Source organism: Heptranchias perlo, chromosome 5 (assembly GCF_035084215.1).
Source record: "Heptranchias perlo isolate sHepPer1 chromosome 5, sHepPer1.hap1, whole genome shotgun sequence".
In the NCBI taxonomy this organism is placed as follows: Eukaryota; Metazoa; Chordata; class Chondrichthyes; order Hexanchiformes; family Hexanchidae; genus Heptranchias; species Heptranchias perlo.
This window is the reverse complement of record NC_090329.1, coordinates 119,994,090-120,055,037: the sequence shown is the minus strand read 5'-3', so window position 1 is coordinate 120,055,037 and position 60,948 is coordinate 119,994,090. Positions and strand designations below refer to the sequence as shown.

Genomic DNA, 60,948 nt, shown 5'->3' with positions numbered 1-60,948 from the left:
AAAGGTGAGAGACTAAGAAATGTTGGTATTCAGAGGGATTTGGGTGTCCTTGTACATAAATCACATAAAGTTAACATGCAGGTACAGCAAGCAATTAGAAAGGCAAATGGTATGGCCTACTCCTGCTCCTATTTCTTATGTTCTTAGTACTTGCACTCTGCTTCTAGAATCACAGAAGGAGACCATTCAGTCCATCGTACCTGAGAGATGATGTATAGATGGATTTTAAAAAGGTGTTTGATAAGGTGCTACATTAGGAAACATGTACACAAATTAAGGCACACGGTATTAAAGAGAATGTAGTGGTATTGATAAAGGGATAGCGAGCTCGTAAACTAAAGCTATTTACTCTAATCCCATTTCCCTGCCCTTTTATGTTCTTCCTTTTCAAATATTGACCCAATTTCATTTTAAAATGATAAACAAAGGAAGAAAGAAACGACTTGCATTTATGTAGTGTCTTTCACGACTTCAGGATATCCCATAGTAGTTTACAGCCAATGAAGTACTTTAGAAGTGTATTCACTGTTGTAAAGTAGGATGTTATAGTCTCTGCCTCAATAGCCATATGTGGTAAAGCATTCATTGTTCCAATAACACGCTGTATAAATGTATCTTCTAACTTCCTCCTTTGTTCGTCTAGTGACAGCACTATGTCTGCACCCTTTTATTACCAATTCAACAACTAGTGGAATCAATCTTTCACTCTTTACCATCTCAAAACTATTTATAATTTTGAAAACCGCTATTAGATTCCCCACTTAACCGTCTCTGTTAAAGTGACAAAAGCCCCAAGTTTTTTTAGTCTTTCTTTATATGTATAATCCCTCCTTCCTGGTACCATTCTAGTGCATTTTTGCTGTACTTTTTCCCTGGCTCCAATATCCTTCCTATAACAGGGTGACTAGAACTGCATGCAATATACCAACTGTAGTCTAAGCAATACCTTATACAAATTTATGTTCACTGCCCCTCAGAATTCCATTTGCCTTTTTATGTCCTTTTCTACCTACATTCCTACCGGTAAAGATTTATGTATCTGCAGTCCTAGCTCTCTGTTCCTCCGTCCGGTCAATAATTTTTTTACCTAAAATGTATTGCATGTTTCTCTGCATTGAACCGCACCTGTCACCTACCTGCCTTCTCCGCTCACCTGTCCGTGGCTGGGAGATTCCTCAGAGCCGCTTGCGCTCCGCCGATCCAACTTTACCAGTGGAGTTTCAGTTGCACTTCCGGTGAAGTTACAATGGTGGAGCAGGACAGGCCCCCAGGAATTTCCTGGCCTTTGTTTTCTCCTGCATTCTTCTTTGTAGTGTGCGCTGCCTGCTACTTTGATTATCATCTGTAAACAATTTTACAACACCAAGTTATAGTCCAGCAATTTTATTTTAAATTCACAAGCTTTCGGAGATTTTCTCCTTCCTCAGGCAAATGTTTCGAGATCTTGAAACATTTGCCTGAGGAAGGAGAAAATCTCCGAAAGCTTGTGAATTTAAAATAAAATTGCTGGACTATAACTTGGTGTTGTAAAATTGTTTACAATTGTCAACCCCAGTCCATCACCGGCATCTCCACATCTTGATTATCATCAGGGAATGTGGCGATCATTCTTCTTGTGCTTATGTCCAAATCATTTATGTAAGTGGAAAACTTATCAGCAACAAATCCCTGGGCACACCTCTATCCAAAAATATTTTCACCCCTGCCCTTTGATTTTTGTTCCCTAGCCATCCCTTTATCAATACCGCTACATTCTCTTTAATACCGCGTGCCTTAATTTTTATATACGTGTCCTATGTGACACCTAATCAAACACCTTCTGAAAATCTATATGTACATCTCTCACATTCCCTTTATTTGTACACTCTGATTTCCACAAAACTTCTGTTAAACAGGCAAAACCTACCCTTTGTAAATATACACACTATTCCTGATTAGTTATTAACTATATTAATCCATAGAATTATATAGAATAGAATTACATAGAATTTACAGCACAGAAACAGTCCTTTTGGCCCAATCGGTCTATGCATGCATGGTTATGCACACTCAACTTCATCCGACCTTTTTCTATTCTTTTCTCCCTCATGTACTTATCTAGCTTCCCCTTAAATGAATCATATATTAATTGTAGTATACTAGCAGTATTAATGTTCAGCTGCAGCCTTTGTTTGACATTGCACTCTGCTCGTATGGAAAGAAAGAACTTGCATTTATATAGCACCTTATCATTCTCAGGACGTCCCAAAGCGTGTTACAATCAATAAATTGCTTTTTGAAGTGCAGTCACTGTTGTGCACAGCAAACAGCAAATGAATGACCAGATGATCAGTTTTTGGAGGTGTTCGTTGAAGTAGGAATATCCGCAGAACACACTGCTCAGATGGCCATGGGATCTTTAACATCCGACTAAGCAGGCACATGGGACCTAACATCCCATCCCAAAAGATAACACTTGGACGATGCAGCCTCCTCTCAACACTGCAATGAATTGCAACCACCTGAGTCAGAAGTGAAGAGTGCTACCAAGCTAACGCTACAGATATTAATTGCAATATATTAATTAATGCAGTATATCAATGATAGCTATAAACTAGCATTGCTGCTGCTCTCTGGGGCTGTCGGCGTTGATTGACAGACGGTGATTGACAGATGCGGCTCCTCCTCCTCCCCCTCCCCCTCCCTCAGTCGCCGTGCGCCTGCGCGCTAGATAACACGTGTCCGGGCAGCATGGCGGCGGCTGGTGGCGGAGCCGAGTGTTGCTGCTCCTTTTCCCCCGGGCCGGCCCAGTGCTTGGCCACGGCAGCGGCGGACGGGCGGATCCGGGTGTGGAACACCCAGGGCAGCGGCCTGAGGCACGAGTACGTGCCTTCCTCGCACCTCAGCGCCACTTGTAGCTGCTTGTCGTGGGCTCCCCCGCGGCGCCTCCGTCAGGTGAGTGTCAGGCTTCGGCGGGGCCTAGTTAGCAACAGGCGGGGGGGCCGGGGCCTGGGCCTGGGCCTGGGAGTAAAGTGGACAGGGTGAGGGGGATAGAGGAGGAGGAGGAGGGAGAGAGCAGCCTCACCCCGACACAGGCAGAGCGCCAGTCAATTAACAGGAGCCCGGGAGTAGTGAGTGTGAGAGGCGGCCGCGGCCTCGGTGCCTCACCCTCCCTCCTTCCCCCTCCGCTGCATGTGGCTCTCTGGCCGAGAGCTTGTTACCCACATGGGGCCCCCCAGTCTTGGAGAGGCTGCGGGTTTACTCGGGGTTTTTTTTTTCTCTCTCAGGTTCGCCTCCTGGAAAATAATTCGACAAAACTTCACTTTAATCGCACTGTTCGTGTTTAAATTTTCCTCCCCCCCCCCTTGACAAGAAAACTAACCAAAAATTTGCCTCATTTTAAACTCGTAAATAAGTCTTCATTCCTATACCGTCTTCGTGGTGTTAAAGTACAAACTTGATTACAAAGCTGGCTACATTTCGTTTAATTAAGTTCGTGAGGCTCATATTGAAGTTTTTTTTTTAAGTTGCGGGTCTACAATGCGGTGAGTTACTGGGGGAGCGGATAAAGATCCGATTGCCTCTTGTCCTTTTAAGTAATATGAATGTGAATCATCTGAAGGTTTAATTCACCGGGCCGGCAGTAGTAGCGCGCTTCTTGCAGGTTTAAGCCAAGAGCTATCCTGAGACTTGATCTAAACGAGAAAAAAAGGTAATTTCGCTGCGGTATAATCTGCAGGCAAAATTGACAGCTTCACGCTGCACTCTGCATGCGAGCCGATGGATTAACAAACTGGCTTTAGTTTTGAGAAAAAATGCTTGGTTCATTCGTCAGAATAGCGCTACTAAGGTGGTCACCTTTAGCTTTACATTGTAGTTGCATTTCTAATGACTTTCTCACAAAGTCGGTGTTTACATCTGTAGAGTTTGTGGTGAGGACCAAAACATTGGCTTCCCAATGGTTAATTGGAGAAAATTGCGGCTCATCTAGAACTGGAACAGAGATAGTGGAGGGGTTGAGAGAGGTGGTGCTGAGGTAGAGCTGGGTGAGAACCTGACCTGCCTTCGGATGATGTTGCCGAGGGGGGTCAAGGAATGGGGGTTGAATGGGGTGTGTTTTTTTAAAAGCTAAAGTTGATTTCTTTGGATGGTGGGGAGAAGGGTTGGCTTTACAGATGTAGGTCTTGGGTAGTTTGTCAAAGACATGTTTTTACAGCAAATATTTTTGAAGTGTGTTTTTTAATAAATCTTGAGATATTTGATTAGAATTTCGTGGTTAGAATTCTGGATGAACGTGGTAAGGACTAATATTTGACCTGGAAAGTAGTTACTAAACAACTAACTACTAATGAGAAATGTTCTCTTGGTTTATTCTTGCCCATAATTCTGGGGGGAACTACGAGACTCAGTGCAATCCAAAGGTTCCAGTATAGTTAGACTACAGGGGAAATTTGATGATTATTGACTTGTTAGATTTTCTTTTTCTGTTTGTCCAATATTTTCCATTTCCTGAGTGGGAGAAACTCGACCTTCCCCGGTTTCTTCTTGCCCCCTTGCCTGGTGGAATAAACAAGTGGCTTTCAAACACTTCTGTGGGAGGACTCTACGAATAGACACATATCTTAACTTTCAAAAGACAGTGCCACTACTCCAAGGGAAAATTGCTATTGTGGCAAAAAAAACGGTTTTATTTATATATACTAAATTCCCATCCGTCAGCTCAGCAGCGATAGTGGGGCAACAGAAATTATGTGCTAATAAATCAAATGCAGAAAATCTTATACCATGGCAATCACCTCATGGATGGACCCCAGTTTGAAAACCTGTTGAACCAACCTTGTCACTTGAGTACTCTGGTGTGATATTGATGCTGGAGTGGGTGAAGCCATGTGGCTGTAACCAGCTGAAGCTACCTTTTTGTAGTCCAACACATTGGAATGTTCATTAGGACACTGAAAAATGATGTAAATTGGCATCCCTTTGCCAAGTTTTACAGTGAGCTTGTTGCACTGTGGTGTCACTTTCAATCCTAGGACTATCTGCTGATGCGATCCATGTTTTCTATGGAGTGTTTTAAAAGCTGAGAATGTTATATGGTAATAGATGGAGCAAAGCTTTTGTCTTTTCAAATAGTCACGTGCATCTAGTGGGCTTGAGCATTTAGATTTTGTTTGATTTGGCACTTTCGTTGTTGGCGTTTGTTTTTACCTTTTTTTGCTTTTTGGATCATTTATTGGCGTTAGTTGTTATTTCCTGACAACCACTAACTCCTGCCAGTTAGCTTCATTTCACAAATTTTGGGATTTTAAGTTGGATTGAAGCTGGACTAGTGGTTTTAAAATAACATCAGCTGGCAGGAAGTTGTGTTTTACCAGAAAGAAATAACAGCTTGATTTACAGAAGAATCATATCTTAGCGTGTACTACATGATTGTTTTCTCCCTAATGTTTTTTCATTAATTGTTCCGCCTCAAAGGCCAGGTGCTCAACAAGTGCATACATCCATCCTATCAGGCGTTTTCTTAATGCTGCAATAAATAAGAGCTGGAGATATTAAGCTTGTAAAGCAATTGTTTTGTTCTTCAAAAATTTGCCTTTTAAAACCTTTGTAATTCATTTCCAGACAGTTTTTAAAAAAAATTGAACATTTAGTGTTCAAAAAATCAAAAGGATGCCTTGCTCCGTGGGCATACAGCATGGTTACTCAATGCTACTCTTTGTATGGTGAGGCACCGTCTCTGGTTGGAGGCGCAAGGCCACAAATGAAGGGGGTGGGTGGGGTCAACTGCGGTCATCTTGAGTACCACTGGATGCAGGAATGAGACAAATCCATCCTGTTCCTGCAAGTCTGGTCTGTAGTGTGACTTCAGCCCACATCCTCCTGACTTGGGTGAAAGTGGTACCAACTGAGTCAAACTGCCGCTTAATAGGGTTGCTGTATTTAACACCCTAATGCTGATGGATGTATATTCAAACAGGATTTGAATGTTTCAGGAGAGGAAGTGGGAGAAAATTGGCAAAAGAAATGGAAGTATCTAATGTTAGTACGTTTGAATTAAAGAAATATAGTCCTCTCCGCCTCAGGTCTTTCTGTTTTTTTCCCTCCATTCTTCCCCACCCAAAAGATAGCAGATGCACTGGTAGTTACAATAGATTCTTCCTTAGCTGGCAGGAGTTCAGACTGCAAACTTGCACCTGAGGATGAGAAACTCCTTCCAAAATGACTGGAGAATTAAAATGGTCAACGGCCCTGGCTCCAACCTAAGATTGGACCCTAGTTGGGAAACTAGGACTATAATCTTACACTAAAAGAGATCTTTTGAACAGTGTACATGAAATGACCGGGCGAAGGAGTATTGAGTTTTTTTTTCTCTTCCCCTTTCCAGGAAGTTCCCCAGAAGAAAAAGAGGAGATCGGAAAATGTGAACGCTGATGAAGAATTGAACCTATTGGCTATTGGTACAGCAGCTGGTAGCATCTTGTTATACAGCATAGTAAAGGGAGAACTACAGAGCAAGCTGGTAAGATATTGGTTTTTAATGTTGCATTGGGTGAAATGGTTGGATTTTCTGAAATAAGTGGGAAAATATTAGAACTATAGACTAAGACTGAGCAGAGCATAAAGGGAGCCGCATGAGGAATCAAAACAAGGCACGGAGGAGCGCTGAGGGTAAGTCAGTAAGTACTTTACTTTCTTGGTGAGTGTTTTTTAGTGGTTAGTGTCAGATAAACAGTAAAGTACCATAAAGCTAAACAAACAGTTTAAATAACTGTTAGCTAACATGGCAGGTCAGCTGGGGCCTGTCGCATGCGCATCCCATGCCATGTGGGAACTCCATAATATTTTGTGTGTCCTGGAAAACCGCATGTGCAGGAAGTGCCACCAACTGCTTGAGCTCAGAGTTTCTGAGCTTGAGGGGCGGCTGGTGTCATTACAGTGCACACAAGAAGCTGAGAATTTTGTGCCTGGCAGAAGTCGTGGGAACCAATGACACAAGAAAGAAAAGAGTTGAAGTCCTGCGGTCAGAGTTTCAGGAGCTAGGGAGGAAGTTAAAAAGCAGGACCTCCGTAGGCAGTAATCTCTGGATTACTCCCAGTGCCCTGAGCTAGTAAGTATAGGTATAGTAGGATAGACAGGTTTATGTGTAGCTGGAGCAATGGTGCCGCAGAGAGGGCTCCAGATTCCTGGGGCATTGGGACCAGTTCTGGGGCAGGAGGGCGCTGCATCTTAACAGAGCCAAGTCCAATGTCCTCGCGGGGAGGTTAACTAGTGCTGTGGGGGAGGGTTTAAACTAATTTGGCAAGGGGATGGGCACCAGGAGGAAATATTAGAGAGGCAAAACAAGGTGCACAGAGGACTGGGAGGACAAGTAACATTAGAGTAAAGAATAGTTCAGAAATAGGAGGGATCAGACGGGGCAAATGTAAAGCAGACTAAGATGAGATTGGAGTGCATGTGCGTAAATGCACATAGCATGGTAAATAAGGTTGGTGAGCTGCAGGCTCAAGTCGCCACATGGGACTATGATATAATGGCAATAACAGAGACCTGGCTCAAAGAAGGGGAGGATTGGGTACTTAATATTTCTGGCTACAAGGTTTTCAGGAAAGATACGAAAGGGGGGCAGTATTGATCAAAGAAACTATTATAGCACTGGAAAGGGGTGATGTGAAGCATAGAGGAGCTATTACATTACTAGGTGTGTAGTATAGGTCATTAAATATTGGGAAGGAGATAGAGGAGCAAATTTGCAGGCAAATTACAGAAAGATGCAAGAACGATATAGTGACAATAGTGGACTTCAATTATCCCATTATAGACTGGGTCGGTAACAGCGTAAAGGGCAAAAAGAGGGAGGAATTCCTGAAATGTGTTCGAGAACTTTCTGGAGCAATGTGTTTCCAGCCCAACCAGGAAGGGAACATTGCTGGATCTAGCTCTGGGGAATGAAGTGGGGGAGCATTTGGAGAATAGTGATCATAATATCATTAGAATCATAGAAGTTACAACATGGAAACAGGCCCTTCGGCCCAACATGTCCATGTCGCCCAGTTCATACCACTAAGCTAGTCCCAATTGCCTGCACTTGGCCCATATCCCTCTATACCCATCTTACCCATGTAACTGTCCAAATGCTTTTTAAAAGATAAAATTGTACCCGCCTCTACTACTGCCTCTGGCAGCTCGTTCCAGTCACTCACCACCCTTTGAGTGAAAAAATTGCCCCTCTGGACCCTTTTGTATCTCTCCCCTCTCACCTTAAATCTGTGCCCCCTCGTTATAGACTCCCCTACCTTTGGGAAAAGATTTTGACTATCGACCTTATCTATGCCCCTCATTATTTTATAGACTTCTATAAGATCACCCCTTAACCTCCTACTCTCCAGGGAAAAAAGTCCCAGTCTGTCTAACCTCTCCCTGTAAGTCAAACCATCAAGTCCCGGTAGCATCCTAGTAAATCTTTTCTGCACTCTTTCTAGTTTAATAATATCCTTTCTATAATAGGGTGACCAGAACTGTACACAGTACTCCAAGTGTGGCCTCACCAATGCCCTGTACAACTTCAACAAGACATCCCAACTCCTGCATTCAATGTTCTGACCAATGAAACCAAGCATGCTGAATGCCTTCTTCACCACCCTATCCACCTGTGACTCCACTTTCAAGGAGCTATGAATCTGTACTCCCAGATCTCTTTGTTCTATAACTCTCCCCAACGCCCTACCATTAACGGAGTAGGTCCTGGCCCGATTCGATCGACCAAAATGCATCACCTCACATTTATCTAAATTAAACTCCATCTGCCATTCATCGGCCCACTGGCCCAATTTATCAAGATCCCGTTGCAATCCCAGATAACCTTCTTCACTGTCCACAATGCCACCAATCTTGGTGTCATCTGCAAACTTACTAACCATGCCTCCTAAATTCTCATCCAAATCATTAATATAAATAACAAATAACAGCGGACCCAGCACCGATCCCTGAGGCACACCGCTGGACACAGGCATCCAGTTTGAAAAACAACCCTCTACAACCACCCTCTGTCTTCTGTCGTCAAGCCAATTTTGTATCCAATTGGCTACCTCACCTTGGATCCCATGAGATTTAACCTTATGTAACAACCTACCATGCGGTACCTTGTCAAATGCTTTGCTGAAGTCCATGTAGACCACGTCTACTGCACAGCCCTCATCTATCTTCTTGGTTACCCCCTCAAAAAACTCAATCAAATTCGTGAGACATGATTTTCCTCTCACAAAACCATGCTGACTGTTCCTAATTAGTCCCTGCCTCTCCAAATGCCTGTAGATCCTGTCCCTCAGAATACCCTCTAACAACTTACCCACTACAGATGTCAGGCTCACTGGTCTGTAGTTCCCAGCCTTTTCCCTGCCGCCCTTCTTAAACAAAGGCACAACATTTGCTACCCTCCAATCTTCAGGCACCTCACCTGTAGCGGTGGATGATTCAAATATCTCTGCTAGGGGACCCGCAATTTCCTCCCTAACCTCCCATAACGTCCTGGGATACATTTCATCAGGTCTCGGAGATTTATCTACCTTGATGCGCGTTAAGACTTCCAGCACCTCCCTCTCTGTGATATGTACACTCCTCAAGACATCACTATTTATTTCCCCAAGTTCCCTAACATCCATGCCTTTCTCAACCGTAAATACCGATGTGCAATATTCATTCAGGATCTCACCCATCTCTTGTGGTTCCGCACATAGATGACCTTGTTGATCCTTAAGAGGCCCTACTCTCTCCCTAGTTACCCTTTTGCCCTTTATGTATTTGTAGAAGCTCTTTGGATTCTCCTTTGCCTGATCTGCCAAAGCAATCTCATATCCCCTTTTTGCCCTCCTGATTTCTCTCTTAACTCTACTCTGGCAATCTCTATACTCTTCAAGGGATCCACTTGATCCCAGCTGCCTATGCATGTCATATGCCTCCTTCTTCTTTTTGACTAGTGCCTCAATCTCCCGAGTCATCCAAGGTTCCCTACTTCTACCAGCCTTGCCCTTCACTTTATAAGGAATGTGCTTACCCTGAACCCTGGTTAACACACTTTTGAAAGCCTCCCACTTACCAGACGTCCCTTTGCCTGCCAACAGACTCTCCCAATCAACTTCTGAAAGTTCCTGTCTAATACCATCAAAATTGGCCTTTCCCCAATTTAGAATTTTAACTTTTGGGCCAGACCTATCCTTCTCCATAGCTATCTTAAAACTAATGGAATTATGATCACTGGTCCCAAAGTGATCCCTCACTAACACTTCTGTCACCTGCCCTTCCTTATTTCCCAAGAGGAGGTCAAGTTTTGCCCCCTCTCTAGTCGGGCCATCCACATACTGAATGAGAAATTCCTCCTGAATACACTCAACAAATTTCTCTCCATCCAAGCCCCTAATGCTATGGCTGTCCCAGTCAATGTTGGGAAAGTTAAAGTCCCCTACTATTACCACCCTATTTTTCTTGCAGCTGTCTGTAATCTCCTTACATATTTGCTCCTCAATTTCCCGTTGACTATTTGGGGGTCTGTAGTACAATCCTATCAAAGTGATCTCTCCCTTCTTATTTTTCAGTTCTACCCATATAGACTCAGTGGGCGAACCCTCGGATATATCTCCTCTCACTACTGCCGTGATGTTCTCCCTAATCAAGAACGCAACTCCCCCTCCTCTCTTACCTCCTGCTCTATCTTTCCTATAGCATCTGTACCCTGGAACATTGAGCTGCCAGTCCTGCCCCTCCCTTATCCATGTTTCAGTAATAGCTATAACATCCCAGTCCCATGTACCCATCCATGCCCTGAGTTCATCTGCCTTGCCCATCAGACTTCTTGCATTGAAATAAATGCAGTTTAATCTAGACTTCCCTTGGTCTTTGCCCTGCTTTCTCAGACCATCTGTCCGGTCATGTTTTGTACACTCTCCCTTACTGCCTTTTGTTTCTGTCACCACTTTATTTCCCACTGACTTCCTGCATCGGTTCCCATCCCCCTGCCACATTAGTTTAAACCCTCCCCAACAGCACTGGCAAACACTCCCCCTAGGACATTGGTTCCAGTCCTGCCCAGATGCAGACCGTCCAATTTGTACTGGTCCCACCTCCCCCAGAACCGGTTCCAATGGCCCAGGAATTTGAATCCCTCCCTCTTGCACCATCTCTCAAGCCACGTATTCATCCTAGCTATCCTGTCATTCCTACTCTGACTAACCCGTGGCACTGGTAGCAATCCTGAGATTACTACCTTTGAGGTCCTACTCTTTAGTTTAACTCCTAACTCCCTAAATTCAGCTTGTAGGACCTCATCCTGTTTTTTACCTATATCGTTGGTGCCTATATGCACCACGACAACTGGCTGTTCACCCTCCCCCTCCAGAATGTCCTGCAGCCGCTCCGAGACATCCTTGACCCTTGCACCAGGGAGGCAACATACCATCCTGGAGTCTCGGTTGCGTCCGCAGAAACGCCTGTCTATTCCCCTTACAATCGAGTCCCCTATCACTATAGCTCTGCCACTCTTTTTCCTGCCCTCCTGTGCAGCAGAGCCAGCCACGGTGCCATGAACCTGGCCACTGCCACCTTCCCCTGGTGAGCCATCTCCCCCAACAGTATCCAAAACGGTATACCTGTTTTGGAGGGAGATGACCGCAGGGGACCCCTGCACTGCCTTCCTACTCTTTCTCTGTCTGTTGGTCACCCATTCACTACCTCCCTCAGTAATTTTTATCTGCGGTGTGACCAACTCACTGAACGTGCTATCCACGACTTTCTCAGCATCGCGGATGCTCCAAAGTGAATCCATCCGCAGCTCCAGAGCCGTCAAGCGGACAAACAATAGCTGCAGCTGGACACACTTCCCGCAGGTGAAGGAATCAGGGATACAGGAAGGAGCCCTGAATTCGCACATCCCACAAGAGGAACATGACACGGCCCTGGGATCTCCTGCCATGACTTAACCCTTAAATTAGCTTAAGAACAACTACAATGTCAAGAGAAAAAAAAAGGAAAGAAAAACTACTTACCACTCCCTTTAAGGAGTTTACTCCTTTAAATTGTTCTCAATTTAGAGAATGTTAACTACACTAGGGACCTTGATTCACTAAAAAATAAACGCTACTTCCTATAAGACCTGCAGACCTTCCCTTTCCTTTTACTTTAGTTACTGTCGATAAGTAGAAATACTCACCTGAACCTCCTCACCAATCAGGTGCCTCCCCTGTGTCGCGTCCCGATCTGATTCCTGACGTCACTTCGAACTCGGTCGCAGCTCCGCTCGGCTCGGCTCCTCTCAGCTGTTCTCAGCGCTCTGAAATCCCGCCTTTTATCGGACGCTCCCTCCGCTCGGCTCGGCTCCTCTCAGCTGTTCTCAGCGCTCTGAAATCCCGCCTTTTATCGGACGCTCCCTCCGCTCGGCTCGGCTCCTCTCAGCTGTTCTCAGCGCTCTGAAATCCCGCCTTTTATCGGACGCTCCCTCCGCTCGGCTCGGCTCCTCTCAGCTGTTCTCAGCGCTCTGAAATCCCGCCTTTTATCGGACGCTCCCTCCGCTCGGCTCGGCTCCTCTCAGCTGTTCTCAGCGCTCTGAAATCCCGCCTTTTATCGGACGCTCCCTCCGCTCGGCTCCTCTCAGCTGTTCTCAGCGCTCTGAAATCCCGCCTTTTATCGGACGCTCCCTCCGCTCGGCTCGGCTCCTTAGCTTTAGAATAGTTATGGAAAAGGACAAGGAACAATCAAATGTGAAAATGCTTAACTAGAAGAGGGCACATTTCAGTGAGTTAAAAGGCGATTTTGCCCAGGTGGATGAGAAACAAAAATAGGTATGGCAAAACAGCAATTGAACAATGGGAGGCCTTCAAGGAGGAGTTGGTTTGAGTACTGAGTAGACACATCCTTACAAGGGGGAAAGGAAGGGCATCCAAAGCTAGAGCTCCCTGGGTGACTAAAGATGTAGAGATTAAAATGAAACAGTAAAAGGAGGCTTATGACAAATGTAAGGTTCATTATACAGTGGAGAACCAGGCTGAATACAGAAAGTACAGAGGAGATCTAAAAAAGGGAATGAGGGGCAAAGAGAGAATGAGAATAGATTAGTGACTAACATAAAAGGAACCCAAAAGTCTTTTATAAACATATAAATAGTAAAAGGGTAGTCAAAGGAAGGGTGGGACCGGTTAGGGACAAAAGAGGAGATTTTATGGAGGCTGAGGTGCTAAATGAATACTCTGCATTTGCCTTCACTAGAGAAGAGGATGCTGCCATTGTAGCAGTAAAGGAGGAGGTAGTAGCGATATTGGATAGGGTAAAAATAGAGGTACATAAAAGATCGGCAGTACTCAAAGTAGAAAAGTCACCCGGTCCAGATGGGATGCATCCTAGGTTACTAAGGGAAGTAAGGGTGGAAATTGCGGAGGCTCTGGCCACAATCTTCCAATCCTCCTTAGATATGGGGACAGTGCCAGAGGACTGGAGGATTGCAAATGTTATACCCCTGTTTAAAAATGGGGAGAAGGATAAACCCGGCAATGACAGGCCAGTCAGCCTAACGTTGGTGGTGGGGAAATCTTTAGAGACAATAATCCGGGACAAAATTAATTGGCACTTGAAAAAGTATGGACTAATAAATGAATGTCAGCACGGATTTGTTAAAGGAAAATCGTGTTTGACTATCTTGATCGAATTCTTTGATGAAGTAACTGAGAGAGTTGATGATGGTAGTGCGGTTGATGTGTATATGGACTGTCAAAGGGCATTTGATAAAGTGTCACGTAGTAGAATTGTTAGCAAAATTAAAGCCCATGGGATTAAAGTGACATTGACAGCGTGGATACAAAATTGGCTAGGGGACAAAGCAGAGAGTAGTGGTGACTGGTTGTTTTTCAGACGGGAGGGAAGTATAGAGTGGTGTTCCCCAGGAGATGGTATTAGAACCACTGCTCTTTTTGATATATATTAATGACCTAAACTTGGGTATAGAGCACATAATTTCAAAGTTTGCAGATGACATGAAACTCAAAAATGTAGTAAACAATGTAGAAGATAGTAACAGACTTCAGGAGGACATAGACAGGCTGGTGAAACGGGCAGACGCATGGCAGATGAAATTTAAAGCAGAGAAGTATGAAGTGATGCATTTTGGTAGGATGAATGAGGAGAGACAATATAAACTAAATGGTACAATTTTAAAAGGGTGCAGGAAGAGAGAGACTTGGGGATACAAATACACAAATCTTTGAAGGTGGCAGGACAAGTTGAGAAGGCTGTTAAAAAAAAAAAGCATATGGGATTCTGGGCTTTATTAATAGAGGCATAGAGTACAAAAGCAAGGAAGTTATGCTAAACCTTTATAAAACACTGGTTAGGCCTCAGCTGGAGTACTGAATCCAGTTCTGGGCACCATACCTTCAGAAGGACGTGAAGGCCTGAGAGGGGGGAAGAAGAGATTTACTAGAATGGTACCAGGGATGAGGGACTTCCGTTGTGTGGACAGACTGGAGAAGCTGGGGTTGTTCTCCTTAGAACAGAGAAGGTTAAAGGGAGAATTGATAGAGGTGTTTAAAATCATGAAGGGTTTGGACAGAGTAAATAAGGAGAAACTGTTTCCAGTGGCAGAAGGGTCAGTAACCAGAGGACACAGATGTAAGGTGATTGGTAAAAGAGCTAGAGACGACATGAAACATTATTTACACAGCGAGTTGTTATGATCTGGAATGCACAGCCTGAAAGGATGGTGAAAACAGATTCAATAGTAACTTTCAAAAGGGAATTGGATAAATACTTGAAGGGGGAAAAAATTACAGGGCTTTTGGAAAGAGCAGGGGAACGGGACTAATTGGATAGCTCTTCCAAAGATCCGGCACAGGCACAATGGGCCGAATGGCCGCCTCCTGTGCTGTACCTACTATGAATCTATGTGTCACCAAGAATGCTTCGTTGAAGAAGAAGAATGGGGGAGAGGAACACAAGTGCTGTGTGTGTGTTGTGTGTGTGTGTGTTGTGTGTTTGAAGTCAAACTACAAGTGTGATATATTATATATATATATATATATCACACTTGTAGTTTGACTTCAAATTAATACCATAGGATGCCATTTACCAGAACTCTGAGTTGACCAGTTATCTGAACCGCCTAGACGTTGTGTTGAATTAATGGCATTTAATACAGAATGACATACATTACACTAGCGTTATGAATTTATATGATCCACTTATCTGAAGAATTAGTTTATTTTCAGCAGGCATGTTTTCAGAATGCTTTGGCAAAATAGTGTGCCACTGTATAAATGTATACAGAATTTTGTTTCCATGGCAGGCTTAGGACTTGTTCCCATCCAATTCTATCTATCCTACTGTCTATCACTAGACTAATCTATAAAGTGCAGAAACACTGTGCGCATCCAGCTAGACTTGACTGTCTTGAACTATGGAAATTAATCTATCTGGTGTTCTTGAAATTTTGTTAAAGGATACCCAACGTAAGTCCTGGGACAGGTACGAATAAAAATGTTCTTGTTGTGACGTGTTCTTTTCCCGACCAAGCTGTTCGCGACTCCGACAGGACACTCCTCAAATGTCACTAAAATTAAGCAGTGTCGTGGAATGGGCAGCATTGGGACACTTTGGCTCTCGTTACTCGACAATCTGAATCAATGGTGTTCTGTAATTACTATGAGCAGATATCTTGCCAGCCAGAGTGAGTTGATGGTTGTTTTTGCAGGTTCTGTTGTAGAAATGCGGTCCATTTAGTAGTGTGATAAAGGATTGAATTCCCTGACTCAACCTGTGGCAGATGGGATAGTATGACTAGTGACACGTACTTTGAATCTGTAAACTTGAGAAAAATTATTTTTTTTTATAGCTGACCCCTTTGAACAAGGAATATGACAGCCCTTGTTATTTTTTTTAATTGCCATTACTTCCAAACTGCTAAAAGGATCAAGGGATATGGGGAAAAAGAAGGAACAGGGTACTGAGTTAGACAATCAGCCATGATCATTTTGAGTGGCGGAGCAGGCCCAAAGGGCCGAATGGCCTACTCTTGCTCCTATTTTCTATGTTTCTATGAGTTGACTTTGGATTCCAGTGCCCGCGTAATTTATAATTAGAAATCTTGTGTTCTGAAAATCACGTTTGAACTTTTCTCTTAACTTTAGTCTGCTTTTTATACTTCCAGGGTGGCGGACATGACAGTAAAGTAAACTGTGTGCGGTGGCATCAAGAAAATGATTGTCTCTACAGCTGCTCAGATGACAAGCACATAGTGGAATGGAGTGTGCCAACGGGGAAAGTGAAATGGTCAGTATAGGGGTCTGCTTCTTGGGCTGTAGAATTTTTTCCCTTTCTTTTCCTCTGCTTTCCCCCTTTTTTCTTCTCTCTCCCTCCTGAAGGAAAACACAAGTGATCTTTTGCCTCTTCACATTCAGTTGAACCGTACTGGCTGGACAGTTAGTAGACATTCCGTAATTTCTGCCACCTACTAATCGACCAGCTAGGTTGTGCTTGTATCATTTCCACCAGCTGGAATACTTTGCTGCCACGAGGTACTCATTTAGCAGCTCAGCCCCAGCTGAGAGACGATACAATTCTTGTGATATACAACTCCAGAACACTCAGACTGATGAATATCCCATTTTGAAAGCGAGTGCCATAATTGCAAAGTTTGCTGGGCCATTTGCTTTAATTGCCTTGACTAGTTCAAACTTTATAGCAGAATGCATATATTTGCTTCAAAAAGCAGCCTTACCTTTCATATTGCCTGTGAGTGAAATGCATCAATAATCTGATATATTAACATTGTGGAGAATGGTAAATATCTGTGACTGTTACGAGGCTGTATTATCATTGACGTTTGATCTCTAAATCTGAATGATGCTGAGGTGGTAGGATCTGCAGTCACCAAAGTGAAGAAATTTTGCTGCATGTTCTCAGCGAAATGTGTAGAAAATCAGTTGAATGGCTTGCCCTGTCTCTGCTGAAGACATTGACTCCTTGTTGGGGCATTGTTCATGAATGCCAGTGGTAATTCATATGCTATTTAGTGGTGTGTGTAATCAGGGGTTTCTGGATAGTGATCAAGAGCTAGAATTCTGGCCATTTTTCTCCCCCTTCTGTTTGCTCTCCCCTACTCCCCTGTAAACCCAGCGGTACTGGACAAGTTGGAGTGCCCCAGTAGCTTTGTTGGCTGACATCAACTAACTCAGTGCAGACATAGAATCAATCCTGGGACTTCCCTGCTCCTGGTTCGCTTAGCTACGTGCTGGATAAACATGCCAAGCCTACATTTGACAGTTACCCTGCGAACTTCTGTAATCATGTTTTCAGTCTTTAACCGCTTGAGTCGCAATGGTAGAAGAAATTTAACTTATAGTGGCAGAGCTGGAGTTTTCTCAAAGGGCTGATTCAGATCGCAGGATCTGGATTGTGTCATTGAAGTACAGTATGTGAAGTTCCCAAGAAATACACTAACCATTGCCGATATGAGAGAGCTTGCTATTGGAAAATAGATAACCTGTCTGGTGCTTTGTTGTGAAGCCATCTAATATACTGATGGGTGCATACAGATATGAGTTATGTCACTTGCTATTGTGTTGTGCTAGCTTACGGACTCAAGTACAGCTGAGATAATGTCCAGTGTAAAGATGGGTGCCATGGATGAGTCTTCAGACTTCTAGCACCTTGCTCATTTGTAACCTCCAAAATGGGACCTGTGAAGATAAATGAGGGTCAGAAAGAAATGGCAAGAATGGAATTTCCAAGGATTCTGTACATTCTCCATGTTTTCTGAGGATTGCATTCAAGCCCTAAAATTCAAAAGAAAATTTAGAAACTTAATGGGAGCTGCCTTGTTGCATTTGTCCTTTTGGTAAGGAAAACTTCAATTTATTACTAACTGCTAACAACAGGTGACAAAATAGCTAAGCGTCTGGGCCAGTGAAACGTTGCCAATTCGTGGAGCTATGTTTGTTGGGAGTGGATGGAGCAGATGAATTAGACGTTTAATTGATGTGGCAAATGCATGTAAAGATGGTTAGTTTCATTAGTAAAGATGTCTGTTGAGGGAGGGGGAGAAAAGTACTTGGGCTATTAAACTGTCTGGCAAATTCCTGTTGACCTGGGTGTTGTACTTACTTTCTAACAGATATTTTAAAAGCATTTATGCCTTCAGGAACTCAGTTCACGTATTTGGTTTTGCAACTTGGTTTCGATCTTTCAAGTGAAATTCTAGTTCTAATTCTACAAGTTCCAGCAGTGATTTAATACAGGATAAATCCCTCCTTCAAAAGCTTGATCCTGGAAAATCCACTGGCACAGCTATTATGGAAGCTTGGATCTTCAAAGCCTGTTAAAGCCCAGGATCCCATATGATTTTTTTATTAATAAAGGCATAGCGTAGAAAACGGCAAATATCGTATCGATTCGTAGGGGATCATAGTTTAATCCTGACAATTGCTTATTGGTGTGTCTCCTACAGTTCTGATAAATTAGAAAAGACTGAGCATATTGAGAGGACATTGGGGAAGTGTGCTTAGACCAACTTTTCTTGTCATCAGTACTAACCTGTTAGATGTTAACTGGAAGAAGGGGGTGAAGAGTTTTATAGGAAAAGAGTTTGGGTATGAACCCTAATGCAGATCCTCAGAAAAGAACTACCCATAATTTTGTAAAATAAAATATTTGAAGAAGCTTTAAGATAGCTGTGGAAAATTGAACCCCTCACTGCTGCTGTGGGAATGCATCACAGGTTTGATAGAGCACATCTGTTAGGCCAGATTAAAGAACATGGAAACGGGAGTAGGCCATTCAGCCCCTCGAGTCTGTTTTGCCATTCAATTAGATCATGGCTAATCTGTACCTCAACTCCATTTCCCAACATTCCATTAGCCTGTGCATTTATTGATTTGTATACATGGACACCAAAATTCCTTGCTCCTCCGCAGCTGTCTCTCGCCAGTAAGAAAATATTCCGATATGATTTCCTCAGACCCAAAATGGATGACCTCACACTTCCCCACACTGAACTGTCTGCCATAGTTTTGCCCTATCACTTAGCCTGTCTATGTTCCTTTGTAATTTCCTGCTCCTATCCATACAACTTACTGTGCCTTCTAACTTGGTGTCATCTGCAAAGTTGGATATACAACTCCTCATTCCTTCACCCAGATTATTAAATATATATGGTAAAAAGCTGAGGTACCAGTACAGGTCGAGGGGAACACCACTTTACATGATCTGGCAGATCTCAGTATTGTCTGGGTGGATAAATTCTACTCCTCAGCACTAAAACCACTTGATTGGCATAAAACTGAAGGAAAAAATGTTAGGGAGGTGCTAGTTTCTATGAAAAGTCAGCAGATTTTTTTTCCCCAGGACTATTTTTGTATCCCTTAATCAGATTTGGGATATGTGGCTGATGTGTATTAGATTGACTCTTTAGAAATAATTCTGCCCCAATCCAATTAATGGCGAAATAGGAACAAGTCCCATCTTTCTTCAGTTGTATTCACTTAGAAGCTTTGTCTTAAGTTTTTGTAACAGCCTGGGTAAGATCATGGCTCCTTTACACTATAGTTGCTGACTGATTTTTTTTTTTTCTTTCTGTTGGTTACGCAGTCCCGTGTGTGGTCGTAGACTCTTGGGCCATCTCAGGAGTTCAGTTGCTCACACTGGCTCTTCCAGAAGTTGGAGCTTGCAGACTTTTTTTTGTGATAGTCGAGAGCTTAACACCAAGAGTATCCTTGGGAGAGGTGTGAACCACTCCCGGAAGTAAATCCTGACTGGATCGCAACATACCTGACCAGCACACCTACTGGCAAGTGTTCTCCTCTTGTTCTGTGATATGCTTCCAGAACCTGAGACTTCTGTGAAGCACTCCCACTATTTGGGGTTGCGGCGGTGGGGAGGTGGGGGAGACTTGGTTTCACAGTATTGGTTGTGCATTGAGGAAATTGGGAGGGGGAAGAAAGAAATGTTTCATTAACTGAATGCGTTCTCTCACTCCTACTAAATAGCAAAGTTCATTGAATATTTGATATTAATGAACGTGCCTCATTCCCATTTCCATTTAGAATGGAATTGATTTATGATTCTAAGCATGCACTGCTGGTAAATGGAGGTAGAATGAATTATGCACTGCTTTTGAAACCATCTGAGGTTTTTGTCGTATGGCCCAGTTGGTGCTAACAGCATTGTCTTTGACATGACTATTTTGTTGGGATTCTAAGAATTGGGAAAGGAGTGGAAAATGGCAGTATTTTTGTGTGTGACTTTTCTAAAGTGTAGTGTCTGCTTCTTTGTGGATTTGATGTCTAATGCTACAGACTAGAATTGGGAGGCAGCGTGCTACAAGTGGTTTGAATGATCAAAATCGTGACCATGAAACTCAACATTATAAATTAGTTAATACTGTCCCACGCTAGTCTGTATTTTAAATAGTATGCATGTTTTTGTTCATCTAGAATTTTTAGTACTTAATGTATGGGAGTCTTCTGGTTACCACTTTGGTACTTTTTGAGTCTGCAGTTACTCATTGAACAGTATCTGCATGCCATGTGACAGATTTTCTTAATGATTGAATTGCATTTTGACAATGAGGTCAGATGGCCATGGGGGGCTTTGGGATCATTGCTGCAATTTAGGATTTTCTCCATGTTAGAATAAAAGACAGGTGAGCATGTACCATAATAGGGTTACTGTGCCACTGCAAGCTTTCTCATTATTGGCCATTGAGATTTGTTGTGCAGATCTATATTATGTAATGGGAAAGGATGGGTGGCAGTTGATGGAAGGCATTTGGTTGTGATGGAAATTACACTTGCTGAAGAAATGCGCTTTTTTATGCGATTTGAGCTGGGTCAAGCATTGTTTCTTTTCATTGAACAGTGACTAAAGTCTTTGCGTGCACAGCCACAGCAGCACCTCAAGTAGCAACCTTACCATCAGGTTTGTTTTTAATGATAGCAGAATCTAGTTTGACACTAATAAGCTTGAATAGGCATTTGCAAGTGTCTGAAGTTTCTGCTGAATGTAAGAGGGGGTGGCGTTCTCAAAATTTTGATCTTGTAATGGAATTTAATTTGATGAAAGCTGTATTTTTACTTCAACACAATTTGCTCTTTGTTCTGACACCAAAGCTGGGGTTTCATTCGGTCTTGCTGTGATGATTTATTAAGGTTTCGCTATATTGCTGACAAATATGACGACACATCCTTGGCTGTCTGAGCATGCTGACTGACCCCTAGGTTTGCTTTGGTGGTGAGAATTACCATTCAGATTTAACTTGGAACAGAAAGATAATCGGAACCTTGCACGTGACGTGATAATTCTGTGTACGTGCGCCGTACTAAAATATGTATGTCCTGCATCCTGCTTTTGCCAGTATACTGAAGTCTTTCTCTTGCCCATTATGGTTACCCCTCACCTTGATGTGCAGAAAATACTAAAATATTACAAATTTATGTTGTATTGGTGGAGTAATTTTAATTGGATTCAACCTCCTGAAACTGGAAGGGGAAATCTCTTTCAATCTCAACAAGACTCTTGGACTAAGTGGGCTGAGCTGTGATGGCTCAAACAGCTCGCCATACAGGCTCTCCGATGAAGAATGTTCACTGCTGATTTCTAACAAACTGTGCCCAAGGATGAGTCTCAACCTTCAGAGAGGGTGGGGAGGGGAAGAAATCAGATGGAATAATTAGAATGGGTTCCAGGAAAATAACCGACTATTTCTTGCAGGAGTTCTGTATACAAGCCCCCCCCCCCCTGAAGTATGAAGCAACAAAACCTGGTCCTTGTTTGCTTTTCCCTATACTGAGTTGTGGAACTCGGCTGATGGCTTCAGACCAGTGTTTGTGAGACTTTTGAACAGTTTCATTGCAGGAGGTACTTGGTCCAGGGAAACAAGGAAAATATTTAAGGTAAAATACTCCCAAGTATGAAGTGATTAAAAACTAGTGTGTTATACTTAGAGGGAGGAGAGGAAAGTTATACATTTAAATGTGATATTGAAAAATCTGATACGTCAAAATAAAACCCAGTTCAGAAAAGATTGTTGTACAGCCCGAGTGGCATTCCACGTCTCCAGCTGAGCCAGACTCTCAAAAGCATTAACTATTAACATAATATTGGATTTTTATTTAGATCTGTCCCCATACTGCTCAAACTTAACGCTTGCTGCGTGCAAATACTTAGGATAATTTTAAAAACAAAGAATACTTGGTTCTACTCACACTTAAACAGGCAGTTATAATCTTCAATTCTCCAGCTTATCTTCCCTCTTATATTTGGAGAGGTGATACTACTTCTAATGAAGAAATTTTCCTGACTGAGAGCTGGTTTGCGTGGTTTATTTTTGTCAATTCTTCTCCATTTCCCCACCCCCCAGTTACATACTCCTTTGAGACAGTGCCTTATTTCAATTCAGACCAATAGTTCTGACAAAAGTCTCGCAACTATTGTCAGAGGGTGTGATTTGAGTTAAGTGTTGTCAGCCAGACTGCTTCCAATTTGCTTTTTGGAAGTCACTTTAATTCTTTACGGTCACCATCCTGAGAAAAGCAGTGGGATTCTTTCTTTCTCCTTCTCTCCTTTCTCTTCTGTCTCCTCTCCCTCCACCCTGTATCCATGCTCATCAATGAAAACTAAGGTGTGAAATATTGAATATTTGTGTAGTATTGTAAAGTTTATTATAGCTCTAAATGTTTAGGTTTTATGTTGTACATACACATACATATATACTTTCTCTCCACCCCCCCCCCCCCCCCCCCCCCCAAACAGCAAATGGAAAGCCGAGAAAGGCATCGTCAGTTGTCTTTGCCTCAGCCCCGATGGAAAGATGTTGCTTTCAGCGGGCCGTGGCATCAAACTATGGGATCTGGAGACCAAAGAAGTATACAGGGTGAGTAAAAAGAAAGTCTTTCATTTCTAGAGTGCCTTTCACAACCTTGGGACGTCTCAAAGCACTTCACAGCCAATTAAGTACTTTTGAAACGTAGTCACTGTTGTAATGTAGGGAAACACGGCAGCCAATGTGCGCACAGCAACGTCCCACAAACAGCAATGTGATAATGACCAGATAATCTGTTATACTGATGTTGGTTGAGGGATAAATATTGGCCAGAACACTGGAGAGAACTCCCCTGCTGCTCTTCGAAACAGTGCCATGGGATCTTTTACGCCCACCTGAGTGGGCAGATGGGGCCTCAGTTTAACATCTCATTCAAAAGACGGCAGCTCTGGCAGTGCAGCACTCCCTCAGTGCTGCACTGGAGTGTCAGCCTGGATTATGGGCTCAAGTCTCTGGAATGGTACTTGAACCCGCAACCTTCTGACCGGAGGCGAGAGGGCTACTACTGAAACATGGTTGACACCATATAGTCTGCTCCAGGGAGAACTTGCTGTGTAGCTTGCATTGAGTTATATTTTACTTGTTCTGCAGATTTCTATTTTGGAAATAAATTTTAAAATGTAGGATGAGCAACCAAAAAAAAATGTTTTTGACAAATATTCAAGTGTTCTATTTTTGCTCTTACATGAAGGGGTGTGTTATTCTGAAATGCTTTTTTTAAAAAAAAACATATCTTAAGAGTAGAATTTATTAAAGTAAGCAATCTGTTTAACTTGGACAGTATTCATAAGATTAGATCTATAGAACTTCACAGCATAGGGGACAACCATGGCTGTGCTGGATCGTTGCTAGAGCAATCCAAAGCAAATCCTGGTGCCAGGCTTTCTTTCCACAGAGCCCTATATCTTTCTCTGCTTCAAATATTAACCCAGTGTCCCCTTAAAAGATCCCGGCCTCAACCACTCCGTGGCAAAGCATTCCACCTTCATATAGCCCTACGTGGAAAGAAATGTCTTTGAACTGCTCTTGTCGCTCTTAATGATGACTTTAAATTGGTGACCTTGTCACTGACTTTTCAACTAGAGGAAACTGTCATTCCCTGATATTCCCCACTCACCCTATCAAAACTCTTCATAGTTTCAAAATCTTTATTAAATGTTCTCTTGGCTTTCTGTGCTTCAGTGCAAAAAAGTCCCATTATTAAGTCTCCTCATAACTATAGTTTCCATCTCTGCTAGCATCCTGGTGAATCTGCATTGTACACTATCTTATTGCTTTAATGTCCTTTCTATAATGGGGTGCTCCCAACTGTGGCGTAAACATTTCCGTCTGCGAATTTAGCATTACTTTTTTACCCTTGTACTCTGGCCCTATTTGTAAAACTCAAAATACTGTTGACAATTTGTGGTTTTATCTACCCGCACTTGCACAGCGTGTCTCTGGTCGTTAACACCCTTCAGCGGCTCTCCATTGAGTGTATACACTCGTTCCTTATTTTTTCTCCCAAAATATATTGCCTTGTGTTTCCCAGAACCCTATTCCACCAACCTGTCTGCCCTCCTGAAGCCTTTTACCGACCTCACTGCTTGCCAGACTCCCTACTTTTGTATCACCAGCCAATAGACTACAGAATTTACACGTTTTGAGCAAGGCTAGAGATTATCAAGTTTTTATTCTCCCAAATGCTACTGGGTGTTTAAAACAGACTCAGATGGTAGCCTGAAGTCAGTTGACCATTTCAAAAGATGGGTTGAGAATTATGGAGATAGTAATGCTGCTCGATTTTTTTTTATTGGTTTCAAGTGGAGTTAGGGTTGGGGGGGGGGGGGGGGGTTAGAGAATTAACGTCACTTAAAATAGATAATCAGGTATTTGGGTAGGGCACACAGAAGTCCACGAAAGTGGTGCATATATTTGGCATAGTGGCCTTGGTGGGCAAATGTCCTTTCACTGGACTGTTCTACTTAATTTGTTCCAGTTCTAATAAGAATATTGCAGAGTGGGGTCCACCATTGATTTATCTTGAAAAATGTACCTGTATGTTTAAGAAAGTAAATACAATTGAAGCTGGTCGCCTGATTGGAGCAGCGCTATAGAATCATGGAATGGTTACAGCACAGAAGGGGGCCATTTGGCCATCAAGCTCGTGCTGGCTCTCTGCAAGAGCAATCCAGCTAGTCCCATCCACCCTTTCCGCGTAGCCCTGCAAATTTTTTCCCTTTTAAGTACTTATCCAATTACCCTTTGAAGGCCATGATTGAATCTGCCTCCACCACTCCCTCAGGAGTGCATTCCAGATCATAATCACTCGCTGCGTAAAAAAGTTTTTCCTCATGTCGCTTTTGGTTCTTCTGCCAATCACAATTCTGTGTCCTCTAATTCTTGACCCTTCCGTCAATGGAAACAGTTTCTCCCTATCTACAATGTCTAGGCCCCTCGTGATTTTGAATACTTCTATCAAATATCCTCTCAAACTTCTCTGTTCCAAGGAGAACAACCCCAGCTTCTCCAGTCTATCCATGTAACTGAATTCCCTCATCCCTGGAACCATTTTAGTAAATCTCTCCTGTACCCTCTCTAAGGCCTTCACACACTTCCTAAAGTGCGGTGCCCAGAATTGGACACTATTCCGGTTGTGGCCAAACCAGTGTTTTATGAAGGTTCATCATAGGATCCTTGCTTTTGTACTCTATGCCTTTTATTTTTAAAGCCCAGGATATCGTATGCTTTTTTAACCGCTTTTCTCAAACCGCCCTGCCACCTTCAACGATTTATGTACATATACCCCCAGATCACTCTGTTCCTGCATCCCTTTTAGAATTCTACCATTTAGTTTATATTGCCTCTCCTCGTTCTTCCTACCGAAATCTATCACTTTGCACTTCTCTGCGTTAAATGTCATCTGCCATGTGTCTGCCCATTCCACCAGCCAGTCTGTGTCCCCTTGAAGTCTAGAACAACCCTCTTCACTGTTCACTACACTTCCAATTTTGTGTCATTTGCAAATTTTGAAATTGTGCCCTATACACCCGAGTCCAAGTCATTACTATATGTCAAGAAAAGCAGTGGTCCTAGTACTGACCCCAGGGGAACACCACTGTATACCTTCCTCCAGTCCGAAAAACAACCGTTCACTACTGTTTCCTGTTACTTAGCCAATTTCGTATCCATGCTGCCTTTTATTCCATGGGCTTCAACTTTGCTGACGAGCCTATTATGTGCCACTTTATCAAATGCCTTTTTTTAAGTCCACATACACCACATCAACTGCATTGTCCTCATCAACCCCCTCTATTACCTCATCAAAAAACTCAAATCAAGTTAGGTAAACACGATTTGCCTTTTATCAAATCCATGCTGGCTTTCCTTAATTAATCCACACTTGTCTAATTGACAATTTTGCCACAGATTATCGTTTCCAGAAGTTCCCCCACCACTGAGGTTAAACTGACTGGCCTGTAGTTGCTGAGTTTATCCTTACACCCTTTTTTTGAACAAGGGTGGAACATTTGCAATTCTCTGGCATCTATGCTAATATATCTTGAGGTTAGAGGTTGAGTCATGACAGTTCAGCTCTAAGTAGTGATATGTCGCACTTTCAGACTTAGCCTCAGCTCCACGCCCGACTGCTGCTCCCTACATTCAATCAGCCATAACTTAGCTTGGGGGAGGATGAGGTCTGGAAACTAGAGCTGGCAGATTCAGAATTAACGAGGAGCTGGCAACTGCAATTAGGGTAGCTGCTTTGTGAATTCTTATTTAATATAACTTCTAAATTCTATAATTTTTATTTAAAATAAACAGTGCACATTCCATCTTTAACAAAGCTCAGGCAAAGCGTAGTTTAATTTCTTCCAATGTTCTCTCCTCCGCAGAAATTCACAGGCCACGCAACAACAGTATCATCACTTACATTTGCCACAATACGACCACCCAATGACAGTCAGCCATTTGATGGAATAACTGGTCTGTACTTCCTGTCTGGAGCTGTGCATGACCGACTCCTTAATGTTTGGTGAGACATCTGTGTTTCCATTTTTATATACTTCAATTCACTAGATATGCTAATTTTACCTAATATTCTGAAACCTGATACAGTAGTATCTGTTGAATACCATAGAGAGAATTAACCATCCATTTTCTTGGTCATTTGTTGTTAAGAGGATTGGCCTGGAAACAGATCCACTTTGGTCTTGCTGCGTTCAGTTAATTTGCTCCCAACTATAGCCCTGTTGTAGATTTAGCATTGACCCTTTCGAGTGATCTGAGGTACTAAATTATCAGAAGATAACTTGGTCAGCATCCAGGCCACCATTCATTGGTAACCTGATCAATGACAGACCAGCTGGGTAGTATTGAGCAAGAAGTTGTCACCTTTGATTAGCATCCCTCCAACAGTCAAAGTGCTCTACTTCTGGACTTAGACAAAGTTGGTCATATCCAGCACTAAAGTTCCACATTGCATCTAAAATGTCCTACAGCATCCAAAATGTAATAGTTGTTAAACTGGGAAGATCAAGGAAGTCTGTCTGGAACTGTGCATGATCTACTCCTTAATGTTTGTGTCTATATTTATATTTTGACTTCAAATGGTTCGACTAGTTATACTTTTGGCAATATTGGATTTTTACCTAATAATCTGAAAACTGATGTATTTGTACCTATTGAATACTGTAGATAGAATTCAACCATCCATTTGCTTGGTCATTGTTGCTCAGAAGTTTGTTCTCCAAACTAGGTCCTGTTATTTAACTCCAAGCTATATAGTTGTCTGACTACCACCAAGTCCTGGTGAATGAAATCAGTTTCCAACATCTGATCCATTCCCACTGTCCCTGCTTTAGAACTTTGTGTCCCATCTCAACACCATATTTGCTGCAATCCATGAATTGGTAACACAAGTTTCATAGAAGTGTACCAGCCCCATTGAGATAATTTGAGGAAAAGTTACTGCTGCAAATGGGACAGACACTCTCGTTCTGCAAAGCTTACCTGCGATGCTAATTATTTCCCTCTTTCAAAGATCAGTAGATCCATCTGTGTGGGAACTGGGAATTTATCTGTTAACAAGAGATTAATCTTGGGTTTCTTAGTTGCAGATTGTACCCTCATTACTTGTTTCATCTAAATTTGTGGATGCCATGGTGAATATTCAGTCTCGTGATCCAAACATTGATGTACACTTTGTGGGGCTTATGTTGGAACTTGGTTGATGTTGGAACTTGGTTGACTCGTGAACGGAAGGGCAACTAAAGATGGTCCGGTCCATCAGTGTTCACCCTGTCCAATAGGTGGTGCAGCCTTGTGCACCTACCTCCCCAGTCGCTAGTAATGGGGAGCAAAAAAGGAAGAAATTGACCAAATTTTAAAAAACTCAAATTCCTCCATCGCTTGATACAGCAACCAAGCAAACTGCAGGGGGACAGTGACTACCCATGACACATTACTAGACGTACTTGACTTTCTTCTTCGAAATTTGAATCAATGGGCCCTTGCATTAGAGCTTTTGTTAATTTTAAATGTTACTGTGTGATCCCGTTTATCCATTTTCATTACGACCTTAAATACCCCTAAGGTGCTTTTCTTCCACTGTTAACGTGCTGGTACCCATAAATTTTCCTCAAGCACAGGGGCGAATCCCATTTATTAATTTAGTTGCCGTTTGTGCTCCCTGGAAGGCTCTCGTGGTACAGTGCCCAGAACTACTTGCAACAGTCAAGACTGGAGTGGTGGCAGACCAGTGCTTCATTATTTCTTCCTGGAACTTGTATCCTGTAATCTCGAATTAAACTAACAGCCTAGAGGTTGTGACATTGAATTCAATAAATGTGGTAATTTGTGGGCTAGCACCAGGAAAAATGATTGTGAAAGCTTCTGAATTATAGCAGAAACTCAACTGGTTCACTAATATCCCTGATGGAAGGCATCTGCCTGCCCCCACTACCAGTTCTAGCCTACGTGTGACTCCAGTTCCATGCCACGTCGTTGACTATTAATGCTACCTCTGTGGTGGCCTACTACCTAGCTAGCCACTCAGTTGGCTAATAAATGTGGCTTTGCCAGTATCGTCCCAATCCTGAACAAATTTTTTATTAAAAAAAATCTCCAACTCCTGTTTATCTTTTTAAGAATGTATTCCACTAAAATCCCCAGATCTCTCTTTCCCCCCCACCACCCTGATCCCTTTCATGTCTTTTTTTTAAATGCAGATTTTTGATTTTTTTTTAAACCGGCACTGTGCTGGGCCATCATTCATTGGATTTCTGATCTAAAGTAGTATTTCTGTAAGGTAATGTGATTCTGTATTACTGGTAAAGTTAATTCTATGGCAAACGTCTGACATATCCTGAGACCTCCCCTCCTCGAATAGCTTTGCTTGAGATGGGTATTTGGTAATTTGCTGTTTCTCTCCACAGGCAAGTGCGATCAGATGGGAAGGATAAGAATGCAGTGCTCTCCTTCACGCTGACCGATGACCCCGTGTATGTGGATCTAACCACTTCTGGTGACCGGGAAGATGTAAGTGGAGAACCTCAGATGAAAGTTCTACTATTGATCTTAATTTAGAATTTTGGTGGAAAACCATGAGCTCTCATTAATGTGCAGAAACATTTTGCTTTGAAAAGAGGTTGCTCCTTGATTTTGTAAGAAAGTTGCTGCCTACTTTGGGTGCATAACCTTATAGAATACAGAATGAGTTTTGTACAGACAACTTGTTAAGCTAATATGCACGTAGCTCATTTTTAATAATAGAATATTCCTTTGTTTTCTTTCCTTTCCCCTCTTCTGAAGGAGTTGACTTCTTGTAGGGGTATACTTCCTAGCACTCTGCATACCTTGCTCAAGTGCTGTTTATGCATAAGACTAAACAATGGTATTGCCAGTCTAATGGCAATTTGCCTGTAGGGCAGATAGCAGTCAGAAGCAAGAAGCCTGGTTGATCTTTTTTGACCCCTACCCTTCCTAGTCCAATTATGCTGAGGCCAATTGTATTGCTTCTGCTGCCATTCTGACTGAGATTAGTTAATTTGGTACAGAGCCTGGGTCTGATCTGTTTGGGTCAGCAACACTCTGGCTTAACCAGCTCAACTATTAGGTCAGCTATACTATAACAATAAAAGCTTGCATTTATATAGCACCTTTTAATGTAGTAAAAATGTCCCAAGGCACTTCACAGGAGCATTATGAAATTTGATACCGAGCCACATAGGACAGGCGATCAAAAGCTTGGTCAAAGAGGTAGGTTCTAAGGAGTGACTTAAAGGAAGGGGAAGTGAGGTTTAGGGAGGGAATCCCAGAGCTTAGGGCCTAGGCAGCTGAAGGCACGGCCACCAATGGTGGGGTGATGAAAATTGGGGACGAGCAAGAAGCAAAAATTGAGACGAATGCAGAGGTGGTAGGGCTGGAGGATGTTAGAGATATGGAGGGATTTGAACACCAGTATGAGAATTTTAAAATGGAGATGTTGCCGGAGTGGGAGCCAATGTAGGTCAGCAAGCAACAGTGTGATGGGTAAACGGGATTTGATGCGAGTTAGGATACAGGCAGCAGAGTTTTGGATGAGTTCAAATTTACGGAGAGTGGAAGGTGGGAAGTCGACCTCCATTCAAATCTTTGGAATGCACTTTTATAATGCTACTGACACTTGAATCTGACTACTGCACTGCTCCTGATGCTATAATGTGAAGTATGATCCACTTCTGTAAAGCAGATAAGATACAACAGGAGGGTAGGAAAGAAAATATTTTTTTAAAAAGATTGAAGGAATAACTATTGGCGGGGGGGGGAATAAGAAATATTTTGAGGTTGCTACACTTAGCTATATGACTATGATGAGAGGTTGGGAGGATGTTTCGTGCCTCCACCAGTAACATTTGAGCTCAGTTTGGAATTACACAGTACTAGATTAGAGAAGGTACTGTATAATCTTTAAGGACTTGCCTGAAGCTGAAGAAATGAGTTTAAATTCTTACCCTTGTTTCTGTGATTACCGCTGTACATTTTTTTTTCCTACCCTCTACTTTTATTCATGATTGTATTTTTTTAATTGTCACTCGTATTAAATGGAAGGTAATTCTAAACTTGTTCCTCAGCCGGTGAAGTTGGTGGTTGTCTGTCGGGATGGACAGATGCACCTGTTTGAACACATCTTAAATGGGTAAGAATTAGATTTGTTCCCAAACTACTCAATGTCACTTTTTCTCCTTGATAAATAATTTTGAAGACAGCAAACCCGTGACCTCTAATAATGAATTATATTAGACTCTAGAATGGGAAACTACATATACATTTTGGTGGAAACTGAAATGTGCATGTTTTGATTTGGTTGACAGAAGGGAGGGAAACCTTTCTCTCTGCTACTTCCAATAATGATGGTGCAGCTCCTTTCATGGATGGTGGCATTATTGTTGAGTGTGAGCTTTCTATGGGTGAGACTTTTCGCTTGTCTGTCTTAGGCAATGTCTTCAAGAGCATTTGAGCATTCACATAAAAGTTGAGGGGGAAGCACAGGAAAAAATGGACAGATTTGAAAAATCCTAGGCAAGCAGAGTTACTACACCAGTGCAGTATTGTGTTTACACCCAAGTGCCCACCGTAACGGCTGGGATGGAATTGGTCAGTCTTTAAAGCAGTTTATGTAAAATTTCCATTTTGTTTATCTAATAGTTGTGCGTTCATTCTAAACAGTTACTGCAAAAGACCCCTCTCGCCGACCTGCACTGTACAGATAGCAACGTCGGGAAGAGGCACGGATGCGAGACCGGTTCCTATCCTGGCAGCCACATTCTGTTCCGATAGGCAATCAATATTGATAGCATACAACAATGTGCTCCATCCAATCATAGAGAGAGTGGTAAGTAACAAAATCAGACAGTAAAGTTGCATTATTATTTTGTTAGTCTCTTTGCTATCTTGGGTGTTTGTCTGTTGACTGGAGGGAGGGGAACGGAGTACCTGCATTTTGTTCAGTCTGACGTAGGCCAATTGTCTCTCGAGTTTGGGGTAGTTTTATATTGTCTTCCTGAGAGCACTGGCAGTGTCAGACCAGAGTTTTGACTTTGCACCTGTAGTTATGTGCTACTGATCTTGTCGCAGAGGGCACTCGGTACCATGGTTTGCTGGTTGTTGCGTGTGTAAGTAAGCTGGATGTATAAATTGCACCTCATAGTTCGATTACAGCTGCTGTGCTATTTTATAAAAAGATCTGTGTGTAATTCTATCGCTATGGATGTAAAGTAAATGTAGATGCTGGTCTGGTGAAAATTGTGTCATATTCCACTTCATCTGGTGCAGTCCTAGCACATATTACAGAATTTAATGGAAGCTGAAGTAAGCAGTTTCGATTTGGAGATTGGATTTGGTTTAAGGATGGCCATTTTAGTGCACTGGTATATCCAAGTACTTTTTTAATGTCCGGCAACCCTGTGGAGATTGTACAATTAGCAACTTGAGAATGTTTTTGTTACCACGTTTAATTGGCTCTGGAATCCTGAAATGCTTATGGTGACTAAAATAAAGCCAATACTTTTGACACCATGTCAGCATCCTTCAAGGTTGGGTTGTAGCTGGGAAACTGAACTTTGAATGTTCGGTGCTCGAGTATCTGATCAGCTGTATGTTCTCTTTATTTACCTGCCCCCCCCCCGCCCCAGTCTAAGTTTAATTTAAACTCTTTGCTCCCAAATTTGTACGTTGCTTGGGCTGCTAAGTCGTAAGTTGAGATTGTACATAGTGCCTTAGTAATAGTCTTGTGCTGCTTTGTATAGATTATGCTCAAATAAATCTCCAAAGATAGAGATTGATGTGGGGGGTGCCATTAGGCCTATGTAGCTCATAGAAAGTTATTGGCGTTGAACTGCCTCTTTTTGCCTCCACTGCTCTACCCAGAAGACCATTCCAGACTTCAAATCTTTTTCCTGGAAAACCACATGTGCAGGAAGTGCCACTAACTGCTCGAGCTCAGAGTTTCTGAGCTTATAGGGCGGCTGGCGTCACTACAGTGCATACAGGAAGCTGACAGTTTTGTGGATAGCTGGTTTCAGAAGGTGGATATCCTGCAGCTACAGTGTGTTCAGGCAGAGAGGGAGTGGGTAATCACCAGACAGACTAGGAGGAACAGGCAGGCAGAGTCCCCTGGGAGTGCAGCACTCTCAAACTGGCATTCAGTGAGGGTGTTGACACCTCAGGGAGTGCAGTCAAGAGCAAATCCATGGCACTGTGGGAGACCCGGCTGCACTGAATTGTATCAGAGATTTCCTGTTATATTCCAGAAACATAGACTGAGTTTCATTGAAGGCCGTGACTGTGCTCCATTAGACACCTTTACTGAGTTGCATAAAAGACATTGAGTGGGCTGCACTGGAATTACCTGGACTAAACTTCATTGGACATAACTGCATTGAGTTTGGGGCAAAAGAAATGTAGTTGTTATAGGGGATTTGATAGTCGGGGATAGACAGGCATTTCTGCAACTGCTGGTGAGTCCCGCATGGTGTGTCACCTTCCTGGTGCCAGATAAATGACATCTGAGAGGGTGCAGAACATTTTGAGGGGGGAGGGGGAACAGCCAGAAATCATGGTCCACATGGGAACCAATGACATAGGAAGGAAAATGGTCGGGGTTCTGCAGTCAGATTTTCAGGAGCTAGGGAGGAAGTTCAAAAAGCAGGACCTCAAAGGTAATAATCTCTGGATTACTCCCAGTGCCACGCACTAGTGAGTATAGGAATAGTAGGATAAGACAGGTTAATGTGACTGGAGCAATGGTGCAGGAGGGAGGGCTTTAGATTTCTTGGGCATTGGCAGGAGTGATCAGTTCAAGATGGACGGGTTGCACCTCAATAGAGCAGGGACCAATGTGCTCACGGGGAGGTTAACTACTGCTGCAGGGGAGGGGGTTAAACTAATTTGGCAGGGGGGTGGGCACCAGGATGAAACAAAGGAGAAACAAGGTGCACAGAGGACTGGGAGGGACAAGTAGCACCAGAGTAAAGAATAGTTCAGAAGTAGGAGAGATCAGACAGGGGGCAAAGGCAAGGCAGGGGGCAAAGGCAAGGCAGTCTAAGATGAGATTGGAATGCATGTACGTAACTGCATGTAGCGTGGTAAATAAGGTTGGCGATCTGCAGGCCCAAGTCACCTCATGGGACTAAGATATAGGGCAATAACAGAGACCCGGCTTAAAAAAGGGGAGGATTGGGCACTTAATATTCCTGGCTGCAATGTATTCAGGGAAGACAGGGAAGGAAAGAACGGAGGGGGGTGAGGTGGCAGTATTGATTAAAGAAACTATTATAACACTGGAAAGGGATGATGTTGAGGGGTCAAAGATAGAATCTATTTGGTTAGAATTAAGGAAGAATAGAGGAGCTATTACACTACTGGCTGTGTATTATAGGCCATCAAATATTGGGAAGGAGATAGAGGAACAAATTTGCTGGCAAATTACAGAAAGATGCAAGCACTATAGAGTAGTGATAATGGAGGACTTTAATTATCCCAATATAGACTGGGACAATAACAGTGTAAAAGGCAAAAGGGGAGGAATTCCTGAAATGTGTTTGAGAACTTTCTGGAACAATGTTTCCAGCCCAACCAGGAAGGAAACAGTGCTGGATCTGGGGAATGAAGTGGGGCAAGTAGAGAATGTTTCAGTGGGGGGGGCATTTGGGGACAGTGATCATAACTTTTCTAAACCTAATGATATGGAAAAGGACAAGGAACAGTCAAATGTGAAAATGCTTAACTGGAGGAGGGAAAATTTGAGTGAGTTAAAAGAGGATCTTGCCCAGGTGGATTTCCCCAGGGGTCAGTATTAGGACCAGAGCTGCTCTTGATACATAATAATGACGTGCACTTGGGTATAGAGGATATAATTTTAAAGTTTGCTGATGTCATGAATCTTTGAAATGTAGTAAACAATGCGGAGGATAGTAACAGATTTCAGAAGGACATAGACTGGTGAAATGTGCAGACACATGGCAGATGAAATTTAATGCAGAGATGTGAAGTGATCCATTTTGGTAGGAAGTCAATGGGAATCAGGGGGAAAACTCTCCAGTGGCTGGAGTTATACCTAGCACAAAGGAAGATGGTAGTGGTTGTTCGAGGCCAGTCATCTCCGCTCCAGGATATCGCTGCAGGAATTCCTTAGGGCAGTGTCCTAGGCCCAACCATCTTCAGCTGCTTAATCAATGACCTTCCCTCCATCATAAGGTCAGAAATGGGGATGTTCGCTGATGTTTGCAGTGTTCAGTTCCAATTTGTAATCTCTTGGATGTTGAAGCAGTCCGTGCCTGTATGCAGCAAGACCTGGACAACATCCAGGCTTGGGCTGATAAGTGGCAAGTAACATTCACGCCAGACAATAACCAATCTCCCCTTGCCATTCAATGGCATTACCATCACCGAATCCCCCCACCATCAACATCCTGGGGGTCACCATTGACCAGAAACTTAACTGGACCAGCCACACATACTGTGGCTACAAGAGCAGGTCAGAGGCTGGGTATTCTGCAGCGTGTGACTCACCTCCTGACTCCCCAAAGCTTTTCCACCATCTATAAGGCATGAGTCAGGAGTGCGATGGAATACTCTCCACTTGCCTGGATGAGTGCAGCTCCAACAACACTCAAGAAGCTCGACACCATCCAGGACAAAGCAGCCTGCTTGATTGGCACCCCATCCACCACCCTAAACATTCACTCCCTTTACCACCGGTGCAGTGGCTGCAGTGTGTACCATCCACAGGATGCACTGCAGGAACAGCACCTCCCACCCCGTGACCTCTACCAGGTAGAAGGACAAGAGCAGCAGGCACATGGGAGCAACACCACCTGCACGTTCCCCTCAAGTCACACACCATCCTGACTTGGAAATCTATTGCTGTTCCTTCATCATCGCTTGGTCAAAATCCTGGAACTCCCTTCCTAACAGCACTGTGGGAGAACCTTCACCACACGGACTGCAGCGGTTCAAGAAGGTGGCTCACCACCACCTTCTCAAGGGCAATTAGGGATGGGCAATAAATGCTGGCCTTACCAGCGACGCCCACATCCCATGAATGAAGAAAAAAATGAGGCAATATAAACTAAATGGTACAATTTTAAAGGTGATGCAGGAACAGAGACACCTGGGTGTGCACTCTCTCAAATCTTTGGCAAGACAAGTTATGAAGGATGTCAAAGCCTTAGAGAGGGTACAGAAGACATTTACTGGAATGGTGCCAGGGATGAGGGACTTCAGTTATGTGGAGAAATTGGGGAAGCTGGGTTTGTTCTTAGAACAGACAAGGTTAAGGGGAGATTTGATAGAGGTGTTCAAAATCATGAATGATTTTGACAGAGTAAATAAGGAGAAACTGTTCCAGTGGCAGAACGGTTGGCAACCAGAGGTCACAGATTTAAGGTGATCGGCAAAAGAGCCAGAGGCAACATAAAGAATCACTATTTTTACGCAGCGACTTGTAATCTGGAATGCACTGCCTGAAAGGGTGGTGGAGGCAGATTCAGCAGTAACTTTCAAAAGGGAATTGGACAAACACTTGAAGGGAAAAAATTTACAGGGCTTTGGAGAGAGAGCAGGGGAATGGGACTAATTGGATAGCTCTTTCAAAGAGCCAGCACAGGCATGGTGGGCCAAATAGCCTCTTCCTGTGCTGTACCTATTATTATGAAACTATGAAATCCCTTTATGGGTCAAGAAGTGCCTCCTGACTTCAGTCCTGAACTTGTTGTTTACCAGTTGTACATATAACCCTTGTCTGACACCCATGATTTAATATTTAAAATAGTGCACTCGGTTAATCTTTTTATTCCACTTGAGTGAGTTCTCTGTTTGATAGGTGTAGATGTAACTGCATCAATAATGGCTGGTGTTTCTCATTTCAGACGTTGAATACCACCGAATCCCACATTTGTCTGGTGAGAGATATGCAGATGACTCTGCCACTCACAAGAGAAACTGCTGTAACAAAGGTAAGCTAAAGGATGAGATGTGACGTATCAGTTTGATTCTTCAGATTGGATGTCATTACACTCCTTGTAAAAAATTTCATACGGTGCTTCAGAGAATTTCAAATGAAGATTTTAAAAAATGTTTAATTTTCTGAGGAGCGTTGGCTGCATTTTGCAAGGCTGTTTATAATTTTTACACTCCTGTCCATCAAAGGGCTTTCCACTTTCCTGTATTGGAAAATACAGGAAGATTGGAAAATACAGAAATTTCAGCAAGAGTACATCCTTACTCTTGCTGAAATCGCTGACTCGTTGCAAAAATTCCTACATTCTTTCTCAGGTCCTTAAAAAAATCTGGAACATACTACATCCCTCACTGTTCCCTTGCTTCTATCGGGCTGATAAAACCCAAGCTTGGTATCCCCCTAATCAGTACTTCCTTATTTACCTCAACTTTGGTGTTCTGTACCGTGGGCTTGGCCAATTCACTGTAGTTTCTCAATTTGGGAAGGTATAAAAAACTTCTATGTAACACTCCCACCTAATAGCACTCCAAAAACAAATCCCATGACTGGGATGTTCCAGCTGTGAGCTCTAGGATCTTGGGTGATTAAGTGTAGAAGCTGACCGAGGTTACAATGCATGGTTTTCTGATATTGGAATCTTAGCCATATCCCGTCCTGGTTTTAATATTGAAGGCAAAACACTTTCTGTGCATTTAGGGAAACCAGCACAAATTGTACATGGAAAAGATGAATGTCTGACTGGTTAACCTGAAATGGCATGATGGTTTAACGGCTATGGGCAAAGTTATAAGATGTTTAAGCGTGCAGAAACTGTACTAGGTTTTCAGTTAACTATTCGCCTATTTTATCTTGTAGGTGAAAACTCCAATTGTCACATCTGGAGTTAAAGTGTTAGCACCTGGTATCCCTGGGCACAATACAAGCATGAAGTCCACATTGATGGAATCAAGGAAGAGTGAAGCTAAGAGGAGGAAGGGCACAGATAATGAGGTAATGTATTGACATCTTGACATTGCGTTCAGTGGTGGGCACAGATCCGATTCCCTTTTAACTTTGCCTTTCATTGTCTTTCTGGAACTTCAAATCTTAAAAAAGGGGAAGCAAACTGTCAAAGCATATACTGGTGCATAAAACCAAATCTGAAGGGATTCATTTCATGCTGATGAATTTGAGTAATCTGAAATTTAAAAAAAACCCTAAAGATTTCCCTTTCTCGCTGATCAAATTAAAGCTGTAGCATAATTTTAACCCATCTCTAAAGTCACTTGCAATATTTGGAGTTTCAGGTGGGAATGTAAACTCATAGTGGCTTAATTCACATTATCCAAATTAGAATTTTTTTAGTACTAAATTTCCACTTTGCCGAATTAATTAGTGTTTAATTCAACATGCTGGATAATTAAAAAATCTTAGTACTAAGAATGATCGAATTATCAGGAGCAGACTGTAGATTCAGTGGCTCACAAGCACTACAGTATTTAGAGGTTGCCAGTGTTAACCATGAACCTTAGTTGGACACGTGCAGAAAGAAACTTGTGACCCCACTTGAGAGCGACTGTGTGTGTGTTTAACTATTGTTTGTACTTTTTTCAGTGGAGTATTGAGGAGCGTCTGTGTGCCATGGATATCGATGTGATGAAAATGAAAAGAAAACCCGGCCTTCCACAGACTGACAGCTATGCTGTGCTGCTTGTACAAGGGTTAGAGAGCAGTGACTCATCTATTCTAAACGTAAGACTTTAATTGTGTGTACTGTCAGCTTTCTGTACAGACATGCAGTTTTTTCTGTTGGATAAGAAGGTTTTACATAGAATTGCATAGAATGTGTACAGCACAAAAACAGGCCATTTGGCCCAACTGGTCCATGCTGGTGTTTATGCTCCACAGGAGCCTCCTTCCACCCCTCTTCAACTAACCCTATCATCATAACCTTCTATTCCTTCCTCCCTCATGTGTTTTTCTCGCTTTCCTTAAATGCATCTATGCTAGTCGCCTCAATTACTCCTTGTGGTAGTGAGTTCCACATTCTAACCACTCCCTGGGTAAAGAAGTTTCTCCTGAGTTCCCTATTAGATTTATTAGTGACTATCTTACATTTATGGCCCCTAGTCTGGTCTCCCCCACAATTGGAAACAACATCTCTACATCTACTGTATCAAACTCTTTCATACTATTAAAGACCTCTACCAGGTCACCCCTCAGTCTTCTCTATCCTGGAGAAAGGAGCCCCAGTCTCTGCAATCTTTCCTGATAGTTATAACCTCTCAGTTCTGGTATCATCCTTGTAAATCTTTTTGCACCACGTCCAGTGCCTCTATATCCTTTTTGTAACGTGGAAACCAGAACTGTGATTGGTACTCTGTGCTTTGTGCATGCAGTTTCTGGAACTTGATATTTCATGATGAGTTTTATCATGAGGCCCCTAAACCCACTTCTGCTGCTAGTATCCATCAATACAACAGCACCTTGGTTCTGATTAGTTTCCCAGTTGTTTCTTCGACTTTGAGAAGTAGTTCACTGGGCACAATAATTTAGAACAAAAAGAAAAACAAGAATGTGTTAACAAACTCTGTCCCACTGGGCATTAAATCTGATCCTTTTTTTTTACAAAGTCTTGTTTTTTTTAAATCACTGCAGTATGGATAGTTATTGTTTTAGTCTTTAATTATTTCTTTGAGTTTTAAGTCATCTATCAATTTAGGTAACAGTTTTTAAGGTTTGTTGTATGTCACTGTAGTGGCAGTGCTGTCCACTTCTATACATGTTGAATCTGTTGCTATTATAGTTCAAAATTCCAAAAGCAGTTTTAAGTTAAGTGCCTCTGGTTTAGACTAAGTTGTGCCACTAGATGGCGACAATACTATTTTTGTAACGCCGTGTTACAGAGCAAGATAGTAAGGGTCAGGATCTGGGAATGTAATAATAAGAAAGAGGCAAACCAAGAGAATCCCAAATAAAATGCGTATGAGTGCAGTTTTAAAAACAGATTAATGGAACTAGAATCATGGATTAAAGTAGAAAATTATGACATTATAGCGGATGAAATGTGGCTGCAGCCGAGTTAGGATTACCAATTAAATATTCTGGGTTATAAAACTTTCGGGAGGGGGAGGGATTATGGCAATATTAATTAGAGATGACAGCGCAGCACTAGAGAGCAAGGATTTAAATGGAGAAGTGATCCTAGCAGAATCCCTTTAGGTTGAGCTGAGTCACCTTCTGGTAAAAACAAAAAATGCTGCAAGCTGTCAGCATTTCAGGCAGCATCTCTGGAGAGAGCATCAGAGTTCACGTTTCAGGTCAATGACTTTGTATCAGAACTGGAAGACGTTGGAGTTGAACAGCTTTTAAGCAAATACAAAGTCTGGGGAAAGGGGCCAGAAAAGAACAAAAGTCTGATAGGGTGGAGGGCAGGAGTGATTACATCCATTGCCCCCAACACTGCTCCCCTTCCCCTGGCATTTTCCCATGCACAGGAGATGCAACACCTGCCCTTTCACCACCTCCCTTTCCACTGTCCAGGGCCCCAAACCCACTTTCCAGGTGAAGCAGCAATTTATTTGTATCTCTTCCGCATGGAGTGGCCACATGGTCTGGGGAAACCAGAATTGAGGGTGGGGCTAGGGGGTAGGGCCGTATGTCCCCGTACCAAAAAGTATACAATGTAACAAATGTTACTCTGCTCATCTGGTGACACTGTGACCCCACTCAGCTGTTTGTGGGTTCAAGCCAGGGCCTGAACACATAATCTAGGTTTAAACTCCTGTGCAGTAAGGCTGCTTTATCCGGGGTGCTGGCCTTCATTAAACCAAGGCCCGTCTTGGTGGTTCTGGTGACACTTCAGTTGACATGGTGGTAGCTGAAGAAGTTGTGCTGGCTTTCTAGCTATTTTTCTGTCAACCAACATCGTCAGCTATGGATCCATTGGCGTTGCATGTCATTGCCAAATGACCACCCTTCAAAGTCATTTATTATATGTGAATTGCTTTGCCAAATTCAAACAGTGCTGACTGGTGAAAATGTTGGCAATTTTTAATGTGGCTTTTTCTTTAACCCTCCTCCCTCTCCAGAAAGTACTCCAGACAAAGAAGGATTCCTTGATAAAGAACACCATTGCCAGGTTACCTGTTCCTGCAGTAATTCCACTGCTTCAAGAGGTAAGGTTTGTGTAGTTGGACTAATAAGTTTAGAAAAAAGCATCAACAGGCAACAACAACAACTTGCATTTATATAACGCCTTGAACATAATAAAAATGCTCCAAGGTACTTCACAGGAGTGTTATCAAACAAAATTTGACACTGAGCCGCAGAGAGAGATTGGGACAGGTGACCGAAAGCTTTGTCAACGAAGTAGGATTTATTTTAAGTACGATTGCTTAACAGGTTACGGCAGCATAAGGTCGAGGGGGTGAAGCTTTAAAACTCCTGGGTAGTAACTCGTGAATGACATTTGGGTGTCTTCCATTTGCTTGTATGCTCAAAAGTTCCAGATCATATTGACTGTATTTTCTGTGGAGTCTCAGCTGGGTTAACTCATCTTTGATTATGACCACCAGCCAACTTTACTTGCATGGGAAGTTTCCCGGATTGTGTTCAGTTTTGGCTCAAGGCGATAGCGCCTTGTTTTGTTTCATTGCAATTCATAGTTTCTGTAGTAAATTTGATTCATGATCAGTTCGGTTTGACCATGTCAGCAATAGGCCTTTGCTGTGTTAATGCTGCAATATCATTACCGTAGTCGTTGATTGTATTCTTGAATTTTACAGGAAAATTGGGCTCCCAACAAATAATCAGGAAAAGCAGTTTTCCATTTTTATTGTATACAGATTCTAGAATCTGTACAGATTACTAACTTGAAATTTCAGTAGTCTCTGCTTTTTTTCCTTTAATTCCTTCAGTCCTCCCAAAAATCAAATTCTACTTATGTTTTGCCTCCTTTCAGTTGAAAGGAAAGGTAGGTGGGATATCAAATTCTTGGCAGCTTTTATGCCAGTCAAACTGGCTGCCTGTTTAATAGGAGGCAGGCTTGTGCAAGAAACCCCGTACTATCCAATCTGAGAACTGATTAAACCCATTTCAAGTCAGTCAGGCCTTGACTCAGCACAGGATTTTGTGGCATTCGAAAGGCTGTTTCTCGAAGCCCATGCTGATTTCTTCATTGTTTTTCCTTTCCCTCCCTTTTGAGGAAGTACCTGAGCTTAACCTCCATACATGCACAGCTGACGTTTACAAGTTGAAGTTGGGAATTAGAGAGTCCACATTTCATCATGAGGTGTCACACACCATGTTCATAGAATCATAGAAAGGTTCGAACACGGAAGGCCGCTATTCGGCCCATCGAGTCCGCGCCGGCTAGTCCCTATCCCCGTAGCCCTGCAAATTTTTTCCTTTCAAGTACTTATCCAGTTCCCTTTTGAAGGCCATGATTGAATCTGCCTCCACCACCCCCTCGGGCAGTGCATTCCAGATCCTAACCACGTGCTGTTTTTTTAAAAAAAAAAGTTTTTCCTCATGTCACCTTTGGTGGTTCTTTTGCCGATCACCTTAAATCTATGTCCTCTGGTTCTTGACTCTTCTGCCAATGGGAACAGTTTCTCTATCTACTCTGTCTAGACCCTTCATGATTTTGAATACCTCCATCAAATCTTATCGCAACTGTCTGTTCCAAGAAGAACAACTCCAGCTTCTCCAGTCCATCCACATAACTAAAGTCCCTCATCCCTGGAATCATTCTAGTAAATCTCTTCTGCACCCTCTAAAGGCCTTCACATCTTTCCTAAAGTGTGGTGCCCAGAACTGGACACAATACTCCAGTTGTGGCCGAACCAGTGTTTTATAAAGATTCATCATGGCTTCCATACTTTTGTACTCTATGCCTCTATTTATAAAACCCAGGGTCCCGTATGCTTTTTAAGCCACTTTCTCAACCTGCCCTGCCACCTTCAACTATTTGTGCACATATACCCCCAGGTCTCTCTGTTCCTGCACCCCCTTTAGAGTTGTGCCCAGTAGTTTATATTGCCTCTCCTCGTTCTTCCTATCGAAATGTATCACTTCGCATTTTTCTGCATTAAATTTCATCTGGCACGTGTCCGCCCATGCCACTAGCCTGTCTGTATCCTCTTTATGTCTGTCACTATCCTCCTCACTGTTCACCACCCTTCCAAGTTTTGTCATTTGGAAATTGTGCCCTGAACACACAAGTCCAAGTCATTAATATATATCAAGAAAAAGCAGTGGTCCCAGCACCGACCCCTGGGGAACACCACTGTACACCTCCCTCTTGTCTGAAAAACAACCGTTCACCACTACTCTGTTTCCTGTCACTTAGCCAATTCTGTATCCATGTTGCAAATGCCTCCTTTATTCCATGGGCCACAATCTTGATGATAAGCCTACCATGTGGCACTTTATCAAAGGCCTTTTGAAAGTCCACATATACCACATCAACTGCATTGCCCTCGTCTACTCTTTTCTGTTACCTCATCAAAAAACTCTATCAGGTTAATTAAACACAATTTGCCTTTAACAAATCTGTGCTGGCTTTCCCTAATCAATCCACACTCATCCAGTCGACTGTTAATTCTGTCCCGGATTATTGTTTTTAAAAGCTTCCCCACCACCGAGGTTGAACTGATTGGTCTATAGTTGCTGGGTTTATCCTTACACCCTTTTTTGAACAAGGGTGTAACATTTGTAATTCTCCAGTCCTCTGGCACCACCCCCGTATCTATGGATGTTTGGAACATAGGAACAGGAGTAGGCCATTCAGCCTCTCGTGCCTGCTCCACCATTTGATAAGATCATGGCTGATCTGTGATCTAACTCCATATACCCACCTTTGGCCCATAACCCTTAATACCTTTGATTGCCAAAAAGCTATCTATCTCAGATTTAAATTTAGCAATTGAGCTAGTATCAATTGCCGTTTGCAGAAGAGAGTTCCAAACTTCTACCACCCTTTGTGTGTAGAAATGTTTTCTAATCTCGCTCCTGAAAGGTCTAGCTCTAATTTTTAGACTGTGCCCCCTACTCCTGAATCCCCAACCAGCGGAAATAGTTTCTCTCTCTCCACCCTATCCGTTCCCCTTAATATCTTAAACTTCAATCAGATCACCCCTTAACCTTCAAAACTCTAGAGAATACAACCCCAACTTGTGTAATCTCTCCTCGTAACTTAACCCTTGAAGTCCGGGTATCATTCTAGTAAACCTACACTGCACTCCCTCCAAAGCCAATATGTCCTTCCGAAGGTGCGGTGCCCAGAACTGCTCACAGTATTCCAGGTGTGGTCTAACCAGGATTTTGTTTAGTAAGATTATGGCCAGTACCTCCGCAATTTCCAACCTTGCTTCCCTTAGCAGCCTAGGATGCATCCCATCTGGACCGGGCGACTTATCTACTTTAAGTACAGCTAGCCTTTCAAATACCTCATCTTTATCAATTTTTAGCCCATCCAGTATCACAACTATATCTTTTTTTTATTCGTTCATGGTTTGTGGGCGTCGCTGACAAGGCCAGCATTTATTGCCTATCCCTAATTGCCCTTGAGAAGGTGGTGGTGAGCCGCCTTCTTGAACCACTGCAGTCCGTGTGGTGAAGGTTCTCCCACAGTGCTAATCCTTTACTGAGACTCTGGAGCACCTTCCTTGGTAAAGACAGAAGCAAAGTACTCATTTAGTACCTCGACCATCCCCTCTGCCTCCATGGGTAGGTCTCCTTTATGGTCCCTAATCGGCCTCACCCCTCCTCTTACTACCCGTTTACTGTTTACATCTGTAGAAGACTTCTGGATTCCCTTTTATGTTGGCCGCCAGTCTATTCTCGTACTCCCTCTTTGCCCCTCTTATTTCCCTTTTCACTTCCCCTCTGAACTTTCTATATCCTGCCTGGTTCTCACTTTTGTGTTATCAACCTGACGTCATACGCCCCTTTTTTCCGTTTCATCTTACTCGCTATCTCTTTTGTCATCCAGGGAGCTCTGGCTTTAGTTGCCTTCTGTCTGCCTTGTAGCAATGTGCCTAGACTGTACCCGAACCATCTCCTTTATAAACGCCGCCCACTGTTCAATTACAGTTTTGCCTGCCAGTCTTTGATTCCAATTTACCCGGGCCAGATCTGTTCTCATCCCATTGAAATTGGCCCTCCTCCAATTGAGTATTTTTACTTTAGAGTGGTCCATGTCCTTTTCCATAGCTATTCTAAACCTTATGATCGCTGTTCCCTAATGATCGCTGTTCCCTAAACGCTCCCCCACTGACAATTGTTCCACTTGGCCCGCCTCATTCCCTAGAACCAAGTCCAGCAATGCTTCCTTCCTTGTTGGGCTGGAAACGTACTGGTTAAGAAAGTTCTCCTGAACACATTTCAAAAATTCCTCCCCCTCTTTGCCCCTTTGTTATCCCAGTCTATATTAGGATAGTTGAAGTCCCCAGTTATCACTACACTATAATTTTTGCACCTCTCTGTAATTTGTGCACATATACCCCCAGATCTCTCTGTTCCTGTACCCCTTTTAGAGTTGTGCTCTCCAGTTTATATTGCCTCTCCTCATTCTTCCTACCAAAATGTTTCTCCAATGTTGCACCCATCCCTTCTTCTGTGGAGCTGTAATTAATTCTGGATGCCCTATGCTGATTGGTAGCTTTCTATATAAAGTAATTTTTTTCTCTCTTTTTCTCTCCAGATCACAAAAAGATTGCAAGGTCACCCCTATAGGTGAGGTTTTAATTTTTGTAGTGGTTTCTTTTCAAGTACGCTAGTGTGAAATCTGATCTTATTTAACATGGTCCTTTTAACTGATTCTTTTTCCCTCCCTACCACACCGTAAGCTTATTAATCAAAAGCTGAAATCTGCTGTCCTGGCTTAGAAGTGTCCAAACTGCCATCCATGGTCCACACACAGCCCCTCAGCCCTGGCAGTCTGGCTGTCAAAGATCAGACTTCTCAGTTCTATTTTGTGCTTATGGTTCTCATTTGTTGATTTGATCTATTTGAATTTTGTATGCCCGGAGAATCGGAAAAGGCTATTCTAAGCGCTATTGCCTTATTGGTTAAATCCTCCACCAGAACACTAAGATCGGTTGGTATCAGCAACACAAGATAAACGCAGATTAATGAGAACTTTGATTTAAACTTTATAGGTGGTCTCTTGTTTCAAATACACACCTATGCGGCCCACAAAGACAGAAGGTTTCAAACATCCTTGACTTGGCGGATCAAGGCACCGCCCGATATAGTACTGAGCCATAGAGGCTAGGAAAGTCCCTGCCTCGATCCCTGCTTTGAGTGGAGTTAACCGATATCGGTCAGGGCTCTGTTGTGGTTGCTATTCCGTAACCTGTGCTGTAAAGTAAATCAGATCAGGGCAGAATTTGGATAGGCTCTGATTCCTTGGTAGTCTAATGGCTGCCGACACCCACTGCCAAGGTTCACACAGACACACACTGCCTATGGGTGAGGTGTCAGAGGGATGCGGAAACCATACTCTAATCCGAGTTGATGGCTTTAGGGGAGGAATTACTATAATTCTTTAAACCCAGGTTGTGGTGCTAAAGTTAGGGTAGAATTTTTTTGCTGCCCACTGAGCATTTTCTGTTTCCTTTATAAACACGGAGCTGTCTGTCTAGTTCTACTCCAGTCTTTCCTACAATTTAATTGTAGCAAAGGCCTAGAGATTTTGAGACCAGTGTGCCTTAAGACAATGTAAATGGATCTTACAACGGTTCCATTATAGTCATAAGTTGTAATATAACTTTTGTATACATTTGGCACGCATTTAATGTTTTGTTCTATCTTTTTACTGATAGTGCTGCGCTGATGGTCAAGTGGTTAAAGGCAGTCTTCACCCTACATGCCTCCTATCTGTCTACAGTAAGTAATACTGTTTGGTTTACTCAGTCTCAATGGTATATGAAAGACATGTTGAACATTAGCTTTGGCAGTCTTATTTGGGACCTTCAAACTTGCTTTTTTTTTCATTTAAAGTGTAGGAGATTTTGTTTAGTTTATGGACTGTTAAAGGGGTGGGGAGGAGAAGCCAATAAGGTTGCATCTGTTGACAGACCTGAAGCGCAGTACTGTCGCTTTCTGGGCCTTTTTTTGCTAGGATGCAAGATCAATTTCCTCGCGCTTTCTGCCTGCTCTCCCAGTGGCAGTTTGGATTGAATAGAGGAAAACATACCAACTGAATATGCACAACTGTGCTTGTATCATAAAGGTGTTTACCAGTTGTATCTTTTAAATGCACAACTGTACATTGTTGACCCTCACAGGAAGTGTGAGATACCATTTAAAGCCTCTTGGCTGTCGTACTTGTGTGTGTTGGGATAAGATGTTGGGTGTGGCTTTAGGTTGTTCTGTTTCTGGTAAAGGAGCAAGGCTGGGAGCATAGATAAACTATTCTCGTTTATAAAAAATAAATAAATTGAGTTTGTACGGTTTGACTAATTAGAATTTAGTGTTGCCTTTTATATGAAAGAATCTTTGGAGGATGGCACTGTAGAAATTGTGTAATTGCGATCTTCAAGTTTGGTTTAACAATCTTCAGCATTTACCTCGTGTATGTATTTTAAATAATTAAGCACTGTGTATGTTTTAAGAAAGTTGATTTTCGCAAAGTAGTGTGGTTTTGACTTTAGCTTGCACTACAGACTCCTGGCTGCTCCTTAGCTTGCACTAAAATGGTTGATTTCACTCTCTGCAGCTGCCCGATCTTGTACCACAGCTAGGAGTCCTGTACCAGCTGATGGAGAGCAGAGTGAAAACTCTGCAGAAACTCTCTCGCCTGCACGGCAAGCTTTACCTGCTAATTACACAGGTAAGGAGTGACTGTGTCTGTTGTTGAGGACGGTTACTGAGTACCAGATGTGCAGGGGAGAAAAAAATCTAGTGATTGTATGCATCTCACAAGAGTCTTGTTCAGGAGAGCTGCACAATGTACATTTCCCTAAAAGTCTTGCCTGTTCCATAAAGCTCTACCACTCTGCTTCTGAGGTACAGACGTTATGCTTTGCCTCAGATTTACCACTTGGTGCTGCCACAGTTGCAGTTGGGGGTGCTCTCTAGCAAACCTGTGTTGCTGCTGTTTTGGTGTAACTTGCTGCCCCATTGGGGAGCTAAATGTACCTGGCACCACTCTGAATATTAAAAACCAGAATTGCTGCTGTGCTTTGTTATAGTCGGATCAGGTTGCCCCTCTTAATCGAGCCTAGATTTCTGATGTGTTCTTCTTCACACATATTTTGATGCGAACGTAACATTCCCTGACAGATTTACTGAAGTTTGCCTGTGTTGTGAGTGTACTTGTGAAACTTATCAGCTGTGTTAATGCTGATTTGATATCCCTCAGGTTGCAGCATCAGAAAAAGCGCAAGATGTAACTAGTGTGAACCAAACAGCAAAATTAGTTTACGAGGAAGGTAAGGGCCAAATACATCTGTTAATGTGCATGTATGAAAGTTTTGTGTTCTCCAAGGTACTGTACATCTAGTAGATGAACTACAAATAACGAGAAAATGTGCAGCTGATTGAATTTAAATACTACTTTTAATGTATTAAAAACGATTGGAGCTGGAATCAAAAAAAAATGAACACTGAGCCAAAAGGGGATATTAGGAGAGATGGCCAAAAGCTGAGCTGAGCTTCCAACCTCATATTCCTCCATGGTGAGTTTTATGGAGGGCCTTAAAGGAACAGGGATGTGGAGAGACAGTTAGGTTTAGGAAGGAATTCAAGTTTGGGGCCTAGATGACTGAATGCATGGCTTCCAATGGTGGGTTGAAGGGGAGGATGCAGCAGAAGCCAGAGCATGGACTTCAGGAAGGAGGGTGCAGAGATAGGTAGGGGCAAGGCCGTGAAGGGATGAGAATTTTAAACGTGAGGTGTTGGGCGACTGGTAGTCAGTGTAGCAAGGACAGGAGTGTAGGTGAGCTGGACTTGGTGTGGGATAGGATATGGGCAGCTGAGTTCTGGACGAGCTGAATTTAACGGAACGTGGAGGATGGGAGGCCGACCAGGAGAGCATTGGAATAGGTGTATCTGGTGGTGTCAAATTCACAGATGAGGGTTTCAGCAGCCGATGAGCTGAGGTAGGGAATGGAGGTGAACGTGGGCGGTCTTTGTGATGGAAGGAATACAAGGTTGGAAGCTCAGCATGGGATTGAGTAGGATGCTGAGGTTGCCAACAGTCTGATTCAGACAGTGACCGGGGAGGAGGATGCAATTGGTGGCACTGGTGTGGAGTTTGTAGTGAGGGCCACCAAGGGGCAGCATGTCGATGAGGAAGAAGAGGAAGCCAAGTATAGATCCATGGGAGGCTCCAGAGGTAACAGTGCGGGGTGAGACGAGTAGCCATTGCTGGAGATGCTCTAGTTACAAGCAGATAGGTAAGAAGGTTTTGTCCTGTGAAAAATCTTGAGGGTAATTTGTATGATTGATAATGGAGTTCTAGTATTCCGATTCTAAGAGTAGTGGGTTGAAATTATTTTATTGGAATGAGTGGAAAAGACACAAGGAACATAGTGTGCATCTATTGACAGACCTGAAGTTCAACTCTATAACTTTTTGGGTTTATTCACTGAGATGCAAGATCAAGTTTCTTCGCGCTTTCTGCCTGCTCCCCTAGTGGCAGCTCAGTTTGATTAGAAGAATACATGCTATTACAGGGTAACCTGAGTAGTGCAGAGTGCACTATTCATGGCACTTAAGTTGGAGATGCTTATGTACGAACTCATCACTGTGTCTTACTATAATCTGTTTATAAGTAATGTCCTTTTGGTTATTGTGTATCTCTAAATGAGTACTGTCCACCAATTTAATCTTGTAATGTGAACCAAAGAAAAATGGTTTACGTGGAGTAACTGCCAAGCAGTCATGATTTCCCTAGTAAAGAACACTTCCTCCTGCCTTTCCCATGACATTTTCCTACTGCTGATGTTGACGTCTGTATCTTCATTGGATTATATACTCCAATTGGACATCTAACAATAGTTAAGTATTTGCTCTTTGAAACATTCCCAAAACCACATCTCCTTGTCACCTCTTTCCCTTCAAAGGATGTTTAAAAATGCATCTGTACAAGTTGTATTGTGGTTCTCTGGTATTAACTGGAATTATTTTATTTCTGTCCTTTCTAGAATCATCGGAAGATGAAAACTCAGAAGATGAGTTGATGGCAGATCAGGATTCCGATGTAAGTGTAACTGGGCCCTTAAAGCACATTCCTGGTCTTCCCCAGAAGTCTCCTTTTAATGTCATAGTTCAATTTGACTTGAAAAAAGGGAACTGGTTAGTGTTTGTCCTCAGTCTATTCAGGTTCCTCCTCACTTATTGCCCCAAAATTAAGGTGAATACTTTTCCCTTGTGACTCCCTTTTGCCTCAATATCTCTTCTGACAAATTTGAGGAGCAAACTGGTCTCTGGTTTTATTTATCCCTCACTAGTTTCAACACTGAATTATGCGTGCAGTTTTGTGGCTCCATGTGGCTCACAGCGTTACGTGTCTAATAATAGGGAGGGAAGTGGCGACTCTTGTTATAATGGTGTGCACTAGACTCTATTACAACAATATTTCATGGTTCTTGTGTACAATGCAATGTTCCGTGGAGTTAGTATGACTGGTTTACAGTAATTACAATTAGATTGCTGCATGACTGCAATTGCTACACTAGTACAAACTCTAACTTTGGATTGGAGTGAAAGTTTCCCTTTTTTTCCTCCCTAGAAATGAATGTGTCCTTGCCAAGAAAAAGGATGTTTGTATTGAGGATGGTATAATTTCCTATTTCAGACATCCATTGTCTGTATTAAGTCCAATATAATACTGCTAGCTGTAAAATTCCCCCAGCTCCTCCCTAACAAAGGATGGAGATTTTCTTCTTGTGGCAAAATCATAAACTTGAATATAAAGAACTTGTTTATGATTTTGTTACAAATAGCACCCCTCACTTCCACCCTCTTCAGCACCCCCTACTGTGCCAGTGTAAATTCTATAATTTTCTACACTCATTCTTTAAGCGAGATTGCCAGTGTAATACCAGCTTGTGCTGAATTGGGCACAGCATTTTGTAGTCGTGTACTATGTCCACTAGACTTGACTGAGACTGCCCAACTCATTTCAAATAGGGCTAAAGAGTTGGTGCAGGAGGGAGGGTTTCAGTTTCCTGGATCACTGGGCCTGCTTCTGGGGAAGGTGGGACTTGTACAAGTCGGACGGGTTGCACCTGAACCAGAGCGGGAAAAATATCCTTGCGGGGAGGTTTGCTAGCACTGTTTAAACTAACTTGGCAGGGGGATGGGATACAGAGTGGAGCTACAATAGGGGGTGATGTGCAGCCAAATATAGAGAAAAAAACAAGTCAGCTTGGAAGACAGGGCAAATATGTGAGGGCAAGGCTGGATGGCATCTATTTTAATGCAAGGAGTCTTGCGAATAAGGTGGATGAACTGAAGGTGTTGATAAACACATGGGAGTATGATATTGTTGCTGTCACAGAGACATGGTTGAGGGAGGGGCAAGACTGGCAGCTCAATATTCCGGGGTACAGAATCTTCAGGCGAGACAGAGGGGGAGGTATAAGAGGAGGGGGGGGTCGCAATATTAATTAAAGAATCAATTACTGCCATAAGGAGGGATGATATATTAGCAGGTTCCTCTAATGAGGCCATATGGGTGGAGCTTAAAAACAAAAAGGGGGCAAGCACTTTGATGGGAGTGTACTATAGGCCCCCAAACAGTCAGGGGGAGATAGAGGAACAGATATGTAGGCAAATCTCAGAAAATTGTGCAAATAATAGGGTAATAATAGTGGGGGATTTCAACTTCCCCAATATTAACTGGGATACTCAGAGTGTAAAAGGCTTAGAGGGTACAAAATTCTTAACGTGCATCCAGGAGAGCTTTTTGAGCCAGCATGTAGAAAGTCCTACAAGAGAGGGGGCGGTACTGGACCTAATTCTAGGGAATGTGGCCGGCCAAGTGGAAGAAGTGCTAGTAGGTGAGCACTTTGGTGACAGTGACCATAATTCGGTGAGATTTAAGGTGGTCATGGAAAAGGACAGGGAGGAGCCGGAAATAAAGGTTCTAAATTGGGGGAAGGCTGATTTTAATAGGATAAGGCAGGATCTGGCCAAAATGGACTGGGATCAGCTGCTTGTAGGAAAATCCGCATCGGAGCAATGGGAGTCTTTCAGAAGGGAGATTGAGACCATACAATGGCAACATGTTCCCGTAAAGGTCAAGGGTGGTTCCAAGAACTCCAGGGAACCTTGGATGTCAGGGGATATACGAGAATGGATTAGGAAAAAAAGGAGGGCTTTTGGCAGATACAAAAGGCTAAAGACGGAGGAAGCCCTAGAGGAGTACAAAAAGTGCAGGGGGATACTTAAAAAAGAAATTAGGAGATCAAGGAGGGGCCATGAAATAACACTGGCGAGCAAAATAAAGGAAAATCCTAAGATGTTTTATAAGTATATTAAGGGTAAGAGGATAACTAGGGAAAAAATAGGGCCCATTAGGGACAAAAATGGCAATGTGTGTGTGGAGCCGGCAGATGTAGGAGGGGTTCTAAATGAATTTTTTGCATCTGTTTTCACTATGGAGAAGGACGATGTAGACATAGAAATACGGCAGGGGGACTGTGATATACTCGAACATATTAACATCGAGCGGGAGGAGGTACTGGCGGTTTTAGCAGGCCTAAAAATGGATAAATCCCCAGGCCCGGACGAAATGTATCCCAGGCTACTGTGTGAGGCAAAGGAGGAGATTGCGGGGGCTCTGACACATATATTCAGAACCTCTCTGGCCACAGGGGATGTGCCAGAGGACTGGAGAACCGCTAATGTAGTACCATTATTCAAGAAGGGGAGTAGGGAAAAACCGGGGAACTACAGGCCAGTGAGCCTAACATCAGTGGTAGGAAAATTATTGGAAAAAATTGTGAAGGACAAAATTAGTCTCCACTTGGAGAAGCAAGGATTAATCAGGGATTGTCAACATGGTTTTGTCAAGGGAAGATCATGTCTGACTAATTTGATTGAATTTTTTGAGGGGGTGACTAGGCGTGTGGATGAGGGTAACGCAGTGGATGTGGTATACATGGATTTCAGTAAGGCCTTCGATAAAGTCCCCCACAGGAGACTGGTCAAGAAGGTACGAGCCCATGGAATCCAGGGTGCCTTGGCACTTTGGATACAAAACTGGCTTAGTGGCAGAAGGCAAAGGGTGATGGTCGAAGGTTGTTTTTGTGACTGGAAGCCTGTGGCCAGTGGGGTACCACAGGGATCGGTGCTGGGTCCCTTGCTGTTTGTGGTCTACATTAATGACTTGGATATGAATGTAAAAGGTATGATCAGTAAGTTCGCTGATGATACAAAGATTGGTAGGGTGGTAAATAGCGAGGAGGATAGCCTCAGTCTGCAGGACGATATAGATGGGTTGGTCAGATGGGCGGAACAGTGGCAAATGGAATTTAACCCAGAAAAGTGCGAGGTGATGCACTTTGGAGGGACTAACAAGGCAAGGGAATACACAATGAATGGGAGGACCCTAGGCAAGACAGAGGGTCAGAGGGATCTTGGTGTGCAAGTTCACAGATCCCTGAAGGCGGCGGAACAGGTAGATAAGGTGGTAAAGAAGGCATATGGGATACTTGCCTTTATTAGCCGAGGCATAGAATATAAGAGCAAGGAGGTTATGATGGAGCTGTATAAAACACTGGTTAGGCCACAGCTGGAGTACTGTGTGCAGTTCTGGTCGCCGCACTACAGGAAGGATGTGATCGCTTTGGAGAGGGTGCAGAGGAGATTCACCAGGATGTTACCAGGGCTGGAGCGCTTCAGCTATGAAGAGAGACTGGGAAGATTGGGTTTGTTTTCCTTGGAGCAGAGGAGGCTGAGGGGGGACATGATTGAGGTGTACAAAATTATGAGGGGCACAGATAGGATGGATACTAAGGAGCTTTTTCCCTTCGTTGAGGGTTCTATAACAAGGGGACATAGATTCAAGGTAAAAGGCGGGAGGTTTAGAGGGGATTTGAGAAAGAACTTTTTCACCCAGAGGGTGGTTGGAGTCTGGAACTCACTGCCTGAAAGGGTTGTGGAGGCAGGAACCCTCACAACATTCAAGAAGCATTTGGATGAGCACTTGAAATGCCATAGCATACAAGGCTACGGACCAAATGCTGGAATATGGGATTAGATTAGACAGGGCTTGATGGCCGGCGCGGACGCGATGGGCCGAAGGGCCTCTATCCGTGCTGTATGACTCTATGACTCTATGATTCGAGGGTCATCAAGTCAAGTCAGCCCAAATTCACACTTGCATTTTGGAATGAAGAGGTTCTACCTCACTGCATAACTCGGTCCCCTAAAATGTACAGCATTTTGAGGTTAAAACCACAAAATTGATACGCAGTATCAGCACTTTCTGTTTCCGTTTTCCTTTTTTTTAAAAAAAAGATTTTGTAGTCTGCTTTGTGGCGGGAGAGGTAACTACTTTAAGTATACTTAATCAATTGCAAACAATTTTACAACACCAAGTTATAGTCCAGCAATTTTATTTTAAATTCACAAGCTTTCGGAGGCTTCCTCCTTCCTCAGGTGAACGATGTGAAAATGAAATGTACAAACTGTCTGTAATCACCAAGCATTGTTCTGTGATTTATAAATGCGATTTCATTTCGAGGATTTCATTTCCAACCACGTTCACCTGAGGAAGGAGGAAGCCTCCGAAAGCTTGTGAATTTAAAATAAAATTGCTGGACTATAACTTGGTGTTGTAAAATTGTTTACAATTGTCAACCCCAGTCCATCACCGGCATCTCCACATCATGGCTACTTAATCAAGATTAGCCTTGATCTCAACCTTGGTGTTTTTTGTCTGGTTCTGTTTGTTTATAGAGCTTCTTACCTGAAGTTCAGTAGGTCAGAATTGGAGGTTATTGTCTGTAACTTCCATGACTGATCAGGCACTCAGATTGTTTAGAATCATATATGAAGATTGAGCAAGTGTGAGCAGGGGGAAGTCTGAGGGAGAGACAAGTTATCCAAATTATTCTTTGAATTAGGAAGTCTCCTTCGAATTTTATTTAAAAGGCTCCTGATTCATTAGGATGGGCGTAGTCTTTGGATTTTTTTGGAGATGGGGAACGGGGAGGAGGGATTGAGCAAAAAATGTAAGTATTGCATCTATTGACAGACCTGAAGCACAGCACTGTGGCTTTCTAGGTTCTTTTCCAATTAGATGCAAGATCAAGTTCCTTGCGCTTTCTGTTTGCTCCCCCTAGTAGCAACTCAGATTGAATAGAGGAATACACAGTAACAGTGTGAGGTGTATAATGCAAAGTAAACCTGGCAGGTACATGTTACCAGTCTGTATGATCATTGCAACTTGCTTATTAGGTACAATGCAGCTTAATTTTGATTCTGTTGCCCGTGTCTTTTTGGGAGAAAACCAGTAGATCCTCGTGTCCAGCAGCTAGAGATGAGCAAAGGGACATTTTGCAAGGTTTTTTTTAAGCAGATTCCCCAGCACATCCGCTCCACTAAATTCTGAAATGGATATTTATGGGGATCTGCAAACTAAGATGCACGTCCAGGACCGATGGTTTATTTTCCATAAGTGGTTCATTGAGCACACAAGTCACTTGATCGGGCCTTGCAAGCTACATCTGCGGCAATGCCTGTGGGTTGCACTGTGTTTGAGATCCATTTATGCAGTTCATACAAAGCCAACCTGTTTTAGGATCGGTTTAATATTTTTAGTCTGTCGGTTTTCTGGTTCATTTAACATACGACTCAGCCGCACACCTGGTCTCGAGTCTGGGTTTGAGCTGCAGCTTGGTGGGTGAGGTGCACAGCAGACCTTGGCGTAAAATAGGCTGGTGCCAATTTGTGGACAACCATTTTCAGTTAACTTTTTGATTTTAAAAATATCCTTTTATCAACATTTAGTGAACTTTAGACATTCAAAAGCATCGGGCTGTTAAGCCTGGACTTTATTTCCTGGTGTGATTGGAGTTAACATTAAAATATATTCTGAGGCTGTGTCTCATTAGGAACTAATTTTAGTCAGATTCTCCACGTTGTGTGTATCCCCTCCAGTAACTTTTTCAAAATGTAAAAGTACATCAGAATTGATTTTATGTGGAAATTGTAAGAAAATGTGTACTTTCAGTTTCTTAATTTTCGCATTCCCCACTCTATGTATATGAACAACTGTGAGTCATAGGAAATATTGTAATACATATCCAATATTTTAAAACCAGGAGAACTGGGAGGAGGAAGAGGAGAGAACAGACGACCCAAAAACGCGTAGTGACAAAGAAATCAGCGAAGACTCTGGAGAGGACTTGCACACAGAGAACGAAAGTGAAGAGGAATAAAACCATTTTTAAAAAAAATATTGACTGCATACTCTGCACACTTGGGCCAATGAATCTGACCTGGGCATCTGAATTTGTTTTTTTCCCGCAGAAACTTTACTTTTTCTTTAGTTTGGAAAGCAGATGACAGACTGGCAGTCAAGAGTACGTTAAGAATTGTTCGTGCACTTTGGATTCCAAGGAATATTTGACTGTATTGATGGTGCACAGCTCACAGATATATATTTCTGCAACCATGTTTCTAATGCAGGCCGTTTTTGGAACACATTTATATGTGGTGTGACTTGCCACAGGCAGCAATGTGGTAATAACTCGTGACCACTTGGAGAGGGGTGGGAGGGTGGACAGATACCCAGTCATCTAATTCATGGCTACTCCCGTTGCATTTTAATCTGATATGGGGACATACAGTTTGGATGTGAAATATGCAGCATTATGGGGTTATTCCTGGATATTTCGGTTCTGGCAGTTAGCCAGCTAGGTCCCACACTTTCAGGTTAGTATGCTACAGTATGTAGTCATTAGCTAGTTGACAGACTTGTGTATATTTGTCTATAAAATCAGTGGTTTACAGCAATTAAGGCTGTGTTCTCCTTTGTAAAGTGAATAAACCTGATTCTCCTTTACAATACTGTGTTCTGTAGTTTTTAAGGTCATTGGCAGAGAACACACAGCATTGGAAAAGGCATTAGTTCTATTGTGAACTCTACCATACTCGTATACATATATTTAGAAGGAGATAGATATATTTCTTAATGATCAAGGGATATGGGGAAAAAGCAGGAACAGGGTACTGAGTTAGACGATCAGCCATGATCATTTTGAATGACGGAGCAGGGCCGAATGGCCTAATCTTGCTCCTATTTTCTATGTTTCTATACTCATTTAATCCCTTAATGAAAATTTTATATAACCAATATCCGATGCTAAAAGTAACTTCAGATTATTTAAGAACATAAGAAATAGGAGCAGGAGTAGGCCAATCGGCCCCTCGAGCCTGCTCCGCCATTCAATAAGATCATGGCTGATCTGATCCTAACCTCAAATCTAAATTCATGTCCAATTTCCTGCCCGCTCCCCGTAACCCCTAATTCCCTTTACTTCTTGGAAACTGTCTATTTCTGTTTTAAATTTATTTAATGATGTAGTAGCTTCCACAGCTTCCTGGGGCAGCAAATTCCACAGACCTACTACCCTCTGAGTGAAGAAGTTTCTCCTCATCTCAGTTTTGAAAGAGCAGCCCCTTATTCTAAGATTATGCCCCCTAGTTCTAGTTTCACCCATCCTTGGGAACATCCTTACTGCATCCACCCGATCAAGCCCCTTCACAATCTTATATGTTTCAATAAGATCGCCTCTCATTCTTCTGAACTCCAATGAGTAGAGTCCCAGTCTACTCAACCTCTCCTCATATGTCTGCCCCCTCATCCCCGGGATTAACCGAGTGAACCTTCTTTGTACTGCCTCGAGAGCAAGTATGTCTTTTCTTAAGTATGGACACCAAAACTGTATGCAGTATTCCAGGTGCGGTCTCACCAATACCTTAAATAACTGCAGCAATACCTCCCTGTTTTTATATTCTATCCCCCTAGCAATAAAAGCCAACATTCCGTTGGCCTTCTTGATCACCTGCTGCACCTGCATACTAACTTTTTGATTTTCTTGCACTAGGACCCCCAGATCCCTTTGTACTGCAGTACTTTCCAGTTTCTCGCCATTAAGATAATAACTTGCTCTCTGATTTTTCCTGCCAAATTGCATAACCTCACATTTTCCAATATTGTATTGCATCTGCCAAGTCTCCGCCCACTCACCCAGCCTGTCTATATCCCCTTGTAGGTTTTTTATGTCCTCCTCACTCTCTACTTTCCCTCCCATCTTTGTATCATCTGCAAACTTTGATGTTACACTCGGTCTCTTCCTCCAAATCGTTAATATAGATTGTAAAGAGTTGGGGACCCAGCACCGACCCCTGCTGAACACCACTGGCTACTGGTTGCCAGTCCGAGAATGAACCATTTATCCCAACTCTCTGCTTCCTGTTAGATAACCAATCCTCCACCCATGCCAGAATATTACCCCCAATCCAGTGATTCTTTATCTTGAGCAACAATCTTTTACGTGGCACCTTGCCGAATGTCTTCTGGAAGTCTAAATACACTACGTCCACTGGTTCCCCTTTATCCACCCTGTACGTTATTTCCTCAAAGAACTCAAGCAAATTTGTCAGACATGACTTCCCCTTCGTAAAGCCATGCTGACTTTGTCCTATTTATCCTTTCATCTCTATCACGGCTTTGTAGGTGTTACACTGAACTCAGTAGAGAACTATTATCATAAAGTAGTTGATGTCCCTGCCGATAATTTGCAATTGCACATTTATCCAGCTTGTTTTTGAAGGAGTCCAATGTGACCAGTACTTGATGCGGTAAGTTTAGAGAATGAGGAACGTGGCTTTTACTAGATTTATTTTTCAGGCAGCTTTGCAATTTAAGATGTGTTGGACATCAATCTGTTATAACAATGCAGAGTACGAGGAGAACACAGTGCGTTATGTAACGATGCAGAGTACGAGGAGAACACAGTGCGTTATGTAACGATGCAGAGTACGAGGAGAACACAGTGCAGAAATAGTTACAAGTTGTTTGGCTTTTTAGACAGAGGGGTAAAAGCCTGAAGAATGTAGAAGGAATGAAAAACTGACGGTGGTGAAGAGTTATATAGATTTGAGGTCCAGGGAAAGAATGAGTAACTGCAAAAATGTGAGCTGCTGGAGTTAGGATCCTCTGGATATGGTAGCTGTACTCAAGTCATGGGTGGACTGCAATCTGGGAAATTGTTTTCCCTATTTGCCCACAACACAGGTTGCTGAGAGCAAAGCTGCTGAAGCTCACTGGTGTAATGGATACTCCTGTGTACTTTCCTGTAGCTGCTATAAGATGTGCAGTATTGTGGTGATTGGCCTTGTAGAGCCCTTTTCCCTGGCCGTGGCACCCATCTTAATGGCCACCTTCTCCATTGAGCCTCGTCCACCAATAGAGCCTGAAACCAGAGATGTTTATTGAGAACAGACTTGTTCTACACAACTACCAGTTATAACCCATTTTGCTGCTAACAGTGTACCATTTTTCCTCTTTCCTCAGCAGCTGTCCTTTGCTTAGTGCATAGCCAGATAACTTGCTTCAAGGGTGGGTGGTGATGGGAAGCACAATACTGCAGATGCTGGACATCTGAAACAAAACCAGAAAGTGCTGGAAACACTCAGCAGGTCAGGCAACCTCTGCGGAGAGAGGAAAATTAACATATCGGGTATAACCCTTTGTCAGATCGTGATTCTAGCCCTCTGCTAGGAGCACCCAGCATACAGTGCTGTACTTCACCCCAATGTTAATGCGTGTCCATATAGCAATAGCCCAGCTATGGGTTCTAATTTGCCAAGAGCTGGCTAGCTTCCCAGTCTTTTGGCATCTTGTCATTTTGTAGAAATGTGATTAGCTTCGGCAGGTTCAACATTCAAAGCATTAAACAGCCAGCTTTGGGGAACAGTCTAGTTTCTTTAAATAAAAAGCTGATGTGAATATTTTGATTCGTGTTGGGGTCTGATTCTACATTGAAGGGTGATGTCAGGAAGCACTCCTTCACAGTAGGTAGTAGAAATCTGGAACTCTTTTTTCCCCCCTCTCCACCTATCCAAAAAGCTTTTGAGGCCAGGAGGCAATTAAAAATTTCAAAACTAAGATTGATAGATTTCTGTTGGATAAGGGCATTCAGGGTTGCAGAACTAAGGTGGGTAAACTGAGTTAAGATGCAGATTGGCCATGATCTAATTCAGTGGTGGAACAGGCTCGAGGGACGGAATGGCCTGTTGCTGTTCCTACGGTTACCAGCCACCCCTTGGTACCTAGTGGCCACTCCAAGTGTGAAGCCAAACAGTGTTTTAGCAGGCTGTTCAACCAGCATCGGGACTGTACTGAGCCTCTCCTCACCAATTGTCTGGCAGGATTTGTGGGCCAGTGATGAAGAATGATAACCCTATCCTGATTTTTTTTTAACTCCCCCTCCTCCCTAGCTTAAGGTCAGTTGTGCCTTTCATGATCCTGCCATCGTCATTCAGCCCACCAGTCTCTACATTCGCCAAATCACGTTCTACCACCCAGAACGTAATCCCAGCCTCAGCCGGAGTATTGTCAAATTCTGGGCACCACACTTTAGGAAGGATGTCAAGACCTTAGGAAGAGTGCAGAAGAGATTTACTAGAATGGTGTCAGGAATGTGAGGGATTTCAGTTATGTGGAGAAGCTGGATTTCAGTTATGTGGTCTCAGAACAGAGAAGGTTTAGGGGGATTTAATAGAGGTGTTCGAAATCATGAATGTTTTGACGGAGTAAATAAGGAGAAACTGTTTCCAGTGGGAGAAGGGTCGGTAACCAGAGAATACAGATTGAGGGCGATTGACAAAAGAACCAGAGGTGACATGAGAAAACTTTTTTTTACAGAGCGTGTTATGATCTGGAATGCACTGTCTGAAAGGGTGGTGGAAGATGATTTAATAATTTTCAAAACTGAATTGGTTAAATACTTCGTATTATAGTATGGGACTGCACAGGAGGAGGCCATTTGGCCCATTGTGCCTGGGCTGGCTCTTATGGAAGAGCTTATTCAATTAGTTCCACTCCCCTACTCTTTCCCCATAGCTCTGTAAATTTTTCCCTTTCAATATTTATCCAATTTTCTTTTGAAAGTTAATGAATCTT

General features: G+C 42.9%; 1 protein-coding gene and 4 non-coding genes across 5 annotated transcripts; all 5 read left to right on the top strand.

Moving 5' to 3' along the window:
* The first annotated feature begins 2,704 nt into the window (after positions 1 to 2,704).
* On the top strand, positions 2,705 to 56,823 carry wdr43 (WD repeat domain 43). Its single transcript, XM_067985130.1, has 18 exons — positions 2,705 to 2,934; positions 6,365 to 6,499; positions 16,160 to 16,281; positions 22,759 to 22,879; positions 26,704 to 26,843; positions 29,245 to 29,347; positions 30,922 to 30,986; positions 31,517 to 31,682; positions 36,718 to 36,804; positions 37,665 to 37,799; positions 38,403 to 38,540; positions 40,880 to 40,966; positions 45,496 to 45,527; positions 46,619 to 46,682; positions 47,515 to 47,628; positions 48,160 to 48,229; positions 49,946 to 50,001; positions 56,078 to 56,823. Exons 1-18 carry the CDS (start codon positions 2,731 to 2,733, stop codon positions 56,192 to 56,194), a joined length of 1,956 nt encoding a protein of 651 aa, XP_067841231.1. The 5' UTR covers positions 2,705 to 2,730; the 3' UTR covers positions 56,195 to 56,823.
* LOC137322395 (small nucleolar RNA SNORD53/SNORD92) lies at positions 21,135 to 21,208 on the top strand. The gene has a single exon (XR_010963104.1). It is a non-coding gene; the product is annotated as a small nucleolar RNA SNORD53/SNORD92 (small nucleolar RNA).
* LOC137322394 (small nucleolar RNA SNORA31) lies at positions 46,858 to 46,992 on the top strand. The gene has a single exon (XR_010963103.1). It is a non-coding gene; the product is annotated as a small nucleolar RNA SNORA31 (small nucleolar RNA).
* Positions 49,333 to 49,466, top strand: LOC137322392 (small nucleolar RNA SNORA31). The gene has a single exon (XR_010963101.1). It is a non-coding gene; the product is annotated as a small nucleolar RNA SNORA31 (small nucleolar RNA).
* On the top strand, positions 54,993 to 55,128 carry LOC137322393 (small nucleolar RNA SNORA31). The gene has a single exon (XR_010963102.1). It is a non-coding gene; the product is annotated as a small nucleolar RNA SNORA31 (small nucleolar RNA).
* Positions 56,824 to 60,948: the final 4,125 nt, after the last annotated feature.

What these genes read in the sequence shown, in the direction of transcription:
- wdr43 (XM_067985130.1), top strand. Translation starts at nt 2,731, where the DNA reads ATGGCGGCGGCTGGTGGCGGAGCCGAGTGTTGCTGCTCCTTTTCCCCC. An exon ending in GTGACTCATCTATTCTAAAC is followed by an intron (nt 38,541 to 40,879) that starts GTAAGACTTTAA and finishes CTCCCTCTCCAG; the next exon opens with AAAGTACTCCAGACAAAGAA. An exon ending in ATGCCTCCTATCTGTCTACA is followed by an intron (nt 46,683 to 47,514) that starts GTAAGTAATACT and finishes CACTCTCTGCAG; the next exon opens with CTGCCCGATCTTGTACCACA.